Source organism: Aquarana catesbeiana, linkage group LG08, assembly GCF_042186555.1.
Source record: "Aquarana catesbeiana isolate 2022-GZ linkage group LG08, ASM4218655v1, whole genome shotgun sequence".
Classification (NCBI taxonomy): Eukaryota; Metazoa; Chordata; class Amphibia; order Anura; family Ranidae; genus Aquarana; species Aquarana catesbeiana.
Genome location: NC_133331.1, coordinates 283586002 through 283658090, shown reverse-complemented (window position 1 = coordinate 283658090; position 72089 = coordinate 283586002). Strand labels below are relative to the sequence as shown.

Here is a 72089-nt window from a genome sequence, read left to right as displayed (position 1 = left end):
TCTGCTGACTATGTCTCTAGCCCCTTTCATACTATAATCACTCTGTGGGGTACGCTCTCCGCCTGCCAGACTGCTGTAATGCCTTCCCTTATAATGCCAACCAGTGAGTTTGTTTTGAAAGAAATGAACTAACAAAAAAAAAAAAAAAAAAAAAAAGGGGGGGGGCGAGAGCATACCAACCACAAACAAATATCTAGGCTTTTCCGTAGTCATCCTATAGAGGAGACAAGAGAGTCTCAAGCAAGAGAAGAGGAAGAGGAGTGAAAGGGCTAGAGTGCGGAAAAAAGAAGAAAGAGAAAAAAAAAAAAAGAAAGAGAAAGAAAAAAAAAAGGGGGGGGGGGGATATTAGTATGAATACCCATCTGTCTAAGGAGTTTGTGGAGTGGTCGGAAACAATGGAACCTTACAATAATTTGCCCAAGGCTCCCAAACGGCAAAGAACATTAATGTTTTGTCATTTATTTTTGCTACAATTTGTTCCTGCGTCATAATCCACGACACCTTCCTCTTAAAGCCCTTAAGCGAGACACTAGGTTTTTTCCAGGATTGTGCCAGAGAAATTTTAGCTCCCAATAGGATAAAGAATATTAATTTCTGCGAAAATTTAGGAATTCTCCCTACCCTTCCATTAAGCAACGCAACGGAGGGGTCAGGAGCGATCGTGTGTTGCAGGACCGTACTAATTGTGTTAAAAACTTTCCTCCAAAATGATCTGATTCGAGGACAGGACCACCATATGTGCAACATAGTACCTTCCAGCTCGCATCCCCTAAAACAAAGGGGGGATGACCCCGGGAAGATGACCGAGATGCGAGCCGGAACATAGTACCACCGTGTTATCACTTTAGCGCTGGCTTCTATTAAAGAGATGTTTAGGATGCCTTTAAAGGATCTTTCGAACCTGCTAAACCAGTCCTGCGACGTCCATGAATTATCTAGGTCCTCTTCCCAGGCTCGAGCGTAACCAGGCTTATCTGAAGAGGATTTTAAAGCAGTATAAATCAATGATATCCCTCCCCTCTGGACTTCAGTGTTGGAGCACCAATTTTCAAAGGGGGTCAATCCGGAATTCTTTTGGTGACGTTTCCAGATTGTGTGTAGAAAATGGTTGATTTGGGAAAATCTAAAGAGCTCGGATTCTGGCATGTCTAATTCATTCCGACAGTGAGTCAACGTGATCGGACCGTTAGGAGAGATGAAATGACCAATCCTATATAAACCTTTATCCGTCCACCATTTAAAGGCCTTAATTACCATTCCCGGCTGGAACACTGGGTTATGGAACAGGTGATCTAGTGGCCTGATAGGAGAGATGAGGTTGCGATGTGAGAAGAGCTTCGTGCTCAAGGCTATAGAATGGGAGAGTGTGGGGGACAAAATTGCCGGCCTAACCTTAGGATCACACCAGAGAAGATAGTCTATAGTGTTCCGAGGGGTGGCCCACCTTTCCATTGAAAGCCAACTTGGTTTAGGGCCTTTAACGAGGGCCATCGATATTTGGGAAAGTTGTGCTGCCTGATAATAATGCCATAGGTCCGGTAGACCTAGACCGCCCTGGCTTTTCAGGCGGTAATGTAAACTGGAAGGACATCTGAACCCCTTACGGTTCCAGATAAAGCGGACGATCTCAGATTGGAATTTGAGAAGAGTCTTTTTCTTAATTGGGAGCGGGAGGGAGCGAAAGAGATATAGCAGGCGTGGAAGAAGAGTCATTTTGACGACATGAATTCTGCCCAGCCAGGACAGACCACATCTCCCCCACCTATCCAAGTCAGCTCTACATTTGCTAAACATAGGTGGGTAATTTGCATTGAACAGCCTTTGAAAGTCTGAAGTTATCTTGATTCCTAAATAGGGAATTTCTGTAGGCGCCCATGGAAAAGAGAAGTTAGTGGAGAGCTGATTGAGAAGCTGCTGTGGGACTGAAATGTTCAACGCGATGGATTTGGACATGTTAACCCTGAGGCCCGAAATTGTGCTAAAGTCTTTGAGAGTCTTATAGATCGAAGGGGTGGTGGTGAGAGGGGAAGTGATGTAGAGGAGAAGATCATCCGCATAGAGAGCACATTTATGTTCTTTATCCCCACATGTAACCCCCCTTAATATCCGGATTTGATCTGATTGCCACAGCCAGGGACTCAATCACTATCGCGAATAGGAGAGGGGAGAGAGGGCAACCCTGTCTGGTCCCCCTACCAATGGGAAATTGTTCTGAGTACCTCCCCATAAGACGAACCTGAGCAGTTGGATTTGAGTAAAGGGATTTGATGCAGTTTAGAAAAAAAGGGCCAAATCCCCACCTTTGTAATATATCAGACAAATAAACCCAGTCAACAGAGTCAAAAGCTTTGTGTAAGTCTATGGAGAGGAGAAAGCCTTGCTGTTTAGAGCCCCCATCCCATCCAGACCCCAGCAGGGAAATAACATCAATGGTTCTACGTATTTGATCTGGTCCCTGTCTGCCAGGGATGAAGCCCACCTGATCATTATGAATATATTTAGAAATAAAGCACGCCATCCTGTTAGCTAAAATTTTAGTTAGAATTTTGATGTCATTATTTATGAGTGAAATAGGCCTGTAGTTGCTAAGTTCGCTTGGATCTTTCCCCGGCTTCGGAATCACAGAGATGAATGCAGAATTAAGATCAGGTCCCAGGAGGGCTCCATCCCGGAGGGAGTTGAAAAATCTAGTTAGGTGTGGAGCTAGACTAGGGGCAAATTTTTTATAATATCCAGTGGAAAGGCCATCCGGGCCCGGGGCCGAACCAGTTTTAAGAGAACTGATTGTGTCCAACACCTCCTCTACCGATATTGATTCCTCCAATATGTCCCTATGTTCTTTAGACAAGGAGAGAAGAGGCAGATCTTTGTGGAAACTATCCCGTTGTGGCTGTGAGGGTGAGTCAGAGGGTCCATACAGGTTAGCATAAAATTGAGAGAAAGCTTCCATAATTTTTAGGGGATTTTGCGTCAAGTCTCCTGATTTTGTCTTGATCTTGGGAAACGCTAAAGAGCGTTGTTTGGGGCTGAGTTTGGCTGCTAGTCTGGAACCCATCCGGTCCGTTTGATAATAAAACTTAGCCCCCGTCCATCTTAAGTGCTTCTCAGCAGCTGAGGTCAGAGCTAGGTTAAGAGTGGTCCTAGATTTGTCAAGGGTCTCTAGAGAGTCGGGTGTTGGTAGTCTCTTGTGGGCCCTGGCAGCTGCTCGGTATTCTGAGGTGAGTTTGATAATGTCTGCTTTGTGGGCCGCCCTGATATGAGATGATAAGCTAATGATGTGTCCCCTAATAACCGATTTGTGGGCTGCCCAAACGGTAGAGGGGGAGACATCCGCCGTTTGGTTAATTTGGAAGTAATCTTTTATGGCCTTAGCTATATCCAGACAGTTTATAGGATCACTGAGGAGGGACTCCTGTAATCTCCAGCGAGGAGGGCCCTTAGAGGGGCCTGCTTTCTGGCCAAAACCAGGACCATGGCGTGGTCTGACAGCGGGGAGTCAACAATCTTAGAGCTAAAGACAAGTGGGATAGTGTGCGCACGGGTAAAGATGTGGTCTATCCTGGCGAAAGAGTTGTGGGGAGCTGAAAAGTGAGTATAATCTTTTTTATGTGGATTCGTTTCCCTCCAGATATCGAACAGACCCTCATCAAATAGGCGAGCTGCTATTTTGGTGCTCTGTTTAGATGGGCGTTTAGGTTTAGATGTCCCGTTAGCACGTCTATCAAGTGCAGAGTCAAAGGCAATGTTTGAGTCCCCACCTAAAAATACAGTACCTTTGAGGTGAGCTTGTAGTTTTTTTAACATTAGGTCAAAGAACTTTCTTTGTCCTCTATTTGGAGCATAATAAGACACGAACGTATAGAGTTCGCCATCGATGTAGCCCGATACTAGTAAGAAACGCCCTTGGGGGTCGACTATCTTCTCTGGCTGTGAAACATTCAGATGCTTGGCGAAGCAAATTGCTACCCCCTTGGTTTTGTTTTCTGCTGAGGCAAGGAAGAACTGGGGATAGTGCTGATGAAGAAAGGACGGCTTGTAACTCACTGGGAAATGCGTCTCTTGTAGTAAGAGGACGTCAGTATGCATAGCATGATAGGACTGAAAGATCTTTCTTCTTTTAATTGGGGAATTTAAGCCCTGTGTATTGTGTGAGATAATTCTAAGAGGGTGTTTCGGATCTTTAAAACTAGCCATAGTCCAGAGGGGAGGAAGCTATCATACCACAACACCGCTTACCTGCTTCTGAAGAGCGTAAATCGCATTGAAGCCTAATTGGTGCAGCATAGCGTCCGCTAGAGCCTGGGATGAGGAGCCAGAGAAGTCCCTTGAATCCGGAAATACCCATACTGGAGAGCCTAAGGAGAGAAAGGGGGGGGGGGGGAGGAAGAGTGAAGAGAAGAAAAGTGCAAACAAAGATATGCAGTGAGTGAGGAGTAACATTGAAATATCCAACATATCTGCTAAGTGTACTGAGGGGGTTGGGGGCATCAACCCTTCCCAGCCCAGAGAAAAGGAAGGACATACGTTCCTACCTTTGCGGCCAATGAGGCCTGTGCCTCCCCTAATCAGGGAGGACAATGTAGAACCCAGGGGAACCAAGGTACTCCTGGGGTCTGTGAGCAGCGCACTGGGACCTCTTTGGTCCCAGTTCCTCATTTAAGCTAACTGAAGACCACATACGGGTCTATAAGAAAACCAATGACAGAGCATATAATGATAGAAATAACTCTATGTCTAATAACCGTTAGAACCTTAAGTTGCAAAAATAACCTTCAAACAGAAGTATAAACTTGCCCCCTAATATATAAATTAGAAGGATGAGCCCATTGTAACTTGGGAGGAGGTGGGAGGCCAGGGAACAGGACCAGCTCCCCACAGGGAACCCCAAGGGCATAGTCGCCCCCTCAGGGGACCCCCTGACAAACCCCCCCTGCCCCTCCTAGACCCATTGAAGAAGAAACTACGTAACTAATACCAGTTCCTGTGTGGTAACTTAACAGTGCTACCTCATGGTGATCAAGAGAAAAATAAAATAAACATTAAAAAGGGCCCAGTTAAGGGAAAAAGAGAAAAAAAAAAAAATAAGGGGGGAGGAAAGGGGGGGCCGAACCCCAGCCATGAAATGTCTCTTGACCCTTGAAACAAACAGGAGCAAAAACATTCTTCAATGTGTCCAAAGACAGGCGACAGTCACCTTAGGGAATCTTTGATCCAAAAACAAAAAAAAGGGGGAGGAAGAAGAGTCAGGTGGGGAAGTTTTCTTTTGACCTCTTCGTGCTTTGTTTGAGCCAGGATGGTTGGAGAGGGCTTGCTGGAGGGGGTCTTTTAATGGAAGAAGAGTTACCCCTGCTTGATTGAGTCGCAGTAGGATCCTGCGGGATGAGGCCCAACTGGAGAAGAAGCCTTTCGCCGTCCGCGAAGGAGGAAAAGCTGCAATTTCTGCTCTTATGCGTGAAGTTAACCCGCAAAGGGAAAGACCATCTGTAAGGAATATCCTTCTCTTGTAGGAGCTGCAGTAAAGGTTTTAGGGCCCTCCTCTTCTGTACCGTGTAGGGGGAAAGATCTGCAAAGATTTGAATTTTGTGTCCAAGAACCATTAAGTCATTCAGATTTCTAGCTTTCCTCATGACTTCCTCCTTGACAGAGTAATAGTGGGGCTTCACTATTATATCCCTTGGCAGTCCATCTTTACGGGGAGGTTGCAGAGCTCTATGAGCTCTATCGAGCTCCAGACGGTGCTCCGGAATCCCAGGGACTAGATCTTTAATGAGGGCCTTGATGACTGGGTGAACCTCTTTTTCTGCTTCCGGGACCCCCCTTACTCTGAAGTTATATCGTCTTGATCTGTTCTCCAAATCATCGATCTTTGCGAAAGCTGTCTCAAGTTGGTCCTGCATGTCTTGCAGCCGTGCAGTATTCTGGTTGATCCTAGCCCCTGCTTGATCTGCTCTTTTCTCCATATTATCTAGTCTGAGCCCAAACTGCTGCATGTCAGCATGTATGGAGGAAGTGATATGTGCTGCATTTTGAGCTAGGCTTTTGGAAAGAAGCTGGGCAAAGGCCTCCATCATGGAGGGAAAGTCAGTGGGGATGGGTACGGCCTCCTGTGCCTCACTGACAGACAGCAAAAGGCCTGAATGTGGATCCAGCATGGGGGTGGATGGAAGGCCTGCTTGCAGACTGGACAGGAGGGATTCAGTGGATGCTGGTGAATGGGCCTGTGGAAGAGGGGAGCCCCCCATACCTGGTGATTGCGGTGAGTCACAGTCCTGGTCAGCTTTAGATTCCTCTGCTGCGGTCATGCTGTGTCTTGGAGGAGCGGCGGCCATCTTGGCATAGCTGAGCGGCCCGGGCGCGGCCGTCATCTGGCTTGATAAGCTTCGTTTGGCCGTCCCGGTCAGCATCGATCGATTCCTGGGGGTATTGTGCTCCCGGGGGTGTTGTTATCAGGTCCCGGTTGTAGCTCTGTCAGCGCTGGAGGAACGAACGGGGCCGGAGTGGAGCGGAGCTTCAGAGGCTAGCGGCCATCTTGGAAGCTACCGCGCATGCGCCTTGCTTCACTTATTTAAAGCCCCCCACCTAACTGGCCAAAAACTTCAGCCAACCAGGAGCGGACAAGAAACCACCCGTGCGCCTGCGCACTAACTTCCGCGATTGCCTACAACACCCATGATGCCTTGTGACCCTCCGGAGGCGCGGGAGGACGGTATATGTCCAACACATGCCTCCAGGGGCAGGGCATGCAGATGGAAAGTGACATTGTGGTGGATGAAATGGGCAGGGAGTGGGAGGCGATGACAAGCCGAAGAGCGGGCTGGCCTTATATGAAGGCCAGCCCTTGGGTTTCCATACAGCCACGGGCTGCTAAGGGGGTGACCCAGCACAATAGAGGGGCTGACGGCCAAGCGGGACACAAAGCAGGCAGCGATTAGGAGGATCAAAGGCTGGGAAGCATTGAAAGGGCAGAACTGGATAGAAAATGGCTAGACATGCTCCAAGTCAAGTCACTTAAGGGACCAGGCACCCATGAAGAAGTGGAGCGCATGACGCTACCTGTAAAAGAAAATTACAATGGCATTAAAGTAAACTAATAACAACAGTGTAATAACATGTATAAAGAGAAAATTATATTTACAATCATATATTAATTGCATTAATACAGACAATTAGAGAAAATAAACAAGTATGATACATAAATTAAAAGATAAATGCAATGGTACACATTAATGGAAGATCAGCAAATAAACATTGCCACCTACAGAAAAAAAGGGGGAGGAGCAAAAGGGCACTGTTACCGGTGTTTGGCCTCTGAGATCGAAAGAAGGGGGGCTTTAAAGGGTGGTAGTAGCCATGGTGGAAAGGCGGAGAGAGATAGACAAGGAGGGAAGGTAGACCTCATATAAGAAACCAGTAAATCAGAGGGCCCATAAAAACCTTATAGAAAATAATAGGAAAAATGAGAAATGTAGCCCAATATCAATATTCTTACAAAAAGGATTTAAAGCTAATATATTCATTCAAGCCAGGATATTTCATAGTATCTAAACTATGTATCCACTTGGTTTCTAGTCGCAAAAGGGGAATATCGATACTGCCACCTTGAACATGTGTGGGCACATGTTCGAGTGCCGCAAATCGTACTACATTTGCATGAAAATTGTGTTGAATAGCAATGTGTCTGTTTTGGAGGTTTTCTGTGTGGCCCCCTGGTGGTTCATTGGGCAGGTATGTGTGATTCACAGTTGACACTAATTCCATCTCTGCTGGGACCTATTGATTGGGCACCACTGTGTAGCTTCCGTGTACTTCTGTTAGTGGTTCGCATGACGTTGCTCCCAGTTATTTGTATATTCTGTACATTTGATTATTAATTCTAATTTTCTTTTGTAGAATTACAACCCACTATACCCCTGAAGAAGCCAATGTATTGGCAAAACTAGTAGGGATTCATTCAATTCCTCCACTGGTTGTAATATATCTGTGTATGCTCCTATATGTACTTGTACTGTAAATGAAATGCATTTACTTGGTTTATAATAATTTTTGTAATAAAATCAACTTAATTTTAATAATTAGTTTTTTGTAAAAAATCTTTGGGCACCACAATAATACTACCATTCCATCCATTTTTTCATCTACTTATTGGGATGAGGTGCCTTATCTAACTAAAGACAGACACACCACACACACACACCACCAGCTCCATTTTTCGTGTCACAGGAGTGCAAAACACATTGGACTCCCGTGATCCATAGGAGGAGTACAGCCAAACGAGCTTTGGCTATACTTCTCCTTTAATGTGCTTTGCTTTTTTCTTTAATTATGAGCTTTAATTTTTAAATTGTTGCATGTGTATTTGGGTTTATACCCCTAAAATGATCAGTTAATGCAGACAAAGACTAGTGAGATACTAAGGACAGAGTGTGTAGCTGGAAAATAAGGATTAAAAGTAAATTCCCTGCACTGCTGCCCATTTCTATCCAGATAATTATTTTTCACAGGACTGCTCACTAATAGTGTACTGGCTGCAGTGGCTATACTGGCAGCTATTCTATTACCTTTCATTGATTAAGATTGGTTAAGATGTACTGTATGTCAGTGGCAAGCCATCCATTAGGGATGCACGGGTGCCGTGCATCCCTAATAGATCTACATTAGGGATCTACATACAGGGCACTGGACTATGGATTACAATAGCGGGGGTGTGTTTTTCTGAAGCATGCGATTAGAGCCAGAGGCTGTAATAGGCTTCAAAAAAAGGGTGGGCTCGGGGCGCAGAACACTGAGCCCCAATTCCCCCCAGTTGTGTGAGAATAGCGAACGAATATTTGCATTTCTCACACCGATTCTTCTCCCAGCCAATCAGAAAATGGGTCATGAGACCGGTTTTCCAATTAGCTGAAGGGAGAAGCGATGCTATTGGCCAAGGGGGAGGAGAAGAAGGGAGGAGATGTGCCTCCTTACCTCTGTCCTGCCCATCCCCTCCTCGAGCCAGGGGCTGCTGGATGACTGAGACGGATGGTGAGCCATTCCTGGAGTGGTGGCTGGTGTGTCCATCATTCCTCTCTTGCTTCTTCCCCAGCCGCCACTCCAGGGATGGCTCACCATCTGGCTCAGCCATCCAGCATTTCCTGGCTCGAGGAGGGGATGGGCAGGACAGAAGTAAGGAGGCTGTCCATCTTCTGCAGCTGCGTCGGTGGCGGGGGGTGTATATGGTGTTCCCGGTGTTCGTCTCCCACCGGGGGAGGCGGGTGGAATTTGTTCGCAGGTGTTCATCTCCCACCAGGGGGGTGGGTGGGTGTATGATGTTCCCGGTGTTAGTCTCCCACCGGGGGGTGGCTTTGGTTTGCCGCCCCCAATTATCGTGCACTAGCCGCCAATGCTGTATGTGAAGATCGGTGCTGCCAGATACCACTGAGTTTTCAAGTGGAGCTTACATAAAAAAATTTGCTGTGGGCCATTACGACCTGTAGTCCCTCCCTGATGGCCTGCCTCAACAACCTGCTCAAACTGCATCCAATCAGGCAGTTTCTTTACCTACATAGCTTGTAGATTTTAAGACATTACATACTGTAATCAAATTGTAATAGGTATGGTCAACCTTAGAAACATGGTGGCCTCACAAGGCTGAAATGTAAAGATATAAATGGTAGTTCTGTACCTTTGCTCAAGCCCTTATATTTGCAAAACCAACTTTTAATTCCTGTCCCACAATCCAACACCCCTACCCTCCTTATAAAAGAAAACCAGTAAAATAAAAACCAACAACTTGATAACTGTAGTAGACGGCTTTTCCCATCAGTATTGTCATATGGACCTATTTTTTTCAAGTGTTGTAAGGTTAACAAAGGTGAATTTGTAGGAATTTATATTTATCAAAATGTTTTTAGGCTTTGATTATGAGTCAACACACATGGCTTTAAGCAAATAATTGGACAAATAAAAGCATCATATTATGTGTCAGACTGAAATCACATGTGGCTTTAAGAAAGCCATGACTTCAGATACAAATAATAGGTGAGAATACTAAACAAAACCAGTGTAACTTTTAACCCCTTAGTGAAAGAGAGTCAAACAAATCTTAAAGCCTGAAAACAATTTTGCGACTTTGACATGTGTTAGTAAAACTGTATATCATTGCAACTACTTTGTGTATCCTGGTGTATTATCTCTTGTTTTTTCAGGACAAATTGAGCTTTCTTTTAGTGGTAATGGACATCTACAGATTTTATTATCATTTCTTGCTGATGCATATAGGTCTATTAGGACTCCAGATATTTAAAGCGGTAGTAAACCACCAGAAACTGCACAGCATTTGTATTCTAACTTTCTATAACTTGACTTTGTGAGATAAATATCTTGACATAAAAGTGAAACAGTTTTTGGCTTCTTTGTATGACAATGTAATAACTATGAGTGAAGCCAGCTCTGTCCCACTTCTGCTTTGGAGGAAAGTCTAATTTGTTTCTGAGAGTTCACAACACTAAGGCAGCATGAGTTGTGAGGGCAAAGGCCCATGCTATTGTTGTGTTGTGTGTTTCCTTTGGGGGAGATGCCTGCTCATTTCCAGTTCAGCAGCAAGTAAGGAGGCATCTCCCTACACGGGGACACAGACAGCAGTTAAAACCCTCTTTCTGGAAAAGAAGAAAAGGGCTTCTAATTAGCATAAAAAATTATCAGCTAAACATAAAAATTCTTTTGCGTTATTGGTTACCCTACTTGAGACTTGTGGCAGACCCCATGGAAAAAAGTCCAGTCTAGGTCTTTTGCTAATAATTTTGCTAATAATGAGAGTGCACACCTGTATACTCACACAGGTCTCCAGTAAGACCTGGACACAGAATTGAAGGCTTCATCACACCCGAGACTTTTCAAAGCTTTTGGACTCCAGACTAGGGATGAGCTGAACACCCCCTGGTTCGGTTCGCAACAGAACATGCGAACAGGCAAAACATTTGTTCGAACACACAAACACCGTTGAAGTCTATGGGACACGAACATGAATAATCAAAAGTTCTAATTTTAAAGGCTTATATGCCAGTTATTGTCATAAAAAGTGTTTGGGGACCTGGGTCCTGCCACAGGGGACATGTATCAATGCAAAAAAAAGTTTAAAAAAAAATGTTTTTTCGGGAGCAGTGATTTTAATAATGCTTAAAGTGAAACAATAAAAGTGAAGTATTCCTTTCAATATCATACCTGGGGGGTGTCTATAGTATGCCTGTAAAGTGGTGCATGTTTCCCATGTTTACAACAGTCCCTGCACAAAATGACATATCTAAAGGAAAAAAAGTCATTTAAAAGTACTCGCGGCTATAACGAATTGTCGGTCCCGGCAATACATATAAAAGTCATAGAAAAAACGGCATGGGATTCCTCCGCAATCCATTAGCAGGTCCTTTGGATCTGGTATGAATATTAAGGGGAACCCCAAACCAAATAAAAAAAAAAAAATTGTGTTGGGGTCCCCCCAAATTTCATACCAGGCCCTTCAGGTCTGGTATGGATATTAAGGGGAACCCCGCGCCAAAAATGTAAAAAAAAAATGGCGTGGGGATTCCCCCCAAAATTCATACCAGACCCTTATACAAGCATGCAACCTGGCAGGCCGCAGGAAAAGAGGGGGGACAAGAGAGCACTCCCCCCTTCCTGAACCTTACCAGGCCACATGCCCTCAACATGGGGAGGGTGCTTTGGATTAGCCCCCCAAAGCACCATGTCCCCATGTTGATGGGGACAAGGGCCTCATCCCCACAACCCTTGCCCAGAGGTTGTGGAGGTCGGTGGGCGGGGGGGCTTATAAGAATCTGGAAGCTCCCTTTAACAAGGGGACCCCCAGATTCCGGCCTCCCCCCTGTGTGAAATGGTAACGGGGTACAAATGTACCCCTACCATTTCACAAAAAAAGTGTGAAAATGGTAAAAATGACATGACATGGCTTGGAACAATTCCTTAATTTAAAAATAAAAAAATAAAAATGTCCCACAAAGTCCATTTATCTTCTTTTTTTCTCTCTTCGATAGACCGAAAAAGAAAAAAGAAAAAAAAAAGCTGCACACCGCCACCGATCTGCCTCCATGGGAAGCACCTGCTGTAGGAGGCTCCTCCCGCTCTGACGCTACAGGGAAGCCAGGGGACGTCACCATGTGGCCCCACCCTCAGTTATAAAAGAACTGTCACCTGAGAGGACGGTCATTACGGTGGGTGCCTCCCATGGAGGCAGATCGGCGGCGGCTTTTTTTTCCTTTTTCGGTCTGTCGGAGTGAGAGAAGAAGAAGAAGACTTTGTGGGAAATTTTTATTTTTTTAATTTTTTAATAAAGGACTTGTCCCAAGCAGTGTCATATCATTTTTACCGTTTTGACACTTTTTTTAAGAATTGGTAGGGGTACATTTGTACACCGTTACCATTTCACACAGGGGGGGCCGGGATCTGGTGGTCCCCTTGTTAAAGGGGGCTTCCAGATTTCAATAAGCCCAAAACCTGCAGAGCCCCACAACCACTGGCCAGGGTTGTGGGGATGGGGCCCTTGTCCTCATCAACATGGGAACACGGTGCTTTGGGATGCTACCCCAAAGCATCCTCCCCATGTTGAGGGCATGTTGCCTTATCGGTTCAGGGGGGGCACTCTATCATCCCCCCTCTTTTTCTGGGGTCTGCCAGGTTGCCTGCATGGATAAGGGTCAGGTATGGATTTTTGGGGGGCCCCACACCATTTTTTTTATTTTGGTGCGGGGTTCCCCTTAAATTCTATACCAGACCTGAAGGATCTGGTATAGATTTTGAGGGGGACCCCCACGTCATTTTTTTAATCTATTTTTTTTTTTAATTTGGTTCGGGTTCCCCTTAATATTCATACCAGACCCAAAGGGCCTGGTAATGGACAGTTGGGGAATCCCATGCCATTTTTTATAGAAATATTTCACTTTTATTGTTTCACTTTAAGCATTATGAAAATCACTGCTTCCGAAAAAACGGACGTTTTTAAAACTTTTTTTTGCATTGATACATGTCCCCTGGGGCAGAACACCCCAAATTGTCCACTATTCATCGAACAGGCGAACACCTGATGTTCGAGTCGAACTTACGTTCAACTCAAACATCAGGCTCATCCCTACTCCAGATCCTGATAAAGCTACAAACCATCCCCTCCACTCAGATACAACACTCTGGAGCCCTGCACTCTGCATTAGTGCAAACCCTGTGTCATGTTTCCCTATAATAACAGTGGCAGGACTAAGCACTGTCACAATACATACATGCATGCAGTAAATATTTTTTTAAATTTTCACAATGCTAATATTTAGCACTATTAAAGTAGTTACAAAGCCATTTGTTATGTCTCTACAATCCCCTCTGTTAGATAACATGTGCTCCACTGAATGTTCTTTATTAAAAAAAAGCTGAATTATACCTTATATCAGAGCATTTCCCATTGCGCATGTGACTCCTCGGTTCTCTCCTCTCCACGTCTGACAGACTCTTAAACCCCACAAATGTCTGGGGCTGGATGGCCTCCCCAGTTTATATTATAAAAAATTTGCAACCGAATTAGCCCCTCTTCTCACTAATTATTTTAATGCATTGCTCGGGCAGCACTCCTTTGGTCAAGACACATTGACAGCGCTCATATCTATGATACCGAAGTCAAATACTAACAATACACTATGGTCTAACTACAGGCTTATATCCCTTTTAAATGTGGATATTAAGATCCTAGCCAAAATTTTAGCTTTGCGTCTCAATCCGATTATTGGAGGATTGATTCATAAAGATCAAGTAGGTTTTATACCTAAACGGCAAGCCAGTGATAATGTTCGACGTGTCGTCCTTTTACAACATTTGGCCCATTCTCGCAAAATACCGATGCATCTCCTTTCCCTTGACATAAGGAAGGCTTTTGACACTGTTTCCTGGCCTTACCTGTTATACATCCTTCAACGATGGGGTTTCGGCCTGCATTTTCTAGGCTGGAGCAGTGCCTTATATACCTGCCCATAAGTATATGTACAATACTCTGGGTTTCATTCAGAACCCTTCCCCATTTCACGAGGAACGAGACAAGGCTGTCCCCTATCCCCCTACTTTTTGCTCTCGTGATCGAACCCCATGCAGCCCTGATCAGAGCAAACCCTGATATCCGAGGCTTAGAGGTAACTTCAACCACTCATAAACTGTGTCTCTTTGCTGATGACGCATTATTATTTGTTACATCACCTCACACTACCCTACCTAACCTCCTGAATGCATTAGATAAGTTTGCTTTGATTTCCGGGTTGGAAGTTAAACAAACGAAATCCAAAGCCCTCAATGTGTCTCTGCCACAGACTGAGCTTGTGCAGCTCCAGAAAAATTCTTCCATTTCGCTGGTCCCCATCATCAATACCCTATTTGGAAATTAAACTGACTGGTGATCCTTCTAGCCTGTTTCACTCTAATTATCTCTCAATGTTATCCCAACTATCCTCACTACTTAACTCTTGGCAACCCTTATGTGTTTCCTGGCTCGGACGTGAAAATGTCTTTACTGCCAAAACTGCTGTACCTGTATAGAGTCCTTCCGGTTGCGATCCCCCCATTACCATCGGGTCATACAAAATTGAGTCTTTAAATATATCTGGGGCCCCACTAAACCCAGAGTTGCTAGACCGGTTTTACTCTATAACAAACTTAGTAGAGGCCTGGGCATACCTAACTTCCTACAATACTACCATGCGGCCCAACTGGCTCAGACCATATTGTATCACTCTAAAACCGAAACACCTCTCTGGGTTAGCCTTGAAGCTATAGATCTTCATCCAGTCACTGTAACCAACTTGCTGTGGCTGCCTACCGTGGCGCGTGGCCCTATCATAAACCCTATAACACTACACACCCTTAAACTCTGGGACAAGTTGAGGAGCCCCTTCAAAGTGATCTGACCACACTCCCCACTCCTATCCTTTCTGGGTCCCCCTCTTTTCTACCCTGCATACACCGAATCAACTTCATTCCAAGCCTGGATCTGGGTGGGTCTGACTCGCATTTGTGACTTAGTTAGCGGAGATACCGTAAAATCATTCCCAACCATTCAAGCGCAAGTCACAGATGCCGCACAAAGAGTGCTTTCGATACCTCCAAATTGCGCACTTTGTCCAAACTACCATCAGATCTTGTTCTGGACTAGATAATCGAACTGAATTTGAGAGCATGTGCGACTCGGACCCACATGCTCCAGGTATTATCTCTCGCCTTTATACCCATCTCACGTGTCCCCCCACCCTCCCTACCTATGCTCAATGATGGTCCAAATATTTAGCAATTGATTTAGAAACGGAAGACTGGACGACCTTTTGGACCAACACAAAAAACTTGTCTCAAAATGTTGTAGCCTCAGAAGCCAACTATAAAGTGCTAATGCGATGGTATCTGGTCCCAACCAGAATTGCTAAATTTCTGCCTGAATATCTCCCAAATTGTTTTAGGGGTTGCACTGACAGAGAGGCACGCACATGCACATATGGTGGACATGTCCGCTTGTGCAATGTTTCTGGGCAACAATATTTCAAATGGCCTCCACTCTCCACCAAGTTACTCTAGACCCGAACCCTACTATAGCCCTACTTAATTTTATTCCACAAGACTACACCAGATCGCAATTACGTCTCCTCCTTCAACTATTCACCGCAGCCAAGCAAACAATTGCCAAGGCCTGGAAGACACCCACACTCAGTATAGCTGAACGGAAAAACAGGGTCACCCAGGCAATGATACACAGCAAGACTGAAGTGACAATCATGGATAAGGTCCTCCAGCACTTTAAAATCTGGCAACCTTGGATAGAGCACTTTTTGCCCCCTGATATAGACAAGCACCTCTTAGAACCCTGAGACCATTGTAAATATTAGCGACGGTTTTGGTGTTGCACCTGGGCCCGTGTGGTCCGACCGACCAGTACCCTCCCCTTTCTGACTCTCCCTCTTTTCTTCCTTTCTCCTCATCTCTACCCTGCTCTCCTTCCCCTTCCTCTAACCCCCTTTTCTACTTTAGATAACCATTGGTATTGTACTCTGTCTTTGGAGATGGTATCGGCTGTTTCTGTGTCCGACTCCTTAGGAATTGTCTCCAGTAGCCCTCTACTGTTAAGTTAGGGACATTACTTCTTCTTAATATTAGCATTATCGGCTTGTACTGGATTTTGTGCTCTCTGACAGAGTACCCATTCATTGAAACCTCACATGTATTTAACCACCGTTATATTGTTTTGTCGAGATCTACTCTGTTTTATGTACTCGCCTTATCTTGCATTGAAATGCTTGTAACAGATACTTGTTAATTACCAATAAAACTATTTGAAAAGGAAAAATGTTTACGTATTGACCTCTTAAAGAAGTAAAGGATATTTTTTTTTTGAGATTCATACTTACCTTTGTGGATGCAGCATTGGTCTGATGCTACATTTGTCTCCTGGCGCCTCTACACTGAGAACCGAGCGATCGAACACCACTGATCGCTCGATTTTCAGAGATCCCAGAGCAGAGAGCTTAAGACTGTCAGTCACAGCTCTCTGCCCTGCCCCCTCCTTGCTCACTGGAGTGCTGGGCTGTGGAGGGGGCAGAGCGGCCATCTCAGGCTCTAGCCAAGAGGCTGAGACGGGTGTCATTCTAGGCACCTAGCAGATCCAGACTTTATTGTTGTGATGACGCTGTGCCTGAACTGAAATAGGTGATGTCAGCAGAGAGTGGACTTCAGCTGGCTCTCTGCTAAAAAGGTGTCACAGGAGTTATAGTGGGTTGTAATTCTACAACAGAAAATTAGAATTAATAATCAAATGTACAGAATATACAAATAACTGGGAGCAACGTCATGCGAACCACCAACAGAAGTACATGGAAGCTACACAGTGGTGCCCAATCAATAGGTCCCAGCAGAGATGGAATTAGTGTCAACTGTGAATCACACATACCTGCCCAATGAACCACCAGGGGGCCACACAGAAAACCTCCAAAGTGGGAGCCAGCTCCCTGCTGCCTTAGTGTGGCTGCAGGGGGCTTAGTAAGAAGTCCTGGAGGATAACTGTAGAAATATATAATTAGGTAAGGCTCTATAGCTCAGTTAAAACAGTAAGGGGAAAATGACAAAAAGGTCCTCAGTACTCACCAGCAACAAAATGTATAAGTAACAAGATAGAACCGGGACGCTAGAAGGATCAATGAGAATAAATCAATCACTGCTACTGGTAAATCATGTAGATTAGAAAAAAACTAAATAAAAAAGAGGAAAGGAATTGTATGTAATAATCGCCAGAAGCAACAAGGGTAAAAAAGCAAAGGGATTTTCTTGATCATCTGAAGCAAGCTCACTAATAAATCCTACCTGTTGGATCAGCTGAGTAGACTAAGCCGCAAACAGGAAAATCAAGTGCTTTCCAATGGAGCATTGGTTGTGATGAAAATGTGTAGTATATCACATCCAGTGTGGTGTATGGGCCAGGAGAATACAGCCAAAGTGCCTGAATGAAGCAAGGTAGTAAAGTGAATCAGTGCTGTGATATCTTGTCCCTGCATGTGAAAAATCATATAGCGAATATACCTTGTTATTCAGTACGGTCAGTGTAGTGTCCCGGTGTGTCTGCAATCACGGACAATTGCTTCACTTATTTAAAGCCCCCCACCTAACTGGCCAAAAACTTCAGCCAACCAGGAGCGGACAAGAAACCACCCGTGCGCCTGTGCACTAACTTGCGCGATTGCCTACAACACCCATGATGCCTTGTGACCCTCCGGAGGCGCGGGAGGATGGTATATGTCCAACACATGCCTCCAGGGGCAGGGCATGCAGATGGAAAGTGGCATTGTGGTGGATGAAATGGGCAGGGAGTGGGAGGCGATGACAAGCCGGAGAGCGGGCTGGCCTTATATGAAGGCCAGCCCTTGGGTGTCCATACAGCCACGGGCTGCTAAGGAGGTGACCCAGCACAATAGAGGGGCTGACGGCCAAGCGGGACACAAAGCAGGCAGCGATTAGGAGGATCAAAGGCTGGGAAGCATTGAAAGGGCAGAACTGGATAGAAAACGGCTAGACATGCTCCAAGTCAAGTCACTTAAGGGACCAGGCACCCATGAAGAAGTGGAGCGCATGACGCTACCTGTAAAAGAAAATTACAATGGCATTAAAGTAAACTAATAACAACAGTGTAATAACATGTATAAAGAGAAAATTATATTTACAATCATATATTAATTGCATTAATACAGACAATTAGAGAAAATAAACAAGTATGATACATAAATTAAAAGATAAATGCAATGGTACACATTAATGGAAGATCAGCAAATAAACATTGCCACCTACAGAAAAAAAGGGGGAGGAGCAAAAGGGCACTGTTACCGGTGTTTGGCCTCTGAGATCGAAAGAAGGGGAGCTTTAAAGGGTGGTAGTAGCCATGGTGGAAAGGACGAGAGAAAGATAGACAAGGAGGGAAGGTAGACCTCATATAAGAACCCAGTAAATCAGAGGGCCCATAAAAACCTTATAGAAAATAATAGGAAAAATGAGAAATGTAGCCCAATATCAATATTCTTACAAAAAGGATTTAAAGCTAATATATTCATTCAAGCCAGGATATTTCATAGTATCTAAACTATGTATCCACTTGGTTTCTAGTCGCAAAAGGGGAATATCGATACTGCCACCTTGAACATGTGTGGGCACATGTTCGAGTGCCGCAAATCGTACTACATTTGCATGAAAATTGTGTTGAATAGTAATGTGTCTGTTTTGGAGGTTTTCTGTGTGGCCCCCTGGTGGTTCATTGGGCAGGTATGTGTGATTCACAGTTGACACTAATTCCATCTCTGCTGGGACCTATTGATTGGGCACCACTGTGTAGCTTCCGTGTACTTCTGTTAGTGGTTCGCATGACGTTGCTCCCAGTTATTTGTATATTCTGTACATTTGATTATTAATTCTAATTTTCTTTTGTAGAATTACAACCCACTATACCCCTGAAGAAGCCAATGTATTGGCGAAACTAGTAGGGATTCATTCAATTCCTCCACTGGTTATAATATATCTGTGTATGCTTCTATATGTACTTGTACTGTAAATGAAATGCATTTACTTGGTTTATAATAATTTTTGTAATAAAATCAACTTAATTTTAATAATTTGTTTTTTGTAAAAAATCTTTGGGCACCACAATAATACTACCATTCTATCCATTTTTTCATCTACTTATTGGGATGAGGTGCCTTATCTAACTAAAGACAGACACACCACACACACACACCACCAGCTCCATTTTTCGTGTCACAGGAGTGCAAAACACATTGGACTCCCGTGATCCATAGGAGGAGTACAGCCAAACGAGCTTTGGCTATACTTCTCCTTTAATGTGCTTTGCTTTTTTCTTTAATTATGAGCTTTAATTTTTAAATTGTTGCATGTGTATTTGGGTTTATACCCCTAAAATGATCAGTTAATGCAGACAAAGACTAGTGAGATACTAATGACAGAGTGTGTAGCTGGAAAATAAGGATTAAAAGTAAATTCCCTGCACTGCTGCCCCTTTCTATCCAGATAATTACTTTTCACAGGACTGCTCACTAATAGTGTACTGGCTGCAGTGGCTATACTGGCAGCTATTCTATTACCTTTCATTGATTAAGATTGGTTAAGATGTACTGTATGTCAGTGGCAAGCCATCCATTAGGGATGCACGGGTGCCGTGCATCCCTAATGGATCTACATTAGGGATCTACATACAGGGCACTGGACTATGGATTACAATAGCTGGGGTGTGTTTTTCTGAAGCATGTGATTAGAGCCAGAGGCTGTAATAGACTTCAAAAAAAGGGTGGGCTCGGGGCGCAGAACACTGAGCCCCAATTCCCCCCAGTTGTGTGAGAATAGCGAATGAATATTTGCATTTCTCACACCGATTCTTCTCCCAGCCAATCAGAAAATGGGTCATGAGACCGGTTTTCCAATTAGCTGAAGGGAGAAGCGATGCTATTGGCCAAGGGGGAGGAGAAGAAGGGAGGAGATGTGCCTCCTTATCTCTGTCCTGCCCATCCCCTCCTCGAGCCAGGGGCTGCTGGATGACTGAGATGGATGGTGAGCCATTCCTGGAGTGGTGGCTGGTGTGTCCATCATTCCTCTCTTGCTTCTTCCCCAGCCGCCACTCCAGGGATGGCTCACCATCTGGCTCAGCCATCCAGCACTCCCTGGCTCGAGGAGGGGATGGGCAGGACAGAAGTAAGGAGGCTGTCCATCTTCTGCAGCTGCGTCGGTGGCGGGGGGTGTATATGGTGTTCCCGGTGTTCGTCTCCCACCGGGGGAGGCGGGTGGAATTTGTTCGCAGGTGTTCATCTCCCACCAGGGGGGTGGGTGGGTGTATGATGTTCCCGGTGTTAGTCTCCCACAGGGGGGTGGCTTTGGTTTGCCGCCCCAAATTATCGTGCACTAGCTGCCAATGCTGTATGTGAAGATCGGTGCTGCCAGATACCACTGAGTTTTCAAGTGGAGCTTACATAAAAAAATTTGCTGTGGGCCATTACGACCTGTAGTCCCTCCCTGATGGCCTGCCTCAACAACCTGCTCAAACTGCATCCAATCAGGCAGTTTCTTTACCTACATAGCTTGTAGATTTTAAGACATTACATACTGTAATCAAATTGTAATAGGTATGGTCAACCTTAGAAACATGGTGGCCTCACAAGGCTGAAATGTAAAGATATAAATGGTAGTTCTGTACCTTTGCTCAAGCCCTTATATTTGCAAAACCAACTTTTAATTCCTGTTCCACAATCCAACACCCCTACCCTCCTTATAAAAGAAAACCAGTAAAATAAAAACCAACAACTTGACAACTGTAGTAGACGGCTTTTCCCATCAGTATTGTCATATGGACCTATTTTTTTCAAGTGTTGTAAGGTTAACAAAGGTGAATTTGTAGGAATTTATATTTATCAAAATGTTTTTAGGCTTTGATTATGAGTCAACACACATGGCTTTAAGCAAATAATTGGACAAATAAAAGCATCATATTATGTGTCAGACTGAAATCACATGTGGCTTTAAGAAAGCCATGACTTTAGATACAAATAATAGGTGAGAATACTAAACAAAACCAGTGTAACTTTTAACCCCTTAGTGAAAGAGAGTCAAACAAATCTTAAAGCCTGAAAACAATTTTGCGACTTTGACATGTGTTAGTAAAACTGTATATCATTGCAACTACTTTGTGTATCCTGGTGTATTATCTCTTGTTTTTTCAGGACAAATTGAGCTTTCTTTTAGTGGTAATGGACATCAACAGATTTTATTATCATTTCTTGCTGATACCATAACTTACCACCAAATAACAGCCCCAAATAAATTCTCAAGCTCTTTATGATTGTAGCTATACCACATATGTGCTTGTTTATGTCCAGAATTGATGGTGCATATTTTTTTTTTATTCTATCGAAAACACACTGACATTGATATGAACTTAAACATTTATAATACCAAAAAAGTATTACTTGATTGTGAAAGCACCTCTCTCTTTTTTGTTATTATCATTTATGGAAGGTGACATTTTTCATACTTAAAAGGGGCAGCTTCACATATTGTATGTATGGGGTTTAAGGGAAGACACCTTTGAGTATATGATTCATTTTAAAAAATGCTTAAAGAAATTACAAAATATACTGACCTGTCTTTTGACCCTGACCTTGACTTTTAACCCTTACCCTGACCCTAACATTAACCCTAGCACTGGCCTAGATCAAACTCCTGTTCTAGCTATTTTTTCTTTCTTTCTTTTTTTTATTATTTATTTTTACACACTTTTGTTTATTTACATTATTCTCTCCTGCAGGAGAAAAAGATACAATGTATATTTGTCATCATTCAGAAAAGAAAGGAAAAAAAAAAAGAGATGGGCTGCACATGGACTGATCACTGTAATAGCCAATTTGTACGAACGTAATAGTACGAACATTAGTACGAGAGCCAATGAGAGCACAGTCTCTATGCTGGGAGCGTGCCATGCTCCCAACAGAAAGACAGCTACACAAATATGCAGCCCCATGGATAAAGACCTAAAGACCCAATTGAGGGAGGCTGCATATCGGCGAACTGTCAGAGGGAAGGAGTTAACCACTTGCCCACTGGGCACTTAAACACCCTTCCTAAGCAGACCAACTTTCAACTTTCAGTGCAGTTACACTTTGAATGAAAATTACTCAGTCACGCAACATTGTACCCATATGAAATGGTTTTCCTTTTTTCACACAAATAAAACTTTCTTTTGGTGGTATTTAATCACCACTGGGTTTTTTTTTTTTTTTTGCACTATAAATGAAAAAAGACTGCAAATTTTGTAAAAAAATAAAATTTTCTTAGTTTTGGTTATAACAATTTGCAAATTAGTAATTTTTCTTCATAAATTTTGGCCAAAATTTATACTGCTACTAGGGATGAGCCGAACACGCGAACACCGTTAAAGTCTATGGGACACTAACATGAATAATCAAAAGTGTTAATTTTAAAGGCTTATATGCAACTTATTGTCATAAAAAGTGTTTGGAGACCGGGGTCCTGCCCCAGGGGACATGGATCAATGCAAAAAAAAAGTTTTAAAAACGGCCGTTTTTTCGGGAGCAGTGATTTTAATAATGCTTAAAGTGAAACAATAAAAGTGTAATATTCCTTTAAATTTCGTACTTGGGAGATGTCTATAGTATGCCTGTAAAAGGGCACATATTTCCCGTGTTTAGAACAGTCTGACGGCAAAATGACATTTCAAAGGAAAAAAAGTCATTTAAAACTACTCGCGGCTATTAATGAATTGCCGGTCCGACAATACACATAAAAGTTCATTGATAAAAACGGCATGGGAATTCCCCACAGGGGAAACCTGAACCAAGGCCCTTCAGGTCTGATATGGATATTAAGGGGAACCCCGGCCAAAATAAAAAAAAATTGGCATGGGGTCCCCCTCAAAATCTATACCAGACCCTTCAGGTCTGGTATGGATTTTAAGGGGAACCTCGCACCAAAATTAAAAAAAAAATGGCCTGGGGTCCCCCCAAAAATCCATACCAGACCCTTATCCGATCACGCAACCTGGCAGGCCGCAGGAAAAGAGGGGGGCAAGAGAGTGCCCCCCCTCCTGAACCGTACCAGGCCACATGCCCTCAACATAAGGAGGGTGCTTTGGGGTAGCCCCCCAAAACACCTTGTCCCCATGGTCCCGGCCCTCCCCCCTGTGTGAAATGGTAAGGGGTACAAAAGTACCCCTGCCATTTCACAAAAAAAGTGTCAAAAATGACAAGAGACAGTTTTTGACAATTCCTTTATTTAAATGCTTCTTCTTTCTTCTTCTTTCTTCTTTCTTCTTTCTTCTATCTTCTATCTTCTATCTTCTATCTTCTATCTTCTATCTTCCTTCAGTTTCTTCCTCCATCTTCTTCTTCTTCTGGTTCTTCCTCCGGTGTTCTCGTCTGGCATCTTCCTCCGCGGCACCGGCGTCTTCTTCCCTTCTTCTTCTCGGGCCGCTCCGCATCCACCATGATGGGAGGCTCCGCTGTGTGACGCTTCTCCTCTTCTGACGGTTCTTAAATAACGGATGACGGGGCCACCCGGTGACCCCTCCCCCAGGTACGAAATTTAAAGGATTATTATACTTTTATTGTTTCACTTTAAGTATTATTAAAATCACTGCTCCTGAAAAAACGGCCATTTTTAAAACTTTTTTTGCATTAATCCATGTCCCCGGGGCACGACCCAGGTCCCCAAACACTTTTTATGACAATAACTTGCATATAAGCCTTTAAAATTAGCACTTTTGATTTCTTCCATAGACTTTTAAAGGGTGTTCCGCGGCTTTCGAATTTGCCGCGAACACCCCAAATTGTTCACTGTTCAGCGAACTGGCGAACAGCCGATGTTCGAGTCGAACATGAGTTCGTCTCAAACTCGAAGCTCATCCCTAACTGCTACATATCTTTGGTAAAAATAACCAAAATAAGTATATTATTTGGTCTTTGTGATGGTTATAGAGCCTACAATCTATGGTGCCAATCTCTGAAAATTGATCACACCTGATGTACTAACAGCCTCATTTATTGAGACACTAACAAGTCAGGGCAGTACAAATACCCCACAAATAACCCCTTTTTGGAAAGTAGACAGTCCAAGGTATGGTGAGTTTTTTGAAGTTGTAATTGTACCCAACAATTCTTTGCAAATTTAAGATTTTTTTTTCCACAAAATTGTCATAATTGTCACAAGTTATTTTTCTCCCACAACATATGTATATCACAAATTACACCCCAAAATACATTCTACTACACCTCCAAAGTATGGCGATACCACATGGGTGAGACTTTTTCACAGCCTGGCCACATGCAGGGAGCACCATCGGGTGTTCTAGGGACATAAATTACACATTTAATTTCTAGACTACCTCTTACACTTTTGAAGGTCCTGGAGCACTCGGACAATGGAAACACCCAAAAAAACTACCCAAGTTTGTAAAGTTAACACCCCAACATATAATCTATGAGGCATAATGAGTGTTTTGAACATGTCATTTTTTTCCACAAGTTTTTGGAAAATGTGGAAAGAAAATGAAAACGCATTTTTTTTTACAAGAGTTGTCAATTTATAAGATATTTCTAACACGGCATGTACATACAAAAAAATATGCCCCAAAACAATTTCTGCTACTCCTCTTGAATATGACGATACCACATGTGTGAGACTTTTAGACAGCCAGACCACATACAGAGGCCCAACATGCAGGGAGCACCATCAGGTGTTCTAGGGGCATACATTACTAATCTATTTGACTACCTATTACACTTTTGTGAGACACTGTGGTGGCACTGATTGGCACTGTAGTGGCATGGATGTGGCACAGATGAGAACTGATGTAGCATGGATGTGGCACAGGTGAGCACTGATGTGGCATGGATGTGGCACGAGTAAGCACTGATATGGCATGGATGTGGCACAGATGATCACTGATGTGGAATGTATGAGCACTGATGTTGCACGGATAATCACTGATGTTGCATGTATGATCACTGATGTTGCATGTATGAGCACTGATGTTGCACGGATAATCACTGATGTTGCATGTATGAGCACTGATGTTGCACGGATCACTGATGTTGCATGTATGAGCACTGATGTGGCATGGATGAGGCACGGATGAGCACTGATGTGACATGAATGTGGCATGGCCACTTCACACAGAGGTTTCATTGCATGGAATGAAGAGACACCTGTTTATGTTTATCAATTTGCACGGTTAAGACTGTAGCACCACACTCCACTGTTTCTCACCTTAATCTCAAGATGATTGCTTCAGAGACTTGTTATGTGTTATGTGTAATGTTGTGATCAATCAGATATCCCAACTTCAGGTCAGACTTGCTGGCATCATAAGTATAAGCACAGAACACCTTTAGATAATAGCAGGAGACTCCAGTAGCAGAGTGTTTTCCATGTATTCCAATGGCTCTAGTTCACACAATGCAGTCAGTTCCCGGTCGGTTTCTGGTGCAGGAACTGACCGGACACTGACCAGAAACTGACTGCATGGTGTGAACTAGAGCCATTGGAATACATGGAAAACACTGTGCATGCATTTTGTGCAGGAAAAAAAAACTCACAGAACTGCATCTGGTGCTCTTCAGGAAACATATCTAAAACACACTGCAGTCTTTAATGCTCAGTTTACAGCTTTTTAACGTCAACAGACTGGAGAGAAATACAAGATTTGGGACCTTGTTGCTGGTTTATAGCTTCTCTGTTGAAATGAAAACCCCCAACCATTTCTTGGGGGGTTTCAGTCTGACAGTCCCTTTAAGCAGCTCAGCAGATTGTTTCTTCCTGAAGCTTGTTGCTCTTTAACTTGCAATGATGGAAAGCACAGGGAGAGAGGAGAGAAGAAAGGATTTGCTGCTACTGCAGCCTGGACTTTGCCTGTCCCTAGCAATTGGGCTAGTAAGGATTGTTTTTGGCCAACAAGGCTGATTGATTTAAGCTTCACTCACAGGACCCAACAGATGGGAGATACAATCATACAAGGCTTCTGGAGCCGGAGGAAGAAAGGGCTTGAGACAGCTGTATGTGTGTGCTGCTGTAAGCCTGTGGAGACAGGGATCTGGACTGACAAATAGAATTTTCACAGCACATTTACCAGCTAGCTAGCAAAAAAAACAAAAAAACGAAACTATTGCACTGTCTAACAATTTGCATTAAAACAGGTTTTAGTTACAAAATGCCAGAAGCCCAGCACAGCACAATAGCAGCTGAGTGTGTCCAATAAGTTATTATTAATTTTATTATAATTATTTAGAAAAGATGTTGAACGAGGCTGACAGAAGTCTGAATGATGTCCTGAGCACCACCATTGCTGGGGGCACAATTGGGGGCACAATTGGGGGCACAATTTTTTACCCAGAGACAACCTCCTGAAAGCAGGATCTGTCCCTGGACACTGGGGATGTCTGCTCTCTCTATTTTAGGCAAAACTGACCAAACATTTAAACAGAAGTAAATAATTGCCCTGAATGGCTCCATGCTATATAAAACAATACAAAGATTTGGGCTGGAATTCCACATAAACTTATTATATATTAAAACTCAATAGCAGATCAGGAGATATTTGGGATGCTTAGTGGGTGATAATATTTGTCCCACATGAAGTAGGTAAATATTTTAATAAATACATTAGATATCAGGTATGTGTTCCTAAGAAAAATGTGACGTTTAAGACAAACTTTATTTAAAATTTCTGTGTACTCAACTTGTTTTTCTTTGATTATATAAGCCAACCCTGTTCTTCGAAGTATAGACATTCACTGAAGTGTTCCAGCTGTCTACATTCTCAGCACCAACTGAACTACCAGGTAAGTAGATGCTGGATAATTATTTTATTATTAACTACATCAATATCGGGCACTTCCGCTTCTTCCTGCCCAGGACAATTTTCAGCTTTCAGCGCTGTCACACTTTGAATGACAATTGCGTGGTCATACAACACTGTGCCCAAACTACATTTTTATCATTTCCTTCCAACAAATACAGCTTTCTTTTGGTGGTATTTGATCACCACTGGGGTTTTCTTTTTTTTGCTAAACAAACTTAAAAAGACCAACATTTTTGAAAAAAAAAAAAAAAACTGATGGGCAATGATAAGCAGCACTAATACATAGCTCCCAACTGTCCCTGATTTGGAGCAATGTCCCTCTTTCCCTCATTCCTCCTCATTTGTCCCTTATTTTGATCTGATCTACATAGATGTATATAAAATGAACTTTGTATCTATCACAAAGTGTTTCCCAGTGCTACACCTGTCACCCGATTTCTAAATTGCTGCATTTGTAAATTCCAGAAGCCAATATAAAGGAAATTTAATGGTAAAAAAGCCCTTGTGGGTTTAACCAATTTTGTTTTTCTTGTATAATTCTCCTTTAAGGGGGCGTAGTAGGGGGTGTGTCCTATGCCTGCATACTTTTGCTGATAGGTGTCCCTCATTCCCATCCCAAAAAGTTGGGAGGTATGCTAATAGGTGGCACTGATGGGCACTGAGTGATGGCACTAGATAAGCAGCACTGACAGGCATTGCTGATGGGGCACTGATTGGCACTTTTATGGGCACTGATTGACACATTTATGGGCACTGACAGGTTACATAGTTAGAGGAAACAAAGTGATTTTGTGCACAACAATAATAAAGTGATAGTGGAATGGTACTACAGTATAAAAAAAATATTATACAAGTGATTAGATTAGATTTTAATTAGAATTAGATTTTGAAGCACTACATCTAGTTTTTTTTATTTTTTAGTAGCACAGTGGTCCTCACATTTTTCATCTTTAGGTTACATAGTTAGTAAGGTTGAATAAAGACACCAGTCCATCCAGTTCAACCTGAGAGAGTGAGGGTGCATGTCTACAATTATCCCTATTTTTTATTTAAGGTACCCATATAGTGCTGTCAATTTACACAGGGTGCTCCACACGTACATTGCACACTCACATTGGTCCCTACCCTCAAAGAGCCCACAATCCAAGATCCCCAACTCACATTCATATAATAGGGCCAATTGTGGACAGAAGCCAATTAACCTACCAGCATGTCTTTGGAGTGTGGGAGGAAACCGGAGTACCCGGAGGGAACCCACGCAGGCACAGGGAGAACATGCAAAGTGACCCTTTTTACTGCTAGGTAAGAGTGCTACCCACTACACCACTGTGCTGCCTGTGAAGGTGTTCTTTATGGGTAACAGGCTGGCAGCTGATGGGCAGTGATTGGCAGCTGATGGGTACCTCTGATGGTGGCTGCACTGATAATCTGATTATCAGCGTAGACCCTCCTCTGACAGGGAGAGCCACCGATAAAAGCTTTCAAAAAATGTTCAAAAAAATATACTAGGAAGAAAGAGAGTATTGAGTATGAGGGGGAACCCAAGATTAAGGCCGATATAATAAATATAGTTTAAAATCAGGATCAAGGTAATATGGTCACAAATGAAATAAAAATGAAAATTAAATTAATACAAAAATAAAAATAAAATTAGAATAATAAAAATCAAAATCAAAATAAAAATCAAAATCAAAATCAAAATCAAAATAAAATAAAAAATGAATGAAAATAAAAATAAAAAATATTAAAAAAATAAAAAAAATAAATAAAGTGAAAATAAACATAAAAATAAAATAAAATAAAAATGAAAATAAAAATAAAAATAAAATACAATAAAAAATAAAAAAATAATCAAATTAAAAATAAAATGAAAGTGACATGAATTTGCGAAATAGTTGTTATGATCCCAGAGGATCCAAAATAGGTAAGCAAGGACTTATCTGGCTAAATACTGCTCAATTACCTTATCATCTAGGGAGGAGAATATACCTCTAAAAATTTGTTAAAAAACAATTTAGATCTAAATCAATGTTCATTCCTATGGGTTGGAGAGTGTCTAATTGGAAAATCCATTTCGTTTTGGGAGATCTTATTTTTCTTATTTTCCCCTCTCCAGTGGCCTTTGATTTTGTCTATGCCATAGAAAATCATACATGTTGGATCCATATTATGATGGTCCCTGAAATGTCTGGGCCTTAGGTGTTGGTGGTACCAGAACACTGTAACCCCTTACAGTTACACTTGTTGGGCGCAGGAACGGGCCCTGCTGTGAAATACTATATCAAGAATTGTAAAACCGTTCTTGGTATTATTTAAATGTTCCCAGATCCTTACATGTAGTTCTCTTGTGGTTCTACCCACATATTGTTTATGGCAGGGGCACTCTAATACGTAGGTTACATGTGTACTGTTACATGTAATAAACTCTCTTATATTGTATTTAGTTCCATTTGCCATAGAGGTGAATTCCGTTTTTTTCTTGCTGTTTTTTTTGCTAGTCCTACATGGAAGATTATTATTACTATTTTCCACATTTGAAGAAGCCCTTAAGCTGGCTTGATATTTTTATTTGCTTTGGTGCATCCAGGGCATTATGTACCAATCTGTTTCTAAGGTTTCCACATTTGAAGAAGCTCATATACTCACCTGGTTTTCTTTGCTTATCAGCACATATCTGAAGACATGTAGTAAATATGTTAATGCACCTTTATGCACATTCATGTATTAGTGCACATTCACAATTTAACAATTTTTTAATTTAATTGAATTTACTTTGTATACACCAGTAGTCCTTTGGGTTATTAAGGAGAGGTGCACAATAGAACAGCGCTAACATCTACTTTGCTTCTTTTTTCAAACTTTTATTAACTCCAATTCCTAAATATCTTATCTTTATTAGGAAATAATACAGTAGAAAGCTAACATTCATAAGATATATTACATATAATGATTATTTATTTACATATAATCCCAAAAGCCTCATTCACCTTCTCTCCAAACCTGGGAACAAATTAAATCACAGAGACCATTATCTGGGGACTCTTCTCATTCATACAAGAAAAACCTTCTAGAAACCATTAGTATAGTTAGTAAATAAATAAAAAACATATTTTAAATCTAACATCCTTTGCATTTTTTTTACAATAACCAACATCCTTTGGCAATGATTGAGTGAGGACTAGCGTGGATAGTACAGGTGATGCAACAAGCATCCCCATTCAAGGTAGACATCCTTGGAAACCATAAACAATGGAGATTTGAACTTTGGTTCTTGTGAATCAGTTCCAATGACATCTACGAACCTGCTGTGCTCTTCCTTTTTCTACTTTCCATGAGAAACCAGAACAAGTAAGGTCTGGAAAGCATCAAGCAAAGCCATGTAATTAAAAAACACTTAACCTGCCCATAATGTCAGGTGTACTGGATCTTTGGTGTTGGGTTAGAGCAAACAAACATTGAAGTTTTTATTGTATTGGAATAGGGATGAGCGGAACCACCCCCCCCCCCCCCCATGTTCAGGGTTCAGTTTGCAGCAGAACATGCAAACAGGCAAAACATTTGTTCGAACACGCAAACACCGTTTAAGTCTATGGGACACGAACATGACAAATCACAAGTGCTAATTTTAAAGGCTTATATGCAAGTTATTGTCATAAAAAGTGTTTGGGGACCTGGGTCCTGCCCCAGGGGACAAGAATCAATGCAAAAAAAAGTTGTAAAAACGGACGTTTTTTCGGAGCAGTGATTTTTTTAATAATGCTTAAAGTGAAACAATAAAAATGAAATAATCCTTTAAATATCATGCCTGGTGGGTGTCCTTAGTATGCTTGTAAAGTAGCCCAACTTTCCCATGTTTCTAACAGTGCCACAACAAAATTACATTTCTAAAGGAAAAAATATGTTATTCAAAACTACTCGTGGCTGTAATGTATTGTCGGATCCTGGCAATATAGATAAAAAATCCCAAAAATCCTCCAAAAAAATGGTGTGGATGTCCCCCCCCCAATCCATACCAGGCCTTTCAGGTCTGGAATGGATATTAAGGGGAACCCTGCACCCAAGTAAAAAAAAAATGGCGTGGGGGGTCCCCCAGGCACTATATACTCTGAAGAGCAATATATATACTATATGGCATGCCCTATATACTCTGCAGAAAATTGAGCCTTAGGTGTTGGTGGTACCAGAACACTGTAAGCCCTCACAGTTCCACTTGTTGGGCATAGGAACGGGCCCTGCTGAGAAATATTATATCAAGAATTGTAAGTACATGCATATGTTAAAAAGGGGCAGAAAAATTGGGCCTTGGGTGGTGGTGGTGCCACAACACTATAACTCCTCACAGATACATATATATATATATATATATATATATATATATATATATATATATATATATATATATATATATATCCTGCCTGCTTAATCTAACTCAAGCTATCTCTCTGTCCACACCAACAACACTACACACGGCCGCTATGTAAGCATGTAAGCAGCCTTATATAGTGTGGGGGGTATGGACTTAGTCCCCCTCAGCCATGATTGGCCAAAGGCCCCCTGCCTTTGGCCAATTATGGCTCTCTCAGCAGAGCACGCTGTGATTGGCCAAAGCATGCAGGTCAGGTGCATGCTTTGGCCAATCATCATACAGCAATGCACTGCGATCTCGCAGTGCATTATGGGGCGTTCCGTGGCGCTCTAATTTTCCACGACCGCCCCATATGTTCAGTTCGTTTTAGAACAAACCAACACCCGATGTTCGAGTCGAACCGTGGGCTCATGCCTGTATTAGAACATCCATTTTATGTGTGCCTAACATAGGATGCCTCATGTTATTTTCAAGTTATCTTTTCAATTGTGTCTTCTTTCCATTAATCCAAATTATCCACAGAGCTCAAAGATGTTCACCTTGAAGAAATCCCTCTTACTCCTTTTCTTTCTTGGGACCATCACCTTATCTCTTTGTGAGCAAGAGTAAGTATGTATAATAGTTATTTTTTAAATAAGTATAGACTTTTAAGGCCTACTCTGGACAAACAGCTAAGCATATAGGTAAAATACATATATGAGGATTGTGGACTGTGGCCATCTCATCAATGACTTTTATTTTAAAAACACATTTATATTACTGGGACAGCAAGTGAGGGCCAATCTTTTTGACTGGGACAACAAGAAAAACCTGGAAGAGTTTCTAATCCTAGAAATACAGAAAGGAGCACCAGACCAAAACTGGATTAATAAACTCTAAGACAATTTTGATTGCTGGTGAATAGGTCACAAAAAAAAAAAGAAAAAACAGACAGCATGTTTCAGGTACAACAACACTCCCCCTTCATCAGGGTTCAACATAGAATAAATCTTTGATGGACTTGGAGAAACATTGACCTCACAGATCTACATTAGAACCGGTATTGATCTTTGCACATAGAGCAACAATGTGACAGCAGTTGCTGGGTAGCAGAGTTTCTAATTCTTCCCTGTTTAAAACAAACCAAAAGAAAAATTTGACTGTTTGTCCCCTTCTAAAGAGACCCTGAAACCTACTTAAATGATTACAGGTGAGGTTAGATGTGATGATGTGAGCATGGGAGGAGTTTGGTTAAGTGTACAGGTGTGAGGGTGGGGGTGATGGGTGGAGTACTCACCTGCCGGTCTTTGCTTAGTCCTAAAACCCAGCTCAGTACCTTTCCATCTTCTGCAGCAAATGGTTCCACAAAACATGTGCATGATAGTTATGGACTATCACCACAATGTCATTGCAATATTTAACATTTAATCAAAATGTCTTGCAAAACATTACATACGTTAGTGTGATGCAGTGCCATTCAATTAAATGTCACCATAACACACCTTGTCACTTGCACAACATTGTGTCTACTGTCTAAAAATGGTACATGGAAGTTTGTCCATTACTGCTTGTTGTACTGCTAAGCAGATCCATTGGAAGGTGCATGGGGGTGCCTTTTACAATTAATGGCACCACATTAAGGAGAAGAGCCATGGCAGCAGTTCCCATTCAGACCCCTGTAGCCAACATTGCAACTGTTCCTCAAACAAACTCCTGCAGGTAACAGTGGCCACGGCTACACCAACATCTCAGCACCGCCCATCTCTTTCTGGCAGCAACTGACAGACCAGGCATATAAAGGATGACAGCGGAGAGTCCCAAGTCAACCTGACCTACAGTACAGGAAACAAAGGCACAGTCTTACGTGTTCCCTTATTAAAGGGCAATTTTTTTTCTTGTTCCATGTGTAGATTGATATTTTCAAACAACCAGTGTTACAAAATTACACTATTTGAGAGTACAAAGGTCATTTACATTATTGATGTGATATTATCCATAGAATCCATAAATTTGGGTATGATGGGTCTCATACAATAATACAGATGGAGACAAATAATCCTAACACTGTACAAGGGCAGAGTGGAGGCACCAATAAGAGAGATTTACTTTGAATGTCTTGGGAGATGCCCAACATCTTTAAAGGGCCAAGGTGTGGTAAAGGCAAGAGTATGGCAGAGAATGTGTAACAATGAAGGGTAAGGGAGGAACGGAGAAGGACAAAGAGGGGGAGGGCAATCAGGGGTGGGAGGAAGGTGGGAAGGAGAACAGGATAAATATATGCCAATGGTGCACCACCATTCAGGGGATCAAAAGGTCCAGCTAAAATCCCACCAGAAGATAACATGAGGCCCAGGGATATGACAAATATTTGTTCATTGTATCAGTCAGTCTGGCTTCTATTTTTTTTCATGCAGCACAAAGTTGATTCTTGACTTGGTTTTGGCCAAAGAAAAAGTGGATTATTTTCTAAGCTTTAGCAATTGTTTGGTTGCTGTAAAAACATGAAAAAGTAATTTGAACTAGAGGGAAAAAATGCCCCCTTGGGACTTTAACGCAGTTTAAAACATTTATTGATATAGAAAAGAGATATACTTTATTGTCCAAAAATTCTAAAATTGTCATGTGAATATTAAAATCCTACATAATAGCTCTGACTAAGCCACATGATTCCCATATTGGAATAATATATCCATCCAAAAATATATGATATGAATCATAAAAAATTCATATAACAGCCCCTGTTATATTTATTTATTGTGTATGCATTTTTTATGATTGATAGTATATATTTTTGGATAGGTGTATTTTTCCAATATGGGGGATCATGTTTATTAGACATGTGCATTCGTTTTCGTCCGAGTGCATTTTCGTCAGAATTTCGGGTATTTTCGTTATCGTTTTAATAAACAATAACGAACGTGCAGAATCCGAAAACCGAAAGATCCGACATAAACAAATGATTTATTTTTGTTTTCATTGCAACAACAGTTCGATACAGATAGGAGATTCGACATGACGCTGACAATAACAATCTGTGTCCATCGAACCTGTGGTCGAATGTGCCTAACCTTAACTCTATTAGTCCAAGATTATTCTACATAGAGAGAAAAGATTTGACATAGAGAGAAAAGATTTGACATTATAGAGACAATAGAAAAAAAGGTTGACTGTACCTAACCTAACTCTATTAGTCCAAGATTATTCGACATAGAGAGAAAAGATTTGACATAAAGATCTGACGAAGCAGTCGCCGCGAGTAGACATTTATGGTCAAATGCTCCGCCCATAGGCTATAGAAGAATTCTAATGTTGGTTGGCTAGTAATAATAATTAATATATATAATTATTACTAGTGTCATACAACATTAGAATTCTACTATAGCTTGAAGGCGGAACATTCGACTGGAAATGTATGATTGCGGCGTCGTACAGTTTAGCTGCTCTGTCGAATCTTCTTAGAACATTTGACAGACACCATAAGCCTTCAATGACAGATTCGACCTTAATTATTTCGGATTTTCGGACAAATGCATTTTTTAATGAAACAAAATAAATAAAAACAAATTTCGGGAGTAACTAAATACATTTATCTTTCGGATGAAAACAAAATTCCGAAACAAAATATTTCAGTGTGCACATGTCTAATGTTTATGGCTTAGTCAGAGCTATTTTGTAGGATTTTAATATTCACATGATGATTTTGAAAATTAAAATCTTCTAAGAAAATTCTACCATTGTATGGCCTGCTTAAAAGGATACATTTAGAGGGGATTTCAAGATATCCTTAACCTTACTCAGTTAGGAACGTTTTTCCACATGTGGTGGACTTGCCCAATAGCATGGCACTTCGGGGAACGAACTATTTCAGATGATCTCAGAACTGATGGTCTCTGTGGTCCCTTTCTTAGCTCAATATGCACTCCTGAACCTCAAACCTCCAGGCTTTTCCAAGATTAAATTCAAATTACTTGATAAAGGCAATAGGAGTATTGACAGCTCATCTCCAAATAGCATAATGTAGAAGGAAAAAATGCACCCTCTGGACTTTAACACAGTTCAAAATATACTACACTATACTACAACATTTATTGATGTAGAAAAAATATATACTTTATTGTACAAAAAAATCTAAAATCATCATGTGAATATTAGAATCCTATATAATAGCTCTTAGAATAATATATCCATTTAAAAATATATAACATTAATCATAAAAAGTGCATACATAATAGAGGCTGTTCTATGTATTGTTTTATGATTGATATTATACATTTTTGGATGGATATAATAATCCAATATGGGGATGTTTATGGCTTAGTCAGAGCTATTACTGTATATACGATTTTATTATTAACATGATGATTTTTAAATTTTTTTGTACAATAAAGTATATATCGTTTCTATATCAATAAATGTGTTAAATATTTTGAACTGTGTTAAAGTCCCGAGGGGGCATTTTTTCCTTCTACTTTATGCTATTTGGAGACGAGCCGTCAATACTCTTATTGCCTTTATCAAGTAATTTGAATTTGATCTTGGAAAGGCCTGGAGGTTTGAAGTTTAGGAGAGCTAAGAAGGGGACCACAGAGATCATTAGTTCTGAGATCATCTGAAATATTTCTTCCCAGAAGTGCCATACTATTGAGCAAGTCCACCATATGTGGAGAAAAGTTCCTAATTGAGTAAGGATAAGGTTATCTTGAAAGCCCCTCTACATGTATCCTATTAAGCCGGCCATACACTGGTAGAATTTTGTCAGAAGATTTTTAATTTTTAGAAGTTTCGTTTGATTTGCTAATGGCTAGTGGGTTCAAACTGATGAATGTTTTTGGCCATAATGGTGAGAAAATTTACTGAAACAGGATGGAAAATTTTGGTTGAGTGAGTGAAATTCTAACCATGAATGTGATTTTTGTTTGGAAAAAATTGCTAACATTGTAAAGAGCAAGTGCTAAAGCACAAAAAAACACATTTTAATATACCTGAGATTCCGTCCAAGTAGTAGGTCTGGAGGTCTAAAAAAAAAAAAAAGTTGACTCAACAATGGCAAGATTGAATGTCCTGATGAATGATTTCACTTTCAATCTGTTATTAATTTTCAAATAGAAAAATACAACTGGAACAATAATCCAAATGGAATACAGTACATACAAAATACAGAATATAAGTCCTCCAACATCAATTACAAGCTTATATAAAAACATTCTATAAAGATCAAGAATGACCGAGGTCCCCGATGGGTGAACAGAGATGCTATTAATTATCTCCCGTCACCTTCATAGTCAGTGTAACAGAACCTGTTGGTGGTGTTCGGAACTCCAATCAGTCCGAGACCCATCAAGCATCCCAGCAATACCACATAAACCTAAGGAAAACAAAACATTGTATGTGATGTGATGTGGTTGGTTAAGACTGTCTTGCTTTATCTGGATAATTTAAGATCTACAGGCATACCCCACTTTTAAGTACACAATGGTGTTTTTTTTCTAAAGCTGGAAAGTACAAAATAAGGCTCACTTCTGCATAGAAACCAATGAGCTTCTAACCCCAGATTGTTCAATTAAGCTTTGGTTATAAAACCTGGAAGCTCATCATAGGCGTGCGCACGGGGTGTGCCGAGTGTGCCTGGGCACACCCTAATCACCCATGCAGTGTTTGTGTAGTCCCATGCCGGCTGTCTCCTGAGATCTGCCTGGGCTGCTGTGAAATGCTGCATCCAGATCCAAGCAATGTGTAGCCCGCGCTGAGACAGTATCACATTGAGCACTGCAGATATTGGGGCTTGTACGATCCGCTCAGTGTGCGACACTGTCATGTATTGTAACTGCATGCAGGGAGAGAGAGGAGCTGTCAGAATTCAGCAGGGATGTCCGGGTTGGGCGGGACTGAGCAGCTATCGAACACCAGCCAATAGGATGGGGTTTGGGTGGGCCACTAAGTGCTTGTGGCTCCCCCCTTTCTTAAGCAGCCCAATAATTGGCTGGTGTTCAATAGCTGCTCAGACCCGCCCACCCCCGACATCACCGCTGGATTCTGACAGCTCCTCTCTCTCCCTGCCTGCAGTTACAATACATGACAGTGTCAAACACTGAGCGGATCTTATAAACCCCAATATCTGCTCAATGTAATCTCCTCTGTCAGTGCTTCCAATCAGTGCCACCTGTCAGTGCCAATCAGTGCCAGTGCCGCTCGTCAGTGCCAGTCAGTGACAATCAGCGTCACCTGTCAGTGCCAATCAGTGCATCCAATCAGTGCCACCTGTCAGTGCTACCTGTCAGTACCAGTCAGTGACAATAAGTGCCACCTGTCAGTGCCAATCAATGCCGCCTTTTAGTGCCAACCAATGCCACCCATCCGTCCCATCAGTGCTGCCCTTCAGTCAGTGCCACCTGTCAGTGCCAATCAGTGTCACATGTCAGTGCCAGTCAGTGACAATCAGTGCCACCTGTCAGTGCCAAACAGTGCCTCCTATAAGTGCCAATCAGTGCCAATCAGTGCTTCCAATCAGTGCCACCTGTCAGTACCCATCAGTGCTGCCAATCAGTGCTTCCAATCAGTGCCACCTGTCAGTGCCCATCAGTGCCCATCAGCACTGCCTATCAGTGCCAATCAGTGCTGCCAATCAGTGCTCATAAGTGCTGCCTATCAATGCCCATCAGTGCCACCTATCAGTGCTCATCGGTGTTGACTATAAGTGCTGCCTTTCAGTGCCCATCAATGCTTCCAATTAATGCCCATCAGTGCTGCCAATCAGTGCCACCAAATGCTGCCAATCAGTGCAGCCTATCAGTGCCATTAGTGCTGCCAATCAGTACCACCTATCAATGCCAATCAGGGCCCATCAGTGCTGCCTATCAGTGCCACCCAACAGTGCTGCCAATCAGTGCTTTCTATTAGTGCCAATCAGTGCCACCTATCAGTGTCAATCATTGCTGCCTATCAGTGCCACCAAACAGTGCCTATTAGTGCCCATCAGTGTGACCAATCAGTGTCACCTATCAGTGGCCATCATTGCCGCCTATCAGTGCTGCCAATCAGTGCCGCCTATCAGTGCCAATTAGTGCTGCCTGTCAGTGTCCATCAGTGCAGTGCAGGGATGGGGAGATTAACTCAGCAGCCAGGCTAATTGTCCATGGAGGGCTGGTCTGGTTGGGCACAACTGAAATCTGTTGATGTTTATTAATGGCACATGCCAATCTTTAGTATAATAGGTAATCACCTCACTACTATATACAATTAACTACTGGAGGGAAAATAAAAAGTGTCAGTAAAATGCTTGCCGCTAAGCACTGTTATATGTTCCCACACCAAAAAAAAAGGTGCAGCGCTAACTTACTAATCAATAACTTAACAGTAATGGAGGAACCCTCTAATGTATGGAAATCTCAATAAACTTCAATATTACCACAATACCGGTCTCTGATACACAACTTCACATATGATACACATCAAACTGAATTTAAGACATACTGTATAAAATGAAACTTAGCAGGGATTGTGGAAACCCCTCCTATAGATATTTGCTATACAGATTCACTTCAAGTGCAACAACTTTTTAGTTGGGAGGTTCCCTCCATTATAGCACTTTGGAATTTTTATTTTTTAGATTGTTACACTTAATTTTCTATGTTTTAGTTACTATTATATAATGTGCATTTTTGCACTTGAAGGTAATTTTCCACCGCCGTTGCTCATCCATGTCTTTATGGATCTTGCTTTGTGCACTGGTGCGCAGTCATGTTGGAACAGGAAGGGGTCATCCCCAAACTGTTCCCACAACGTTGGGAGCATGAAATTGTCCAAAATGTCTTGGTATGCTGATGCCTTAAGAGTTCCCTTCACTGGAACTAAGGGGCCAAGCCCAAGCCCTGAAAAACAACCCCACACCATAATTCCCCCCTCCATCAAATTATTTGGACTACTGCAAAAACCAAGGTCCATAAAGATATTGATGTGCGAGTTTGAGGTGGAGGAACCTGACTGGCCTGCACAGAGTCCTGACCTCAACTCCATAGAACACCTTTAGAATGACTGTGAGCCAGGCCTTCTCATCCAACATCAGTGCCTGACCTCACAAATGCTCTTCTGGAAGAATGGTCAAACATTCCCACAGACACACTCCTAAACCTTGAGGACAGCCTTCCCAGAGGAGTTGAAGTTGTTCTAGTTGCAAAGGGTGGGCAAAAATCAAATTTTGAACCCTACGGACTAAGACTGGAATGCCATTAAAGTTCATGTGTGTGTAAGGGCGGGCATCCCAATACTTTTGACAATATAGTGTGTGTGTATGTGTATATATATATATATATATATATATACACACAAACGTGTGTTTGAGCTTTGGGTGCACACCCTAATGCAGTAGACTGGGCACGCCTATGAAGCTTATTGGTTTCTAAGCAGAAGTGAGCCTGATTTTGCACTTTCCAGCTTTAGTAAATAAACCCCATTGCGTACTTAAAAGTGGGGTATACACTGAGGTAGAGGGGGGGGCATGTCTAAACCAATGAAAAAGCAAATAACTGTTGGGACTGGTGAATGATTTTTCTGAATTTCCACATGAATGAAATTATAGTGGTGCATGGCCAGATTTAGCTATGTCCACTTACTGATGGGAAAGTGCTGTGCCATAGCGAACAACACATCTAAATGATTCCACTGGCTATTCAATAAGGGATTCAAGTTTTGTGTAGTATTCCTTTAGCATGTTAATGTGGTCATAGAATAATAAAATGTGGACTCGCGCTTAGCAAATAAATAAATGTGTGACTGAGGAGTGCCACACAGTGCAGTGTATACATAAATATAATTATGCCAAACTGTACCATGTACAATGTGAAAAATTGTAACGGGAACACATAAATCTCTCTAGTAAACAGTGCAATAATACAAACAGTGCAATCAAAACTTCAGATAAAATCCATGGGTAATAAATAAAACAGAAAATAAATCATAAAGGTCCATATGGGAGAAACCCAAAAGGTGATGTACAGTCCTAGGTGATTCAAGATAAGGTAGAATCATGAATGTGTGGGTCCACCACCAAAAGAAAGGGGAGCCTGGCCGCTTACCGGAACCCCATGACCCCCCGTTACAGAGGGTCTAAATGGGCATTGAGATCCTGCTAGTCTGGAACTCCCACGAATGAGGATGGAACTTGGAAGGGCGTCAAGGACTGTGATGAAAATGGACGAATCCCCAAGGAGACTCAGCTCTCAGCATTATGTAGTCATCATAGGAAAAGAAACAGGGAGGGCTCCCATAGTGTAAAATCAAAGGTGGTTTATTAAAGTAAAAAAACATAAACACTCACATGTAGGTATAAAATCGTCATCAATAAAAGAACAACCTGTGGCACCGGCCGGATGGCCACAGGTAGCCCGTCCTGCTGGGTATACAGCGACAGGGGGAGGTGGCGCGATGAAGCCGCTCAGCCCTACGCTGCGTTTCGCAATAAGTTTGCGTCTTCCAGGGGCACGAGCTGCTCATCGCATCACCTCCCTTATGAGCAGCTCGTGCCCCTGGAAGACGCAAACTTATTGCGAAATGCAGCGTAGGGCTGAGCGGCTTCATCGCGCCACCTCCCACTGTCGCTGTATACCCAGCAGGACGGGCTACCTGTGGCCATCCGGCCGGTGCCACAGGTTGTTCTTTTATTGATGACGATTTTATACCTACATGTGAGTGTTTATGTTTTTTTACTTTAATAAACCACCTTTGATTTTACACTATGGGAGCCCTCCCTTTTTCTTTTCCTATGATGACTACATAATGCTGAGAGCTGAGTCTCCTTGGGGATTCGTCCATTTTCATCACAGTCCTTGACGCCCTTCCAAGTTCCATCCTCATTCGTGGGAGTTCCAGACTAGCAGGATCTCAATGCCCATTTAGACCCTCTGTAACGGGGGGTCATGGGGTTCCGGTAAGCGGCCAGGCTCCCCTTTCTTTTGGTGGTGGACCCACACATTCATGATTCTACCTTATTTTGAATCACCTAGGACTGTACATCACCTTTTGGGTTTCTCCCATATGGACCTTTATGATTTATTTTCTGTTTTATTTATTACCCATGGATTTTATCTGAAGTTTTGATTGCACTGTTTGTATTATTGCACTGTTTACTAGAGAGATTTATGTGTTCCCGTTACAATTTTTCACATTGTACATGGTACAGTTTGGCATAATTATATTTATGTATACACTGCACTGTGTGGCACTCCTCAGTCACACATTTATTTATTTGCTAAGCGCGAGTCCACATTTTTTTCTTTCGCATTTTTTGTTGTGTTTGTGTCACAATTTAGGACATCGCAGCTTTATGTCATTTATTCTGTAGAAATTTGAAGCACAATTATTTATTGTTTTTTTTTGTCATAGAATAATAGTCAATGTGGCCTAAAAATACACATTTTTGGTCCCAGTGAAATACAGTTTTTGTGTAATAATCAGTGTTGTTTTATGTAACAATAACTATGTCTTCTCACAGGAGAGGTGCTGATGAAGACAATGGAGGAGAAATGACAGAGGAAGAAGTAAAAAGAGGTCTCTTCTTGGATACGCTTAAGGGTGCAGCCAAGGATGTAGCCGGGAAATTGCTGGAAGGTCTAAAATGTAAAATTGCTGGATGTAAACCCTGAATTGGAAGTCCCCTGATGTGGAATATCATTTAGCTATGAAAATGCTAAATGTCTAATAAAAAATAAATATATATCACATGCACTGTGTTTTCTTTTCTTTTTATTTCTTTTTATTTTTTTTATATGATGAACCTATTTTAATTGGGGAAAATATAGTTCTTTTTGCCCTTTCAAGGCTATGTAATCACTTATCAACTTTCAGTTGGATCCATCAGCCCCACTGATCCAGATAGATGCGTCACTTTATCTAATCAATAAAAAATCATACAGAATATATCAGCCAATGCTTACTCTCAGGTCAGGTTTACACCAGTACAGTGCAGTCTAGCATGTTGGTTCCATGTATTTTTTTTACATGTTCCCATGCATTGCTTGTAGGGCAGCCCTTTCATTTCAATGAATTTCCATACCTGTGAGAAACACTTCATATCCTTTTTATTCACAACTGGGAAATGCTTACAGGTACTTGATTCTGTACCATGCACACAATGGTTTCTATGCATTTCCTTCACAGGTTGGACAATGTTTTTCCTAAGTTGGCAGGTTGGGTATTATGCCCGCACAAGTTGGGGACAGGGCAGGGAGGGGAATTGTATTTTCTATTGGTTAGAGACATGTAGGTACACTGTACAGATCGGAGACAAATGGTACAGTAAACTAAATAGAATATTACTGAGTGTTCTTCCTCTACACTTTTCATGCATAGATATAAGCTGTGGTATTGACGCAGAGAACCCTGGAGCCTCATAATTTTTCTTGCATGATCTATGGCCTCTTTGAAACCCTTCACTTGAATGTTCGAGGCATGAACAATAAAATTAAGAGATCAGTTATATTCTCCTTCCTTAACCACTTGCCTACAGGGCACTTCCACCCCCTTCCCGCCCAAGACATTTTTCAGCTTCCAGCAATGTTGCACTTTGAATGACAATTGCGCGGTCATGCTACACTGTACCCAAACACATTTTTTATCATTTTCTTCACAAAAATAGAGCTTTCTTTTGGTGGTATTTAATCACTGCTGTTTTTTTTTTTTTTTTTTTACAAAAAAAAGACCAAAAATTTTGAAAAAAAAAATGTTTTTTTACTTTTTTCCTGTCAGTAAATTTTATAACTAAGTTATTTTATCAGTTCACTGATGTGTACTGATTAGGCAGCACTGATGGGCACTGATAGGCTGAACTGGTGGGCATTGATGAGGTGGCACTTATGGGCACTTATTAGGTGGCACTGATGAGGAGGCACTAATATCCCACACTTATGGGCACTGATAGGTGGCACTGATATGCGGCACTGATGAGCACTGATAGGCGGCACTGATGGGCACTGTTAGGTGGCACTTATGGGCACTAATAGTCGGCACTGGTGGGCACTGATAGGCGGCATGGGTGGGCACTGATAGGCGGCATGGACAGGAGGTACTGATGGGCAAGGATGGGCATTGATGAGAGGCACTGATGAGGCAGCATGGATAGGCAGTACTGATGGGCACTGATGGGCATTGGTGGGTGGCACTGATGGGCTGGGCGACACTGATAGGCATTACTGATGGGCATTGATTGACAGCAGTGATGGGTATTGATGGGCAGCACTGATAGGCAGCACTGACTGGTATCGCTAATGGGCACTGATTGCTGAAACTGATGGGCACTGATAGCTGGCATTGGTGGGCAATGGTGGGCACTGATTTGTGACAATATTTTACAATATTGTAATCAGGGCACTGATTATCAGTGACCTGATTACATTCCTAGCTGTACCCTGTGAGGAGATGCCACTGATCGGCACTACCCATCCCTGACCATTCCAAGTATTCACCCTTTATCACCACTCTCTGAACTCGCCCTTGTAGGCAGTTTTCAATCCATGTACTCACCCTATGGTCCATGCCAATGGACCTTATTTTGTACAGTAAACATTTATGGGGAACTGTCAAATGCTTTTGCAAAATGCAGATACACCACGCCTACGGGCCTTTCTTTATCTAGATGGAAATTCACCTCATAGAAGGTTAATAGATTGGTTTGGCAAGAATGATTCTTCATGAATCCATGCTAATGATACAGTTTTTATTACTAAAATCTTGTATATAGTCCCTTATCATCCCTTCCAAGAGTTTACATACTATTAATGTTAGGCTAACTGGTCTGTAATTCCCATAGATGTATTTTGGGCCCTTTTTAAATATTGGTGCTATATTTTCTTTTCTCCAATCTGCTGGTATCATTCCAGTCAGTAGACTGTCAGTAAAAATTAGGAACAATGGTCTGGCAATTACTTGACTGAGTTCCCTAAGTACCCTCGGGTGCAAGCCATCTGGTCCCTGTGATTTATTAATGTTAAGTTTCCCAAGTCTAATTCTAATTCTGTCCTCTGTTAGCCATGAGGGTGCTTCCTGTGATGTGTCATGAGTAGGGATGAGCCGAACACCCCCCGGTTCAGTTTGCACCAGAACTTGCGAACAGACCAAAACTTTGCACGAACATTAGAACCCCATTGAAGTCCATGGGACTCGAACGTTCAAAATCAAAAGTGCTCATTTTAAAGGATAATTTGCATGGTATTGTCCTAAAAAGGGATTGGGGACCCGGGTCCTGCCCCAGGGCACATGTATCAATGCAAAAAAAAGTTTTAAAAATGGACGTTTTTTCGGGAGCAGTGATTTTAAAATAAATAAATGAATGAAATGAATAAAAGTGTAATATTCCTTTAAATTTCGTCTATAGTATGCCTGTAAAGGGGCGCATGTTTCCCGTGGTTAGAACAGTCTGACAGGAAAATTACATTTCAAAGGAAAAAAAGTCATTTAAAACTATTTGCTGCTATTAATGAATTTAAAAACTGCATGGAATTTCCCCACAGGGGAACCCCGAATCAAAAAAAAAAAAAAAAACTGGCGTGGGGGTCCCTCTAAATTCCATACCAGGCCCTTCAGGTCTAGTATGGCTATTAAGGGGAACCCCACGCCAAAGTTTTTAAAAAAATGACGTAGGGGTACCCCTCAAAATTCATACCAGATCCTTCAGGTCTGGTATGGATTTTAAGGGGAACCCCGCACCAAAATTAACCACTTCAATACGGGGCACTTAGACAACCTCCTGCCCAGACCAATTTTCAGCTTTCAGCGATGTCGCAGTTTGAATGACAATTGCGCGGTCATGCTACACTGTACCTAAACTACATTTTTATCATTTTGCTCCTACAAATAGAGCTTTCTTTTGGTGGTATTTGATCACCTCTGCGGTTTTTATTTTTTGCTAAACAAATAAAAAAAGACCGAAAATTTTGTAAGACCGAAAATAAGTACGTTTTCTCTCTCACTGATGGGCACTGATAAGGTGGCACTGACAGGCACTGATACGGCGGCACCGATGAGGTGGCACCAATGAGCGGGCACTGACGGGCACTGATGATGGACACTGATATGCGGCACTGATGGGCACTGGTAGGCGGCACTGATGGGTGGCACTGATATGCAGCACTGATGGGCACTGATAGGCGACACTGATGGGCACTGATGGGCACTGATAGGCAGCACTGATGGGCACTGATGGGCACTGATACGTGGCACTGATACGCAGCACTGATATGCGGCACTGATAGGCATCCCTGGTGGCACTGGCAGTGGTAGGCATTGGAGTGGGCACTGATTGGCAGCTGCCTGGGCACAGATTGGTATTTCCCTGGTGGTCTAGGGGGCATACCTGGTGGTCCATGTGGAGGCCATCCTGGTGGTCCTGGGCGGTTTCCCTGGTGGTCCTGGGTAGGATCCGAGGGGGGCTGTGCTGATAAACAATCAGCACAGACCCCCCCTGTCAGGAGAGCAGCCGATCGGCTCTCCTCTACTCACGTCTGCCAGAGGCGAGTGAGTAAAAGCCGATCACCGGCTCTTCCTATTTACATCGTGATCAGCCGTGATTGGACACGGCTGATCACGTGGTAAAGAGTCTCTGTCAGAGACTCTTTACCTAGATCGGTGTTGTGGGGTGTCAGACTGACACCCAGCAACAACGATCGCCGCGATGCGCGCCCCCGGGGGCGCGCAGCGGCTCGATATCCTGATCACGTCATATGACGTCCGGTCAGGAATATCAAACCACTTTGCTGCCGTCATTTTGTAATAGGGCGGGCGGCAAGTGGTTAAAAAAAGAAATTGACGTGGGGTCCCCCCAAAAATCCATACCAGACCCTTATCCGAGCACGCAACCTGGCAGGCCACAGCAAAAGAGGGGGGACGAGAGAGCGCCCCCCCTCCTGAACCGTACCAGGCCACATGCCCTCAACATTGGGAGGGTGCTTTGGGGTAGCCCCCAAAACACCTTGTCCCCATGTTGATGAGGACAAGGGCCTCATCCTCACAACCCTTGGCCGGTGGTTGTGGGGGTCTGCGGGCGGGGGCTTATCAGAATCTGGAAGCCCCCTTTAACAAGGGGACCCCCATATCCCGCCCCCCCTGTGGGAAATGGTAAGGGGGTACTTGTACCCCTACCATTTCACAAAAAAACTGTCAAAAATGTTAAAAATAACAAGAGACAGTTTTTGACAATTCCTTTATTTAAAGTCTTCTTTTTTCCATCTTCTATCTTCTTTCTTCTATCTTTCTTCGGTTTCTTCCTCCATCTTCTTCTTCCTCCGATCCTCTGCTTCTTTCTCCGGTGTTCTCGTCCGGCATCTCCTACTGCGGCATCTTCTTCTCTTCATCTTCTTCTCTTCGTCTTCTTTTCTTCATCTTCTTCTCTTCATCTTCCTTTCAGGCCGCTCCGCATCCATGATTGGATGGGAGGCTCCCGCTGTGTGACGCTTCTCTCTTCATCTTTTTCTCTTCATCTTTTTCTCTTCATCTTCTTCTCTTCATCTTCTTGTCTTCATCTTCTTGTCTTCATTTTCTTTTCTGGCCGCTCCGCATTTATGATGGCATGGTGGGAGGCTCCTGCTGTGTGATGCTTCTCCTCTTCTGACAGTTTTTAAATAATGGGGGCGGAGCCTCCCGGTGACCCCGCCCCCCTCTGATGCACGGGAACTTGACGGGGACTTCCCCATCATGGGGAATGCCACAGGGAAGTCCCCGTCAAGTCCCCGTGCGTCAGAGGGGGCAGGGTCACCGGGTGGCCCCGCCCTCCGCTATTTAAGAACATTCAGAAGACGAGAAGCGTCACACAGTGGGAGCCTCCCTCCATGCCATCATGGTTGTGGAGCGGCCCGAAAAGAAGATGAAGACAAGAAGATGAAGACAAGAATTTGAAAAGAAGAAGGTAAAGAGAAAAAGATGAAGAGAGAAGCGTCACACAGCGGGAGCCTCCCATCCAATCATGGATGCGGAGCGGCCCGATAAGAAGATGAAGAGAAGAAGATGAAGATAAGAAGAAGAAGAGAAGAAGATGAAGAGAAGAAGAACACTGGAGAAAGAAGCAGAGGATCGGAGGAAGAAGAAGATGGAGGAAAAAATGAAGGAAGATAGAAGATGGAAAAAAGAAGACTTTAAATAAAGGAATTGTCAAAAACTGTCTCTTGTCATTTTTAACATTTTTGACAGTTTTTTTGTGAAATGGTAGGGGTACCCTTGCCATTTCACACAGGGGGGGGCAGGATTTGGGGGTCCCCTTGTTAAAGGGGGTATCCACATTCCGATAAGCCCCCTGCCCGAAGACCCCCACAACCACTGGCCAAGGGTTGTGGGGATGAGGCCCTTGTCCTCATCAACATGGGGACAAGGTGTTTTGGGGGGCTACCCCAAAGCATTCTCCCAATGTTGAGGGCATGTGGCCTGGTACGGATCAGGAGGGGGGCACTCTCTTGTCCCCTCTCTTTTCCTGCAGCCTGCCAGGCTGCGTGCTTGGATAAGGGTCTGGCATGGATTTTTGGGGGGCCCCACACCATTTTTTTTTAATTTTGGCGCGGGGTTCCCCTTAAAATCCATACCAGACCTGAAGGTTCTGGTATAGAATTTGAGGGGGACCCCCAAGCCATTTTTTTTAAATCTATTTTTTTTTTAAATTTGGTTTGTGGTTCCCCTTAATATTCATACCAGACCCAAAGGGCCTGGTAATGGACTGTTGGGGAATCCCATGCCGTTTTGAAAGGAATATTTCACTTTTATTGTTTCACTTTAAGCATTATGAAAATTACTGCTTCCGATACATGTTCCCTGGGGCAGAACACCCCTAATTGTCCACTATTCATCGAACAGGCGAACACCTAATGTTCGAGTCGAACTTATGTTCGACTCAAACATCGGGCTCATCCCTACTCCAGACCCTGATAAATCTGCAAACCATCCCCTCCACTCAGATACAACACTCTGGAGCCCTGCATTAGTGCAAACCCTGTGTCATGTTTCCCTATAATAACACAGTGGCAGGACTAAGCACTGTCACAATACATACATGCATGCAGTAAATATTTTTTTAAATTTTCACAATTCTAATATTTAGCACTATTAAAGTAGTTACAAAGCCACTTGTTATGTCTCTACAATCCCCTCTGTTAGATAAGATGTGCTCCACTGAATGTTCTTTATTAAAAAAAAGCTGAATTATACCTTATATCAGAGCATTTCCCATTGCGCATGTGACTCCTCGGCTCTCTCCTCTCCACGTCTGACAGATACAGTGGGAGGGGCCAAGAACTCCCACTTACGTTGGCTAAAAAGAGGGGAGGAGAGGAGGAGAGAGCCTAGGAGTCACGTGAGTGCCGGTGTTCTGCCGAGAAAGTTCCGCTCGGCGGATTAGTTCCCCCCTCTACTGCGCATGCGCAGTAGAAGCCGGCGGAAATAGCCGAAGCGGAACAGCTGAAAATCAGCTGTACACGGCGCCTGTAAGAGGGCCCCTTGCGGGCTCGCTTCGCTCGCCACGCTTCGGACACGGCCTCGCTGCGCTCGGCACTTTTAGATTCCCCCTCTAGGTCCACTTGGATAGTGGGGAAGGAACCTGGACCCAGAGCGCAGGCGCCGTGTACAGCTGATTGAAGCGTTTGAGCTTCGGCTATCTCCGGCGGCCGACAGTAGTACGTACTGCGCAGGCGCTGCGCCTGCGCAGTACAGGGGGGAACCTATCCGCCGAAGGAACTTATTCGGCAAGACACCGGGAGAAACTCTGAAGTAAGGTAGATATGGGTCTTTTTTTAATAAAGGACTGTCACAGAACGTCCCACACTCCGCTTGAGTGCTTCCGTCATATACCACTTCCTCCCAGTCTATATACAGATATCAGATATCCCAACCTCTCTGAGCACAAAACAAGGTGACACTTGCTTGTTGCTACCAAGAACTCACTTTATTCAGAAACAAAATTACAAGACTTTATATGCCGTTGGAACCTCCTCTAACAATACAACTGTAACTTAATTAACATGACCTAATTATCTAATCCTTTATACAGCCTAGGTGACTGAGACATGACCTTTCGCCCAGACTTGTGGTCACCGAGCTTCACACAGTTATATCAACACAATAGCTGGAGCTAATTGCAATTAACAATACAAACAAAACCTAATTAACATGAGCTCCAATAGGAGTCGTCCCGTCTCCTACATTGTATAGAGGACAATGTGATCAGCTCATTCAATTAACATACATCCTGGGAGATATTGTGGACAAATATTACTGTCCCATTTTAAGTAGTCCAAGATATATTTTCTCACTCACCCTGTGCCAGGATGGCACAGGGTGCCTTAGACATAAGATGTATTCTGAGTTCCACGGGCCCCCCCGTCACATCTCTCCCCTTTCGGCAGAAGACTAACACAGGAGGAGACCCCAGACGGGTTGACTCCGAAGTTAGTAAACAGCTCCAGTCCTCTACTGCCTGTACCCACACAGTACCCCAAATAAATTGTTCCAAACAAAGCATTACTCACCCAGCCATCCTCTGCCTCTCTCAGAGAACATATCTGCCGCTGGGGAGAGGCCTGGACTGGCCCTTCTCCCTGGAATCCTTTCTGCCACTGGAGAGAAGACAGGGTGTCTGGGCTCACTCTGTCATGCTGTTGGGGATCTGGGCCCACTGCCCAGCATCCCTGGGGTATACAGGTGGAGACTGAAGTCCCATCCACCTTCACAGGAAATCCATCCTCTGTTAGTTGAGGGCAGAGTCCAGCAGTCCTCGGCCCTGTTGCCAGCCCTTCTGCTGGAAACCCCACACCATCTGTTCCGGCTAACTGTTGGAGAGGGAGGCTGACTGCCCCGCCTCCCTGGAACTCTGTAGTTGTTGCCGGTGCTGGGCAGAGGTTGGTAGCACTCTGCCCTGTTGCCAGCACTTTGGCTGGGGACTCCACATCCTCCGCTCCGGCTAACCATTGGGGCAGGAGGCTGGCTTCCTCCACTCCCAAACTGTGTAGCTGCCATTGGGGAGGTGAGCCGGCTGCTTCCTTTTCCATTCCCTCATCTGGCTGCTGGGACGACATGTCAATGGTACTGTCTCCCAGGTACACTGATCTTTGCTGGGGAGGAAAGCCCGCTTCCTCCACCCTGGCCAACTGTTGGGGAGGGACAACACGCACCTCCTCTCCCTTCTCCCCCTGTATCTGCTGCTGAGAAGTGATTGCCATCTTCTCACCCTGAGCCTCCACAATTGCTGCAGGTGTGGGGCAGAGGTCTTGGACCTTCTGTCCGGTTGCCAGCACTTCTGCTGGGGGTTTGCCAGGTGGTTCCTCCTCTACAGAAACGTCTATGAAATCCCCAGTCTCTGGAATTGGTAAAAGTGTGGGACAGAGGTCTTGGACCCTCTGTTCAGTTACCAGATCTTCAGCTGGAGAAGTTTGTTTTAACTCCATAGATGCTGCTGGCAGAAAATCACATGTCCCTGTCAGTGTTGTGGGAGAAAGGCCGACTACCTCTTCTCTCAAGAAGGCCGAAGGCACTGTTGGTGCTGGGCAGAACACAATGAACTTTGGCCCTGATAGCAGCTCTTCTGCTGGAGGCTCATCAGGTTGTTCTTCCTCAGCAGAAAAGTCTATCAAATCCCATGTCTCTGCAACTGATGTCTGGGGATAGAGGTTCATCATCTCCTGTCCATGGAACCCAGAAGATGCTATCATTTCTGGGCAGAGGTTAGCAGAGCTCTGCCCTGTTGTCAGCACTTCAGGTTTGGGGACGGCAATCTCCGGATTTTCCACTGCTGATTCTCTGGCATGCTGCTGAACTTGTTCTAGCAGTTTCCTGTATGCCCTTTCCAGATGCTGTTCCTTCCTTAGCAAATGGTCCAGATCAGGTTTGAGCTCTGAGACCCCTGCAAGACCGAGCATAGACTCTCTATAGTCTCTCAGGTCCTCAAGGTCAGGTTCCCCTTCATCGCCAAACATAAAAAGATCTGTAAGGCTCTCCCACAGCAATCCAGGGCCGCCAAAGTCATATCCCTCCGGAGAGCATTCTGTTGTCTCCCCTAAATATCCCTCCTCTGCGTGCCATTGCAGAGCCCGATAACGATTGTCCAGCTCTATCTCCTGCTGGACCAACCTGTCCAACTCAGTCACCCATTGCTCCTGGGGCTGCTCTCCCAGGAATGCCATCCGCAATGCCCATTGGTCACTGGCCCGTTGCTCTTGGGTTGGAAAGCACTTGCCCTGTTTTATACCAGCGAGACGGAGGGCTCCAATCCAGAGCTCCACCCGAATTTGCTGCCTAAGCTCCAGGTATTCATCCTCAGACACAGTCCTAGTGTATGTTGAAAGGATGATCCGCAGCAGCCCTGGGAACTCTGATGCCAGGTCCATATCTCCGCTGGGGTGACTGAAGTCTGCTATGCTGATCTTGGATCCAGTTGGAGGTTTGGATGTCCCAGACTTCAGGAAGCTTTCCCGCTGCTTGCCACCAATGTCACGGAACGTCCCACACTCCGCTTGAGTGCTTCCGTCATATACCACTTCCTCCCAGTCTGTATACAGATATCAGATATCCCAACCTCTCTGAGCACAAAACAAGGCGACACTTGCTTGTTGCTACCAAGAACTCACTTTATTCAGAACCAAAATTACAAGACTTTATATGCCGTTGGAACCTCCTCTAACAATACAACTGTAACTTAATTAACATGACCTAATTATCTAATCCTTTATACAGCCTAGGTGACTGAGACATGACCTTTCGCCCAGACTTGTGGTCACCGAGCTTCACACAGTTATATCAACACAATAGCTGGAGCTAATTACAATTAACAATACAAACAAAACCTAATTAACATGAGCTCCAATAGGAGTCGTCTTGTCTCCTACATTGTATAGAGGACAATGTGATCAGCTCATTCAATTAACATACATCCTGGGAGATATTGTGGACAAATATTACTGTCCCATTTTAAGTAGTCCAAGATATATTTTCTCACTCACCCTGTGCCAGGATGGCACAGGGTGCCTTAGACATAAGATGTATTCTGAGTTCCACGGGCCCCCCCGTCACAAGGACATACAGTGGGGCACATGTTATTATCTAACAGAGGATTGTAGAGACATAACACTATTATTTTAAGAGCAGGAGGGGAGGATCATGGAGTGGATGGAGCTGACAGGCAGGAGGGGGGGGGTTGGGGGAGAGAGGAGACACAGCAGATGATGGAGGCACATAAACTAACCATGGTGTCAGCAGCCATGATAAGATGTGGTCAGTTTACAAGGGGGAGGGCAGAAACTGGCAGGATCAGCCAGGTTTTTTTTAGGTGATACAGGGGGCCAAATGACAAGCACTGTGCTGTATAACATGTTTTAAAGGAACAGGATCAATTTTTTTTTTTTTAGGGTTACAAACATTTTAAATCTTAGGCATCTATTTATAAATATTTTCACCCAAGATTCAAAAAACATTTGAAAATGTGTAAATCTTGGGTAAAAATGTTTACGTATTCGTGCTCCCATTAGACTCAGACTGGCTAAAGACACGCACACCAGCAACCCGATCAAGGTACTTTCAGAGTTCCGTAAACGATTGGCGAAACTATATGAAGCAAAGGCTACATTTCCTTTGCATCAGGCAGAGAAGCTTTTTCAGGATATGCCAATCCCGACACTGTCAGACACCAGTCATGAGTCTATGGAAAACACGATCACAGTTGAGGAGGTTCTCTCAGCCATCAAGACTCTAATGCCCCGTACACACGGTCGGATTTTCCAATGGAAAATGTCCGATCGGAGCGTGTTGTCGGAAATTCCGACCGTGTGTGGGCTCCATCGGACATTTTCCATCGGATTTTCCAACACACAAAGTTTGACAGCAGGATATAAAATTTTCAGACAACAAAATCCGTTGTCGGAAATTCCGATCGTGTGTACACAAATCCAACGGACAAAGTGCCACGCGTGCTCAGAATAAATAAAGAGATGAAAGCTATTGGCTACTGCCCCGTTTATAGTCCCGACGTACGTGTTTTACGTCACCGCGTTCAGAATGATCGGATTTTCCGACAACTTTGTGTGACCGTGTGTATGCAAGACAAGTTTGAGCCAGCATCCTTCGGAAAAAATCCTAGGATTTTGTTGTCGGAATGTCCGAACAAAGTCCGACCGTGTGTACGGGGCATTAAACCTCCCAAACGTCCGGGGCTGGACTGCCTCCCCAGTTTATATTATAAAAAATTTGCAACCGAATTAGCCCTTCTTCTCACTAATTCTTTTAATGCATTGCTCGGGCAGCACTCCTTTGGTCAAGACACATTGACAGCGCTCATATCTATGATCCCGAAGCCAAATACTGACAATACACTATGGTCTAACTACAGGCCAATATCCCTTTTAAATGTGGATATTAAGATCCTAGCCAAAATTTTAGCTTTGCGTCTCAATCCGATTATTGGAGGATTGATTCATAAAGATCAAGTAGGTTTTATACCTAAACGGCAAGCCAGTGGTAACATTCAACGTATTGTCCTTTTACAACATTTGGCCCGTTCTCACAAAATACCGATGTATCTCCTTTCTCTTGACATAAGGAAGGCTTTTGACACTGTTTCCTGGCCTTACCTGTTATACATCCTCCAACGATGGGGTTTCGGCCCGCATTTTCTAGGCTGGATCAGTGCCTTACATACCCGCCCACAAGCATATGTACAATACTCTGGGTTTCATTCAGAACCTTTCCCCATTTCACGAGGAACGAGACAAGGCTGTCCCCTATCCCCCTACTTTTTGCTCTCGTGATTGAACCCCTTGCAGCCCTGATCAGAGCAAACCCTGATATCCGAGGCTTAGAGGTAGCTTCAACCACTCATAAACTGTGTCTCTTTGCTGACGACGCATTGTTATTTGTTACATCACCTCACACTACCCTACCTAACCTCCTGAATACATTAGATAAGTTTGCTTTGGTTTCCGGGTTGGAAGTTAACCAAACTAAATTCAAAGCCCTCAATGTGTCTCTGCCACAGACTGAGCTCGAGCAGCTCCAAAAAATTTTTCCATTTCACTGGTCCCCATCATCAATACCCTATTTGGGAATTAAAACTGACTAGTGATCTGTCTAGCCTGTTTCACTCTAATTATCTCTCAATGTTATCCCAAATATCCTCGCTACTTAACTCTTGCCAACCCTTATGTGTTTCCTGGCTCGGACGTGTTGCGGCAGTGAAAATGTCTTTACTGCCAAAACTGCTGTACCTGTATAGAGTCCTTCCGGTTGCGATCCCCCCTATTACCATCGGGTCATACAAAATCGAGTCTTTAAATATATCTGGAGTTGCTAGACCGGTTTTACTCCTTAACAAACTTAGTGGAGGTCTGGGCATACCTAACTTTCTACAATACTACCATGCGGCCCAACTGGCTCAGACCATATTGTATCACTCTAAAACCGAAACACCTCTCTGGGTTAGCCTTGAAGCTATAGATCTTCATTCAGTTGCTGTAACTAACTTGCTGTGGCTGCCCCCCGCGGCGCATGGCCCTATCATAAACCCTATAACACTACACACCCTTAAACTCTGGGACAAGTTGAGGAGCCCCTTCAAATTGATCTCCCCACACTCCACGCTCCTATCCTTTCTGGGTCACCCTCTTTTCTACCCTGCATACACCGAACCAACCTCATTCCAAGCCTGGATCCGGGTGGGTCTGACTTGCATTTGTGACTTAGTTAGCGGAGATACCGTAAAATTATACTCAACCATTCAAGCGCAAGCACAATTGCCGCACAAAGAGTGCTTTCGATACCTCCAAATTGCGCACTTTGTCCAAACTACCATCAAATCTTGTTCTGGACTAGATAATCGAACTGAATTTGAGAGCATGTGCGACTCAGACCCACATGCTCCAGGTATTATCTCTCGCCTTTTTACCCATCTCACATCCCCCCCTCTACACTCCCCACCTATGCTCAACGATGGTCCAAATATTTAGCAATTGATTTAGAAACGGAAGACTGGACGACTATTTGAACCAACGCTAAAAACTTGTCTCAAAATGTTGTAGCCTCAGAAGCCAACTATAAAGTGCTAATGCGATGGTATCGGGTCCCAACCAGAATCACTAAATTTCTGCCTGAATATCCCCCAAATTGTTTTACTGATAGAGGCACGCACATATGGTGGACATGTCCGCTTGTGCAATGTTTCTGGGCTCCACTCTCCACCAAGTTACTCTAGACCCGAACCCTACTATAGCCCTACTTAATTTTATTCCACAAGACTACACCAGATCGCAATTATGTCTCCTCCTTCAACTATTCACCGCAGCCAAGCAAACAATTGCCAAGGCCTGGAAGACACCCACACTCAGTATAGCTGAACGGAAAAACAGGGTCACCCAGGCAATGATACACAGCAAGATTGAAGCGACAATCCTGGATAAGGTCCCCCAGCACTTTAAAATCTGGCAACCTTGGATAGAGCACTTTTTGCCCCCTGATATAGACAAGCACCTCTTAGAACCCTGAGACCATTGTAAATATTAGCGACGGTTTTGCTGTTGCACCTGGGCCCGTGTGGTCCGACCGACCAGTACCCTCCCCTTTCTGACTGTTCCTCTTTTCTTCCTTTCTCCTCATCTCTACCCTGCTCTCCTTCCCCTTCCTCTATCCCCCCTTTTCTACTTTAGATAACCATTGGTATTGTACTCTGTCTTTGGAGATGGTCATGGTTGTTTTTGTGTCCGACTCCTTAGGAATTGTCTCCAGAAGCCCCCTACTGTTAAGTTAGGGACATTACTCCTTCTTAATGTTAGCATTATCGGCTTGTACTGGATTTTGTGCTCTCCGACAGAGTACCCATTCATTGAAACCTTACATGTATTTAACCACCGTTATATTGTTTTGTTGAGATCTACTCTGTTTTATGTACTCGCCTTATCTTGCATTGAAATGCTTGTAACAGATACTTGTTAATTACCAATAAAAATATTTGAAAAGGAAAAATGTTTACGTATTAACCTCTTAAAAGAGATTTTTTTTTTGAGAATCATACTTACTTCTGTGGATGCAGCATTGGTCTGATGCTGCATTTGTCTCCTGGCGCCTCTACACTGAGAACCGAGCGATCGAACACCACTGATCGCTCGTTTTTCAGAGATCCCAGAGCAGAGAGCTTCAGACTGTCAGTCACAGCTCTCTGCCCTGCCCCCTCCTTGCTCAGGCTCTAGCCGAGAGGCTGAGACGGGTGTCATTCTAGGCACCTGGCAGATCCAGACTTTATTGTCGTGATGTAGCTGTGCCTGGACTGAAATAGGGGATGTCAGCAGAGAGTGGACTTCAGCCAGCTCTCTGCTAAAAACGTGTCACAGGAGTGCAAAACACATTGGACTCCCGTGATCCCTAGGAGGAGTACAGCCAAACGAGCTTTGGCTATACTTCTCCTTTAATGTGCTTTGCTTTTTTCTTTAATTATGAGCTTTAATTTTTAAATTGTTGCATGTGTATTTGGGTTTATACCCCTAAAATGATCAGTTAATGCAGACAAAGACTAGTGAGATACTAAGGACAGAGTGTATAGCTGCAAAATAAGAATTAAAAGTAAATTCCCTGCACTGCTGCCCTTTTCTTTCCAGATAATTACTTTCCATAGGACTGCTCACTAATAGTGCGCTGGCTGCAGTGGCAATACTGGCAGCTATTCTATTACCTTTCATTGATTAAGATTGATTAAGATGTACTGTATGTCAGTGGCAAGTCATCCATTAGGAATGCACGGGCGCCGTGCATCCCTAATGGATCTACATTAGGGATCTACATACAGGGCACCGGACTATGGATTACAATGGCGGGGGTGTGTCTTTCTGAAGCATGTGATTAGAGCCAGAGGCTGTAATAGTCTTCAAAAAAAAGGTGGGCTCGGGGCGCAGAACACTGAGCCCCAATTACCTCCAGTTGTGTGAGAATAGAGAATGAATATTTGCATTTCTCACACTGATTCTTCTCCCAGCCAATCAGAAAATGGGTCGTGAGACCGGTTTTCCAATTGGCTGAAGGGAGAAGCGATGCTATTGGCCAAGGGGAGGAGAAGAAGGGAGGAGATGTGCCTCCTTACCTCTGTCCTGCTCATACCCTCCTCGAGCCAGGGGCTGCTGGATGACTGAGTCGGATGGTGAGCCATCCCTGGAGTGGCGGCTGGTGTGTCCATCGGTCCTCTCTTGCTTCTTCCCCAGCCGCCACTCCAGGGATGGCTCACCATCTGGCTCAGCCATCCAGCACTCCCTGGCTCGAGGAGGGGATGAACAGGACAGAAGTAAGGAGGCTGTCCATCTTCTGCAGCTGCGGCAGTGGCAGGGGGTCTATATGGTGTTCCCGGTGTTCATCTTCCACCGGGGGAGGCGGGTGGAATTTGTTCCCAGGTGTTCATCTCCCACCAGGGGGGTGGGTGGGTGGATGATGTTCCCTGTTTTAGTCTCCCACCGGGGGGTGGCTTTGGTTTGCCGCCCCCAATTATCGTGCACTAGCCGCCAATGCTGTATGTGAAGATCGGTGCTGCCAGATACCACTGAGTTTTCAAGTGGAGCTTACATAAAAAAAATTGCTGTGGGCCATTATGGCCTGTAGTCCCTCACTGATGGCCTGCCTCAACAACCTGCTCAAACTGCATCCAATCAGGCAGTCTCTTTACCTACGTAGCTTGTAGATTTTAAGACATTACATACTGTAATCAAATTGTAATAGGTATGGTCAACCTTAGAAACATGGTGGCCTCACAAGGCTGAAATGTAAAGATGTAAATGGTAGTTCTGTACCTTTGCTCAATCCCTTATATTTGCAAAACCAACTTGTTCCACAATCCAACACCCCTATCCTCCTTATAAAAGAAAACCAGTAAAATAAAAACCAACAACTTGATAACTGTAGTAGACGGCTTTTCCCATCAGTATTGTCATATGGACCTATTTTTTTCAAGTGTTTTAAGGTTAACGAAGGTGAATTTGTAGGAATTTATATTTATCAAAATTTTTTTTAGGCTTTGATTATGAGTCAACACACATGGCTTTAAGCAAATAATTGGACAAATAAAAGCATCATATTATGTGTCAGACTGAAATCACATGTGGCTTTAAGAAAGCCATGACTTCAGATACAAATAATAGGTGAGAATACTAAACAAAACCAGTGTAACTTTTAACCCCTTAGTGAAAGAGAGTCAAACAAATCTTAAAGCCTGAAAGCTATTTTGCTACTTTGACATGTGTTAGTAAAACTGTATATCATTGCAACTACTTTGTGTATCCTGGTGTATTATCTCTTGTTTTTTTAGGACAAATTGAGCTTTCTTTTAGTGGTAATGGACATCAACAGATTTTATTATCATTTCTTGCTGATACCATAACTTACCACCAAATAACAGCCCCAAATAAATTCTCAAGCTCTTTATGATTGTGGCTATACCACATATGTGCTTGTTTATGTCCAGAATTGATGGTGCACATTTTTTTTTTTATTCTATCGAAAACACACTGACATTGATATGAATTTAAACATTTATAATACCAAAAAAGTATTACTTGATTGTGAAAGCACCTCTCTCTTTTTTTGTTATTATCATTTATGGAAGGTGACATTTTTCATACTTAAAAGGGGCAGCTTCACATATTGTATGTATGGGGTTTAAGGGAAGACACCTTTGAGTATATGATTCATTTTAAAAAATGCTTAAAGAAATTACAAAATATACTGACCTGTCCTTTGACCCTGACTTTGACTTTTAACCCTTACCTTGACCCTAACATTAACCCTAGCACTGGCCTAGATCAAACTCCTGTTCTAGCTATTTTTCTTTCTTTATTTTTTTTATTATTTATTTTTACACACTTTTGTTTATGTACATTATTCTCTCCTGCAGGAGAAAAAGATACAATGTATCTTTGTCATCATTCAGAAAAGAAAGGAAAAAAAAAGAGATGCACATGAACTGATCATTGTAATAGCCAATTAGAGGCTAGGCTATCACAGTGATCAGGTGACCAGGTACCAGGTGTTAAGGGTTTTGAACATTACATTAGTACGAACATTAGTACGAGAGCCAATGAGAGCCCAGTCTCTATGCTGGGAGCGCGCCATGCTCCCAACAGAAAGACAGCTACACAGATATGCAGCCCCATGGATAAAGACCTAAAGACCTAATTGAGGGAGGCTGCATATCGGCGAACTGTCAGATGGAAGGAGTTAACCACTTGCCCACTGGGCACTTAAACACCCTTCCTAAGCAGACCAACTTTCAACTTTCAGTGCAGTTACACTTTGAATGACAATTACTCAGTCACGCAACATTGTACCCATATGAAATGGTTTTCCTTTTTTCACAAAAATAAAACTTTCTTTTGGTGGTATTTAATCACCACTGGCTTTTTTTTTTTTTTTTGCACTATAAATGAAAAAAGACTGCAAATTTTGTAAAAAAATAAAATTTTCTTAGTTTTGGTTAAAACAATTTGCAAATTAGTAATTTTTCTTCATAAATTTTGGCCAAAATTTATACTGCTACTAGGGATGAGCCAAACACCCCCCCTGTTCAGTTCGCACCAGAACTTGCGAACAGGCAAAACATTTGTTTGAACACGCGAAAACCGTTAAAGTCTATGGGACACGAACATGAATAATCAAAAGTGCTAATTTTAAAGGCTTTTATGCAAGGTATTGTCATAAAAAGAGTTTGGAGACCTGGGTCCTGCCCCAGGGGACATGGATCAATGCAAAAAAAAGTTTTAAAAACGGCCGTTTTTTCGGGAGCAGTAATTTTAATAATGCTTAAAGTGAAACAATAAAAGTGTAATATTCCTTTAAATTTCGTACCTGGGGGGGTGTCTATAGTATGCCTGTAAAGGGGCGCATGTTTCCTGTGTTTAGAACAGTCTGACAGCAAAATGACATTTCAAAGGAAAAAAAGTCATTTAAAACTACTCGCGGCTATTAATGAATTGCCGGTCCGACAATACACATAAAAGTTCATTGATAAAAACGGCATGGGAATTCCCCACAGGGGAAACCCGAACCAAGGCCCTTCAGGTCTGTTATGGATATTAAGGGGAACCCCGGCCAAAATAAAAAAAAATGGCGTGGTGTCCCCCTCAAAATCTATGCCAGACCCTTATCCGATCACGCAACCTGGCAGGCCGCTGGAAAAGAGGGGGGCAAGAGAGTGCCCCCCCTCCTGAACCATACCAGGCCACATGCCCTCAACATAAGGAGGGTGCTTTGGAGTAGACCCCAAAACACCTTGTCCCCATGTTGATGGGGACAAGGGCCTCATCCCCACAACCCTTGCCTGGTGGTTCTTCTTTTTTTTTTTTTTAATCAGAAAGGTTTTTATTTTGCATAAAGAAACAAATACAGGTAGCATACAGGTACTCGTATATGACATGTACAAATTTCGGAATTCTCATAAAGCATGTTATGGGAACAATTATCAGCTACCTTAGATTATTGTAGACTGTTCCGATGATATGCTATCAGGAGTATCACCTGTCGTACTCATATCTTTTAATTGTAATAGGTCTAACACGTAATATATTTCGCAGGGAGTATGACTCCACACAATGTACAGATTTAAGCAAATACCAGCTATAATAATATTACCCTTATATGCTGAACGCTCTAATGATTTCTAATCATATTAGAGTATAAAAATAGCGAACCTGTTGTTCATTCAACAGCAATATCAGAATCAACTCTTACTGTATTATAATTCCGACAACCTTAACTTGATTCGTTATGTTTAGTTCAATATAATATTCATCTTTAAAGTAAGGAAATAAAATAGAAGGGAAAAAAAGAAGAAATAGAGAAAAGGAGAAAGAGAAAAAGAAAGATAGGAACAAAGCAGAGTAAAGCCTTGCCATGCAGTACCTCATCATACATACTGTTTCATATTCCCCAGGGGCTGTCTCTTTTTTTAAAAAAATTTCACGTTCCCTTGCATGCGCATAGTTACTATACAGTAGTCAAGTCTACATCAACCCAAGAGTAACCTATCCCTAATTAATTGATGCGGGGCCAAACCAGGAACGTCCAACCACGCCTGCCATATGGAGAGGAACTTTTGTGGAACCTTCCTACGTTGGTAGGTTATTTTTTCTCTTATTAGGATTCTATTCACGCTGTCTATCCATTGCCCCCTAGTGGGAACTCGCGGGGTAATCCACCACTGGGCAATTAATTTCTTTGCTATGTATAGTAAACGAAGAAGCGCTATACGTGTAGGTGGGGGTGCAAACTCTTCGTCTATTCCCCCCAGTACACAGACCACCGGAGTTCTCTCAAGAGGTACCATATATACTTCTGAAATCGTGTCCAGTACTTCCTTCCAATATCTGAATAGCTTGGGGCATTTCCAGATCATGTGGAGTAGATTTCCATGATCCCGTTCACATTTTGGGCACAGGGGTGAATCTCTAATTCCCCACTTATAGAGTTGAAGAGGGGTTCTGTACGCCCTATGTAGAAGGTAAAGATGTGAAAGTTTCTGTGATGCAGAAAGTGACACCAAGGGGGCACTCATAAGGCATATCTCCCAGGTGTCTCCATCTATTGCTCCTATATCTTCCTCCCACCGCTGTCTGCATGGTAGTCTAGAGGGGTCTTGTATTCGTGCTATAAGTGTATTATAACATCTAGATATCATGCCCTTTTTAACTTCATCCATAAATACATCCTGTATAATCGGATGTTCTGTCGGTTGGATTCTAGCATTTCTATTCTGGGTTTGTAAGGCATGTCGCAATTGGAGGTACTTATAAAAATTATTATGTGGGATTCCAAACTCTGTGTGGATCTGTTGGAATGATTTGAGAGTGTTGCCCTGGTATAACTGTGAGATATATTTGATACCTGCGTCCTCCCAGCCCTTGAAGTCTTTTAGTTTTTGTATTTCTTTCAGTTGTCTATTTCGCCAGAGAGGCGTGCTGGACAGAAAGCCCGTGATGCCCATTAGTTTTTTGACATAGGCCCAAAGTGAGTTTAATAATTTAACTGTAGGAGCTTCCGGGTCTAAGTGTAAGAATCCCGCCTCCAAATTTGTCAGTGCTGAATAGTTATTGTCTTCTAGCATTACAAGTTTACGGATCGGGTCTTCCGGGTCCAGCAGGCCCCATCCTCCTAGTTGTTGTAGTTGGGAGGCGAGATAATACATCCTAGGATGAGGGACTGCAAGTCCTCCCTCCTCTTTGCCGTATTGTAACGTTGATAGTTTTATCCTCGCTATTTTTTTTCTCCATATGAGCTCTCTGAATTGGGTCTCTAATCTATCGAACCATTTTTTAGGTATCCAAACCGGGGAATTGTTAAAAATATAAAGCAGTTGTGGTGCCCAGACCATTTTAATAAGGTTAATTCTACCAACAACAGACAAGGGCAGTTTACACCAGGCCCTGCTTTTTTCGCGGAATTTGGTTAATAAGGGTGTTAGGTTCTGTTCAACATAAGTGGCTGGGTTAGGGGTCACCTGGATCCCTAGGTAGCGGAATGAGCCTACTTGTTGTATCATCTCTGCACCTAGTGGTAATGGAGTGTTCAGGGGGTCAAGCGGCATCAGCACTGACTTGTCCCAGTTAATGGAGAAGCCCGATAGCTCCCCGAAGTCCTTGATGAGGGACATAACCGTTTCTAATGAGTCTTTTGTGTCTCCTAGGTAGAGCAGGGTATCATCTGCGTACATGGACACTACATCTTTATTCATACCTCTTTGGAATCCCGCTATTCTAGAGTCTCCTCTGATTTTTGCTCCCAGAGGTTCCAGGGCCAAGGCAAACAGCAGGGGCGACAGTGGGCACCCCTGTCTGGTGCCTCTAAACAAAGGAAAGGGTTCTGAAAGTTCCCCATTAATCCGTATTCTGGCCGTGGGCGCAGCATACAAAAGCTGTATCCATCGAATAAAGGTATCTCCCAATCCCATATTTTGTAATGTTTTCCACAGATAAGGCCACTCGACACTGTCGAAGGCCTTAGCTGCGTCCAGCGAAAAAATTGCTCTATTGCCTGTGTTGTCCACTGGGAGCTGTAAGTTCAGGAATAGTCTTCTTATATTTTGGGCCGTGGATCTCGTGGGGATAAACCCGGATTGGTCTCTATGCACTATTTTATGAATTACCTTGGCCAATCTGTTTGCTAACATCCGGGCCAGCAACTTGATATCGGATGTAAGCAGTGAGATGGGTCTATAAGATCCCGGGGAATTCGCATCTTTACCCGGTTTTAATATAACAATAATGATTGCCTCATTCATTGAACTTGGCAATGAACCCTCCTTTAATGCCTCATTGTATACTTTCAGCAGTGTGGGGAGCATGGAGTCTGCATAGCGTTTGTATATCTCTGCAGGGAGGCCATCTATACCTGGTGCTTTATTGTTTTTAGTTTGAGATAGGGCAATATCCAGTTCTTCTGCGGTTAAAGGGGCATTGAGCATGACCCTATCCTCTAGTGGGAGACTGGGGAGTTCACAGCTATCTAAGAAGTGTGTTATTGCACTATCAGTGGGCGTAACTTTAGACGTATAGAGATCAGCACAGAAATCACCAAAGACCTTCAGAATATCAGGAGTAGAGCATTTCAGAGCACCCTGTGCGTCACATATGGCGGAGATGAGAGAGGTCGATTGTTGAGACCGCGCCAGTACTGCAAGCATATGACCAGTCGTCTCCCCCTCCTCAAAATGTGATTGTTGGAGAAAAAAACGTTTGTTCTCCGCCAGCTGCAACGCCAGTTGTCCAGACATTGTCTGTGCACTCAACCATGCCCTCTTATTGTCTCCTGTGGGGTTGTTAATATAATCGTTTTCAGTCTCGGTGACTCTATTTCTTATCAATAGTTCCCAAGCCTTGGTGTCAGTTTTAATCTGTGATATTGTTTTGATAAGTTGTCCTCTCAAAAAGGCCTTCGCTGTATCCCAAACCAGCCCCAGCCCAGCCGTGCCAATGTTATCTCTCAGAAACAGTGTAAGTGCTCTGGCTATAGGATCTGGCTCGGCAAACAACGAGAGCCAAAAAGGATTAAGTTTCCACATTGGCCGTTTGTACCTACTTGGTAATGAAATGGTTACACAAAGTGCCGAGTGATCAGATATATGCCTGTCTGCATAGTCAGTTTCCACTATTAAATGTAGCATCTTGTCATTCCCAAGGCCCAAATCTATTCTGGATAACCCGTCATGTGAAGCTGAGTGGCAGGAGTATTTTTTATCATTCGGGTGTTTGGATCTCCAGACATCTATCAGCCCTGTTTCTTCAAGTAATCTGGCAAAGGGGGTACTACTTTTCATCTGAGATGTGCCAGCAGTAGGTACAGGAAATTTATCTTTGAGAGGATTTAAGAGATTATTGTAGTCGCCCATTGCCAGTAAGGGTACTTCTGGGTATTGGGCCATAAAACCTGTTAGGTGTCGGATAACCTCTGAGTTATACGGTGGGGGTATATAGATGCTAGCAAGAATACATTTGAGGCCTGTAATTGAGCATAAAAGAAAGACATATCTGCCAGCCGGGTCAATGCGTTTTCTAATGCAATTGAACTGAATATCTTTTCTGAACAGTATACTTGCTCCCCTTGAGTAAGTGGAGTGGGTTGCATGAAACTGGTTAGTATACAGTCGTGGACAGAGGCTTGGAGGAGGGTCTGCAGAGAAATGGGTCTCCTGTAGGCAGACCACCCCCGCATTCAGCGACTTGAGATGTCTAAGGACCGCCCCCCTTTTAACTGGATTTCCCAGTCCTCTGACATTCCAAGTCACAATGGACAATTTAGTCATCCCCATTTTGTTTCAGGATCATTGACCAGGCCGGCATAATTCTCGACAAGACTCCCGGGTTATACCGTAACATGTTATCTGGAAGGGGGGATAGGCCCCTTTTCTCCAAATTATGCTTGTTTTCTCCTTTCAGAGAACATGTAGGCATTTGTAGACATGAAATCATGTTGCAAGGCAGGGAGAAATACATTATTAGGTTAGTACATAAGTATAGAAGCCAGTAAATTATTAGGTTAATGCATGTTACTCTGCATGGCAAGAATCTAAAGGTCAACAGTTTACACAGCCACTTGGCTGCAGCGTTAACTTTTCCCACACAACAGGTGTGGGGGGGGTAAAAGCCTTGAAAACTCCTAGTTAACCAGTAGGTTAGTTTCCGTAGGGGTTTCACAGCTACGGTAGGCACGTATTGCTTCATTATTTGTAGGCAAAAATGTGGACAAAAAAGAGGAGCAAAAGGATAAAAAATAGAACAAAAAAAAAGGGAAAAGAAAATCCTGTGGGGAGGAGGGTGATACAAACAAACAGTTCTCCTCGGCCGCCTGAACATCGGATGTGAGAGTAAGAACTGTCCTCCATAGACAACAATTATTTTGAATCTTAAGGCCTCTTCACGGTCCAGGGATTTATCCCAACAAAAATAGACCTGGTCTTGCCAGGTCATTGCATATCCAGGACTTATCTCTTAAGCAGGGACATCTCTTTGTGGTCTGGCAGCTTTAAGGGCCCTATCTTCACGATCTAGCCATTGAGCCGCCATGTCCGGGCGTTCAAAGAAGCGGGTTTCTCCGAGTGCGACTACCCTAAGGCGGGCAGGATATAGCATCGCATATGGCAAGTTAAGGTCCCTTAATCTTCGTTTGACATCCATAAACTTTGCTCGCTGCTTCTGGAGTTCAGCTGAAAAATCCGGAAACAGGGAGATTTTGGAGTTTTCAATGGATAACTTACTGCCCATGGTTCTGGCTTTAGCAAGGATGGCATCTCTGTCCTTGTAGTTTAAAAGCTTAAACAGAAAAGCACGCGGGTGATTGCCAGGGGGTAGTGGGCGAGATGGCACTCTATGCGCTCTCTCCACCGCAAATAGCGGAGAGAATGCTTCTTTCCCAAATGTAGTGAGGAGCCATTGTTCGATGAAAGCGACAGGGTCTTTACCCTCCATCCTTTCTGGGAATCCTAAGGCGCGGACATTGTTGCGGCGCATGCGATTTTCCAAATCATCTAAACGCGCAGCATGCTGATCCGCAAGATGGCAGTTATACTTTAAATCTCTCTGCATGGGTACTAAGTCATCTTCAATAACACTGACCCTACTCTCCACTGCAGCTGTGCGCTCTCTCAGCTTTTGCATGTCCTGTCTCACAAAGGATATTTCAGCTTTAACACCCTTCACTTCATCAGTCAGGGTTGAGATGGATCTGTTGCATATAGTCACTGCAGAGAGGATATCTCTGAGAGTGGGTTCAGGGCCATCCAGGGGGATACTTGGTGTCTGAGTGCCCTGATAGGGATGTGATACTGTACTCACTGTGGCCCAGTCAGATGGGGATCCAGCGCCATCCTCCAGTGGGATAGTATTATCCATCTCCAGTTGGTTTGCTTCTTCCTCACTGAGGTCAGATGTGGGTGATGGTATTTCTTTTGATGATTTATTACCAAACAGGAGTTTCTGGGCTGCTTCCTTATATTTTTCCTTTTGAGATCGCTGTGGCAGAGCGCCATCTTGGGCCTGTGCTGCGGGCGGGCCGCCACCAGTCTTGTCCCGTTTTGGCATGCTTTTCTGCTGCAGATCGGTCGGGTGGATGGGTCTGCTGTGGCCCGGATAGCGTGCGGTTCCGATCGGAGATGTCAGCGGGCTGGATGAGTGATCTGGAGGATGATTACCAGGATTTTCGGCGGAGCTGAGGAGAAGTGTGTCCTGCTACATGCGCTGCCTGGCCACGCCCCCTCTGGTGGTTCTTCTGGTTCTTCCTCTGGTGTTCTCGTGCGGCATCTTCCTCCGTGGCGCCGGCGTCTTCTTCCCTTCTTCTTCTCGGGTCGCTCCGCATCCACCATGATGGGAGGCTCCGCTGTGTGACGCTTCTCCTCTTCTGACGGTTCTTAAATAACGGAGGACGGGGCCACCCAGTGACCCCTCCCCCAGGTACGAAATTTAAAGGAATATTATACTTTTATTGTTTCACTTTAAGCATTATTAAAATCACTGCTCCTGAAAAACGGCCATTTTTAAAACTTTTTTTGGCATTAATCCATGTCCCCGGGCAGGACCCAGGTCCCCAAACACTTTTTATGACAATAACTTGCATATAAGCCTTTAAAATTAGCACTTTTGATTTCTCCCATAGACTTTTAAAGGGTGTTCCGCGGCTTTCGAATTTGCCGCAAACACCCCAAATTGTTCGCTGTTCAGCGAACTGGCGAACAGCCGATGTGCGAGTCGAACATGAGTTTGACTCAAACTCAAAGCTCATCCCTAACTGCTACATATCTTTGGTAAAAATAACCAAAATAAGTATATTATTTGGTCTTTGTGAAGGTTATAGAGTCTACAGTCTATGGTGCCAATCTCTGAAAATTGATCACACCTGATGTACTAACAGCCTCATTTCTTGAGACACTAACAAGTCAGGGAAGTACAAATACCCTGCAAATAACCCCTTTTTGGAAAGTGGACAGTCCAAGGTATGGTGAGTTTTTTGAAGTTGTAATTGTACCCAACAATTCTTTGCAAAATTAAGATTTTTTTTTCCACAAAATTGTCATAATTGCCACAAGTTATTTTTCTCCCACAACATATGTATATCACAAATTACACCCCAAAATACATTCTACTACACCTCCAAAGTATGGCGATACCACATGGGTGAGACTTTTTCACAGCCTGGCCACATGCGGGGAGCACCATCAGGTGTTCTAGGAACATAAATTACACATTTAATTTCTAGACTACCTCTTACACTTTTGAAGGTCCTGGAGCACTCGGACAATGGAAACGCCCAAAAAATTACCCAAATTTGCAAAAATAACACCCCAACATATAATCTATGAGGCATAATGAGTATTTTGAACATGTCATTTTTTTCCACAAGTTCCACAAAATGTGGAAAGAAAATGAAAACACATTTTTTTTTTACAAAAAGTTGTCAATTTATAAGATATTTCTAACACGGCATGTACATACAAAAAAATACACCCCAAAACAATTTCTGCTACTCCTCTTGAGTATGACGATACCACATGTGTGAGACTTTTAAACAACCAGACCACATACAGAGGCCCAACATGCAGGGAGCACCATCAGGTGTTCTAGGGGCATACATTACTAATCTATTTGACTACCTATTACACTTTTGTGAGACACTGTGATGGCACTGATTGGCACTGTAGTGGCATGGATGTGGCACAGATGAGAATTGACGTAGCATGGATGTGGCACAGATGAGCACTGATGTGGCATGGATGTGGCATGGATAAGCACTGATATGGCATGGATGTGGCACAGATGATCACTGATGTGGCATGTATGAGCACTGATGTTGCATGGATAATCACTGATGTTGCATGTATGAGCACTGATGTTGCACGGATAATCACTGATGTTGCATGTATGAGCACTGATGATGCACGGATCACTGATGTTGCATGTATGAGCACTGATGTTGCACGGATAATCACTGATGTTGCATGTATGAGCACTGATGTTGCACGGATCACTGATGTTGCATGTATGAGCACTAATGTGGCATGGATGAGGCACGGATGAGCACTGATGTGACATGAATGTGGCATGGCCACTTCACACAGAGGTTTCATTGCATGGAATGAAGATACACCTGTTTATGTTTATCAATTTGCACGGTTAAGACTGTAGCACCACACTCCACTGTTTCTCACCTTAATCTCAAGATGATTGCTTCAGAGACTTGTTATGTGTTATGTGTAATGTTGTGATCAATCAGATATCCCAACTTCAGGTCAGACTTGCTGGCATCATAAGTATAAACACAGAACACCTTTAGACAATAGCAGGAGACCCCAGTAGCAGACTGTCCGGCTCCTACATTGGAGTACATGGAAAATAGGCCAATGTGATTAGCTCTTTCCTTGTCAAAAGAAGTTTATTGAGTATATACAATGTTATAAAGATACATAAAGTAAGTTTACAAGGATCTATAAAGTAAGCTCATTGTTTTACAGTAGGGTTTATATAGGTAAATATCATGAAATTTCAAATATTAAACATTGGGTTCACGTAAACCTAAATTAAAGATATATATCATTTCCTTAGTTACTTTTGTAGGTATTTAAATGATTTATACCTACTATACATATTGTTTACAAGTAGAGTGTATATAGGTCAAATAAATTCTGATAATGAGGTTTAATCATAAGGTGGAGAAAAGGAAAGAGAAAGAAGAAAAAGGGTTGAAAGGTAGAGGTATGGTCCACAAGGTTGTCCCGCTCATCAGTTTATTATTCTTTTTAGTTCTCTTTGAAGCCTTAGAATGGGTGTCTCTGTAAGTCATTTAATCTGTTACCATGGCAACAGGACAGAGTCATTGAAGTTTGACAGGAACTGTTGTTTTATCCAAGGATGCCAAAGTTTTTCAAATTTTGGAATTTGGTTTTGATCGATGGCTACCATCTTAGCATGGGACATTGTATTATTCATTCTGTGAATTGTTTCTGCTAGTACCAATGTAGGAGATTTCCATGCCTTGGCCACTGTTTGTTTTGCAGCCGTTATTAGTTGGATCATAAGTTTGAATTGAGAGAGTGTTAACCATTCCGGTTTTAGATTAAGTAAAGTTAAATATGGATCTGGTTGTATTATTTTTTTAAATATTTTAGATGCAATCACGAAGACTTCCTTCCAGAAGGTTTGGATTACTGGGCACGTTCACCATATGTGTAAATATGTGCCTATTTCTGGGCATCCTCGAAAACAAAGAGCTGAGGTATTAGGTGAATATTTTGCCACTCTAGCGGGTACAAGGTACCAGCGAGTTAGGACTTTATAATTTGTCTCCAGTGCTAAGATGTTGGGTGAAGATGACTTAGATGTGAGCCATATGTTAGACCAGTCCGTGTCTTCTAAAGTTCGTCCCAGGTCCTCCTCCCACCTCTGAACGTAAGAGGGTCTATTAAGATTTGCTACTCCATATAATTGATTATAAAGTGATGAAATTGTACCTTTAGCAAATGGATCTTTTGTACAGATTGATTCAAAAATGGATAATTGGGATAATGGTGTATCCCCCTTTAGGAATGGTGTATAGAAATTTTTGATTTGGAGATATCTAAATATCTCAGAGTTTGGTAGATCATATTTTTCTCTAAGCGATGGGAATGAAAGGAATGATTTAGATGCTATTAAGTCATTTAGTGTCTGAATGCCTGATGTTGTCCAAGCTTTAAAAGAATTTGGGTAGATCCATGCCGGGTAAAAGGCCGGATTTCTGATAAAAGAAAGGAGAGGATTGTGTGGAGATTGTAACTGATATTTGGTTTTTAGTTTATCCCAGAGAGATAAGAAGTGTTTAGTTATGGGATTATGAATTTTAAAGCGGTCTTTAGGATCAAGCCATAATAAATTTGATATTAATAGAGGGTCATTTTCTGAAGCCTCTATAAATACCCATAATGGGATTTCCTGTTTTGCATGGTATTTGGACAGACTGGCCAAATGTGCTGCTCTGTAGTAGTTAGTAAAATTAGGGTATCCCAGGCCTCCTTTATTTTTGGGAAGATGTAGTGTTTGTATAGGTATACGTGGTTTAGAAGAGCCCCATATAAACGAAGTTGCTCTTTTTTGTACTATTCTCAAAAAATAGGAAGGAATTGGAATAGGGAGAACTCTGAATAGATAAAGCAATTTGGGTAGAATAGTCATTTTGATTGCATTAATCTTCCCTATCCAGGATAAAGGAAGTTGCGACCATTGTTTTATTAGATTTGTGATCTGTCTTAATACAGGAGGATAATTGGTTGAGAATAAGTCAGAATGAGATGCTGTTAAATGAATTCCAAGATATGGGATTGATTTTTCTGCCCATGTGAATGGGAGTGCAGCCCTAGCCGGGATCAATTCCATGTTTGTGAGTGAAATATTAAGCACTAGGCATTTCTTAGGATTAATCATAAGGCCGGATAGGGCTGCAAATCCATCAAGAGCTGGTATTAAGTTAGGACCAGAGACCTGTGGTGATGATAGAAAAAGTAATATATCGTCTGCAAATATACATAATTTGTGTGTAATACCTCCTACTTCAATGCCAGTTATAGTTTGGTTTGTTCTGATGTATTGGGCCATGGGTTCGAGTATAAGGGCAAATAATAAGGGAGATAATGGGCAACCCTGTCGGGTACCCCTTTCGATATTAAAGGCTTCAGATTTGTATCCAGCATATTTTATATAGGCTTTGGGTTTATTATATAATGCTTTGATCCATGTTAAAAAGTGGGGTCCAAAACCCCATTTTTGTAATGAATATTGCATATATTGCCAGGATACTGTGTCAAATGCTCTCTTAATATCGAGAGATAGAAAACATAAAGGGATTTTCCGTTTTTTAGCAATATGTGCCAATAACACTGCCCTGCGTATATTATCGCCTGCCTGTCTATTTGGCATGAAGCCTACTTGATCTCTATGTATTAATTTTCCTATAATGCTATTGAGGCGTTTTGCTATTATTTTTGCTAATAATTTAATATCGAGGTTTAACAGAGAGATAGGCCAATAATTCACACAGGAAGTATCATCAGAAAGGGGTTTTGGGATCATACAAACAATTGCCATTAGTGTTTCTTGCCAAAAAGAATGTCCATCTAGAAGATTGTTAAAAGTTTCAGTGAGAATGGGAGAGAGTATTTCTGAGAATGTTTTATAGTATAAAGCCGAGTAGCCGTCTGGGCCTGGTCTTTTGTTAAGTTTTAGGTCTTTTATGGCGTTAGCAACTTCATCTATAGTTATAGGCTCATCCAAACTGCTTTTTTGATTCTGAGATAATTCAGGTAAGGTTATTTTTGAGAAGAAGGATTCAGCCTCTGTAGGATTAAATTCA

General features: G+C 42.9%; 1 protein-coding gene across 1 annotated transcript; it reads left to right on the top strand.

Moving 5' to 3' along the window:
* Positions 1–26768: 26768 nt before the first annotated feature.
* LOC141104653 (pelophylaxin-1-like) lies at positions 26769–41975 on the top strand. The gene is made up of 3 exons (XM_073594318.1): positions 26769–26891; positions 31800–31882; positions 41743–41975. The coding sequence occupies exons 2-3, from the start codon at positions 31809–31811 to the stop codon at positions 41891–41893; spliced, it is 225 nt and encodes a 74-aa protein (XP_073450419.1). The 5' UTR covers positions 26769–26891; positions 31800–31808; the 3' UTR covers positions 41894–41975.
* The last annotated feature ends 30114 nt before the right edge of the window (positions 41976–72089 follow it).

Excerpts from the sequence above, each read along its gene's own strand:
- LOC141104653 (XM_073594318.1), top strand. The coding sequence starts at position 31,809 with ATGTTCACCTTGAAGAAATCCCTCTTACTCCTTTTCTTTCTTGGGACC. Across the intron at positions 31,883-41,742 it reads TTATCTCTTTGTGAGCAAGA|GAGAGGTGCTGATGAAGACA; the intron begins GTAAGTATGTAT and ends GTCTTCTCACAG.